At 46.4% G+C, this 71,734-nt stretch overlaps 2 protein-coding genes and 2 long non-coding RNA genes across 4 annotated transcripts; 2 read left to right on the top strand and 2 right to left on the bottom strand.

Annotated features, from left to right (window-relative positions):
* The first annotated feature begins 13,190 nt into the window (after window positions 1–13,190).
* Window positions 13,191–14,919, top strand: LOC120544356. The gene is made up of 3 exons (XR_005636483.1): window positions 13,191–13,409; window positions 14,393–14,463; window positions 14,683–14,919. It is a non-coding gene; the product is annotated as an uncharacterized LOC120544356 (long non-coding RNA).
* A 321-nt stretch (window positions 14,920–15,240) lies between these two features.
* LOC120575585 lies at window positions 15,241–17,636 on the top strand. Its single transcript, XM_039826380.1, has 7 exons — window positions 15,241–15,347; window positions 15,773–15,818; window positions 16,001–16,092; window positions 16,188–16,298; window positions 16,454–16,557; window positions 16,736–16,908; window positions 17,393–17,636. Exons 3-7 carry the CDS (start codon window positions 16,004–16,006, stop codon window positions 17,597–17,599), a joined length of 684 nt encoding a protein of 227 aa, XP_039682314.1. The 5' UTR covers window positions 15,241–15,347; window positions 15,773–15,818; window positions 16,001–16,003; the 3' UTR covers window positions 17,600–17,636.
* A 365-nt stretch (window positions 17,637–18,001) lies between these two features.
* LOC120575584 lies at window positions 18,002–53,602 on the bottom strand. Its single transcript, XM_039826379.1, has 6 exons — window positions 53,546–53,602; window positions 53,251–53,413; window positions 52,982–53,085; window positions 52,755–52,899; window positions 52,534–52,660; window positions 18,002–18,649 (listed from the first exon to the last, which is right to left on the bottom strand). The coding sequence occupies exons 1-6, from the start codon at window positions 53,572–53,574 to the stop codon at window positions 18,321–18,323; spliced, it is 897 nt and encodes a 298-aa protein (XP_039682313.1). The 5' UTR covers window positions 53,575–53,602; the 3' UTR covers window positions 18,002–18,320.
* Window positions 53,603–55,382: 1,780 nt separating this feature from the next.
* Window positions 55,383–56,458, bottom strand: LOC120544372. The gene is made up of 3 exons (XR_005636489.1): window positions 56,201–56,458; window positions 55,589–55,799; window positions 55,383–55,432 (listed from the first exon to the last, which is right to left on the bottom strand). It is a non-coding gene; the product is annotated as an uncharacterized LOC120544372 (long non-coding RNA).
* Window positions 56,459–71,734: the final 15,276 nt, after the last annotated feature.

Below are 71,734 nucleotides of genomic sequence, written 5' to 3'. Positions count from 1 at the left end.
AGGGCTATAATAAGTATAAATAAGATATAAAATCAATATAAATGTGATTTTTGGGGGTTAAAAAAGTAACTAAGTAACTTACTCAGTACATTTTAAATTAGCTAGGCCTACTTTTACTAGTAATATTACTTGTATTTGAGTAAACAACAAAGTAACAGTACTTTTACTTAAGTAGAACATTGTTTTTACTCTTTTCACTTCTGCTGATTTATTTAAATCTAAAAATTCCATAGACCTAGCCCTATAACGATAAATGTTATAATTTAAAATTATGTTTTATATTTTTAACCGTAGGAATTATAAATTTATGGTTGTGTCTTTTACTGATTTTGTAATTTCCCTTATCAAAACATTCCATTATCATGCTGGTAGAGCGAAACAGCGCCCCTCTGTCACTGCGTGTGGTGCAGTCCTGTCTGTGCTCTGTCTAGTGGCCGGTAAAATGCTACGAGGCCAGCTTTTCCTGGCTTCCCTTAGAGAACAAAATAAATATTTTCAGCCAATCAGAGGCTAGGTTTGACCGAGCTCGACATTGAAAGGTCAATTCATCATAAATAAAAAAAACAGGGAAGACAGGTTGAACCTGGCTTCTCACCAATCGCATGCCTCAGACAGATGCGTAACTATGGTAACAGTACAGCAGCGGTGCCGGTGTCAGCTGAGCTAACAGTCAGTTAACAGCAAGTTTACACAATGAATGGCACAAAAGCGCATTTTGAATTTCTATAGATTAACCACAAGCTAAAAAGCGTAAAAGACCGGAGGCAGAAAAATCAGCAACTGTAACTGAATGAAGTTAGCCGCAGAGTAGAGTTGAGCCGGATACTCGGTACGGATAAAGCACTTTTGCCGAATACGAGTATTATACGAGTAATACGAGTCAATATCTGTGCTCGGATTGAATAAAAATCGTCATTGGGTAGCTGACTGTGTCTGCGTTCTGTGATAGGCTAGTCACACAGCGCCCCTCCCCTACACACTCGCTCAGCTCACTCACACACAGAACACTGAGAAGAGAACAGCTCTCTCTCACTCTGTCTGTCCCTCCCTCAGTCACTCAGGTTCGCGGGTCTTTTCTGTTAACGTTTAGGGTTTCTTCAGGTTTGTTTTTTCCAGTGTTTGATCCACTTCTGGGTTAAATCCCGTCCACTTTCGGGTTAGGCCCCGCACAGTCCGAGTACAGATACAGATACAGATAATTCATATGGTTAACAGATACAGATACAGATAATGCTGTACTCGCTCATCCCTACCGCAGAGGGAACATCAACGTCAACTCAATGCTGCCAGCCTCAGGCTCACACTTTTCCTGGTACACGTTTTGGAGATGAGGATTTATTTTTAGTGTTATGACTGCAACACAAGGAAATAATGCTGGTTTATTATTATTCTGCCGCCGTGCAGTAAATTGGCATGATTTATCAATTGTTCAGTAACAGTTCAACTAGAAGTTTATACGAATTATTGGAGATAATTGTGTTTTTTTTACACTCGTGTAAAGCCTAGCGTACGTATTGGAAAACCAGAATGTAATATTTGTACTGTAATAAATCCAAAAATGACACCAATGCCTCATCAGATATTAAGGAAACATGTTAAACTGAAATACTATCTTTTCTGACAACAACGCTAATGTTAGTATTTTTTCTTTTTGAAATTTATGCTCCGCGACGGAATTTATGTTTATGTTTTGATCTGTGTGTTGTTATCAACTGCCCAGTTTGACAGCCAGGCTGGGTTGCCAGATTTACCTGTAAAAACGTAAACCCAGTGCGCTACAGCTGGAACGGTAGTACAGCCATGAAAGCAGCACACAAACGAACAGGATCAACGGAGATAGATTCTACCCAACCTAAAAAAAAGAAAACAGCATGTTTCTAACAGTTGCGTGACCAGAGACGTAACAACCCCCTGGTAAATATTGGAGATGTATTTGAAAGATGGAGACAGCTTAGATCCCAAAAGGACGCAGAATTGGCTTATTTCCTCCTGAACAAGTAAGCATAGCTTCAGGCTAATTTATCACAGCCACTAGGGACGGGCATTTTATGTCATTTCAACATTTGTGTACTCACATTGAATTATATAGCTAGAATTACCCGAGTTGGTTACTCCGCAAAACAATTGAGACATAGCCAGTAAAGTGATCTCGACTGGTCCTGGCTAACGCCGCCATGTTAACCCTGTTAACTGCTAACGTTACCGGGAGGACCAGGCAAGCGGGCCCATGGCTGTTTACAACGTGTAGTTCAGCGGCTGGAGCCGACAACGGTGAGTTATTTTAAGCCACGAGAGGGGGGCTGTAAATCGGGAAGAGAGGACTGTGAGTTTGCAGTGTGTTTAGCGATTGTTGCCGTAATTCTAAGCCAATGAAGTAATGAAGTGTGTTCCGTCGGCAAGGTAGTGGTATTTTTAGCGTTTCGTATTGTAATTCTAAGCCGAGGAAGTGTGCCTGACTGGCGTGTGGAGAGGACGGTGATGTTGTTGTGTTTTTAGCGGTTCATACTGTAATTTTAAGCCGAAAAAGTGTGTCTGTCAGTTGGTTACAGAGCTCCGCGTGAGCACGGGCTTTTATGACTGTCAATATAGCCAGCATCTAACGTTAGCTACTCCGCTGTGCTGTGGAATAATGTCTGGCTATGTGAGACTAGCATCTAACGTTAGCTACTCTGCTGTGCTGTGGAATAATGTCTGGCTATGTGAGACTAGCATCTAACGTTAGCTACTCTGCTGTGCTGTGAAGTAATGTCTGGCTATGTGAGACTAGCATCTAACGTTAGCTAGTCTGCTGTACTGTGAAGTAATGTCTGGCTATGTGAGAGACTAGCATCTAACGTTAGCTACTCTGCTGTGCTGTGAAGTAATGTCTGGCTATGTGAGACTAGCATCTAACGTTAGCTACTCTGCTATGCTGTGAAGTAATGTCTGGCTATGTGAGAAAAGTGTCTAGCAACATTGTTGTGAATGCTGCGGTCTCAGCCTGGCAACCTCCGTGAACTTCGAGTCTGGGCAGGAGGGGGCGGGGGAAACGACTCTCCAGTATTTTGAATTGGTAGTGCAGTAACTATTTTAACCGCTAGCTGCCAGTATTACATACAATATTACATATTGCACCTTTAAGGCTCATTTCATTTCAGTATTCAAATCAAAGCCAAAGACATATATGTCAGGACTGACTGGCTTTGATTTGATTTAATATGATTCAGTGATGTGTTACCCTTGTGTTTTGTGGCTCAGTGTTTGAGCTTGTAGTAGGCATTTTCTGTACCATTGTCGTAGCTTAGTTTGCCTAGTTGCCTAGTTTGTTCTGTCTTGGATTTTGGACTTTATTCATGTTTTAGTTTTTTCGCTTGTGGAGCGTGTACCTGTGTTCCAGTTTTAGTACCGAAGCCGTACTGTTTTGATACCACAAAGTGCCTTTGTTTTAATAAATAGAGATATTTTGTCTTCATCTTGACAGTATGGGTATGACAGAAATTTAACTTGGTTGAATAGCAATAACGATTATTTCCCGGTGTTTGGGGATCAGTAGCCCACGGCAGGCTAATTACGGTCTTGGATAGGCTATTTATATGAATTGAATCTCTATACAGTTCAATAAATTGTGATGGATGCAGTTTGGTGTGTGGTGGTTGACTGTGGCTGAAAACTTCACTCTGGAAAATTTGTCAGCACCCCCAATTCAAAATATGTTCTGGTGCAAGCTGTCGCTGAGTTTGACACAACGCTAGCAGAGCGCCTAGCATCAGCTACAACATTTACACTGTGGTCAAGCCAGCCGCGGTTTGAAAATACAGTCTAGCCAGCCGCCAAAAAAAAAGGCGTGTGCGCCTATTACTATTAGTACGGTAATTTCAGTAACAGCAGAGAGAGAACGGGCTTTCAGAGCGCTCGAGTTGCCCATATCTGTCTATCTATCTATCTATCTATCTATCTATCTATCTATCTATCTATCTATCTATCTGTCTGTCTGTCTGTCTGTCTGTCTGTCTTTATTTCTCTCTCGCTCTGTCTCTCTCTGTCATTCTTAATTATTCTTTCTTATTTCTCTCGCGCTCTCATGCTTTCATTTTCTTCTCTCTTTCTTTCTCTCACTCTCTTCCTCTCTCTCTCTTATTGTTTATTTATTTCTCTTTCTTTCCCTCACTCTCCCTTTCTTTTTCTTTCTCTCTCTTTCTTCCTCTCTCACTCTCTTTCATTCTATATTTATCTCTCTTTCTCTCACTCTCTCTTTCTTTTTCTTTCTCTTTTCTCTCTCACTCTCTTTCATTATTTATCGCTTTCTTTCAATCTCTCTTTCTTTTTCTTTCTCTTTCTCTCTCACTCTCTCTTTCATTCTTTATTTATTTCTCTCTTTCTTTTTCTCACTCTCTCATTCTTTCTTTCTCTCACTCTCTCATTCTTTCTTTTTTTCTCTCTTTCATTCTTCCTTTAGGTCTTTCTTTCTCTCTTTTTCTCTCACTCTCTCTCTTTCAATCTTTATTTATTTATCTCTCATTGTTTTATGAAAACGTTTACAGCACAAGAGTTTATTTATTTATTATCTCTTTCTCTCTCTCTCTTTCTTTCTCAAGCTTAAAGATTTAGGATTCAAATAGCTTTATTGGCATGGTGAAATAAATCTTTACATTGCCAAAGCATTCATAACCCTATACAATATATACAATAAAAATATATAAATATAAATAAAAAGTACATGAAATTAAACATAGCAATAAAATCTTCTATTATTTACACCGGTGTAGTTGGTAGCTCAGTCCTGCTGGAGGCTCTCTTCTCGTGACAGGTCCTCACATAATGGGCAGCCAGGTTTGAACAAGCTGGGCTTTCTCCTAGCAGGAGTGGGAGTTTGTCCATATCTGACATCTGATGGAAGTCTGTCTGGTGGCTTGTGAAGAGGGGATAGAATGAGTCCCTAATGTTGGTATAAATGGGGCAGGATGTCAAAAAGTGTATTTCTGTTTCCACTTGATTCTCTGTGCAGTGAGGGCACAGTCGCTCCTCCTTCGGCAGCCAGGTCTGTCTCTCTCTTTTCTCTCTTTCTCTCTCTTTATATATTATTTCGTTTTATGAAAAGCTTTACAGCACAAGCAGTTATTTGTTTATCTTTCTCTCTCATTCTTTATTTATCTCTTTCTCACTCTCTTTCATTATTTATTTATCTCTCTTTCTCTTTTCTATCTTTATCCTTTTTTAAAACTCACATTGTCTTTGACTGATTTTCTTCTTTATAGGTCACATCTCAATACATTGTTTTATGTAAATGTTCACAAGCAGACAAAATAAAGTATCTCTTTCTAAATACATTTACTGCATATGTTTTTTTGTTCTCTTGTATTCAGTGTCCCATACATTATACACACCCCATGTGATATAGGACATTTTCGACTTCAGAGGCCCTAAAGACCTCATTTAAATTATGTAGAAAAAATAATGATCAGTTACAGGACATCCTATCCCCTATGCACACATCATTTGAAACCATTTTACAGTAGCGTTTTGGAGATATGTCACGTTATTCGACTTTAGAGGTATATACATAACTCATTTCCAAGAAGTAGAGAAAAAGAATGGTCAGTTCTAATACAGGATGTCCCATACCCATGCACACCTCATTTGAAACCATTTTACAGTAGCGTTTTGGAGATATGTCACGTTATTCGACTTTGCAGGCCTATAAAGACCTCATTTCTAATAAGTAGAAAAAAAGAATGCTCAGTTCTAGTACAGGACGTCCCATAAGCTATGCACACCTCATTTGAAACCATTTCACTGTAGCGTTTTGGAGATATGTCACGTTATTCGACTTTGGAGGCCTATAAAGACCTTATTTCCAATAACTAGAAAAAAAGAATGGTCTGGTACAGGACGTCCCATACACTATGCATAACTCATTTGAAACCATTTCACTGTAGCGTTTTGGAGATATGTCACGTTATTCGATTTTGGAGGCCTATAAAGACCTCATTTCCAATAAGAAGAAAAAAAGAATGGTCAGTTCTGATACAGAACGTCCAAATACACTATGCACTACTCATTTTAAACCATTTTACTGTATAGCGTTTTGGAGATATGTCACATTATCCAACTTTGGAGGCCTTTAACGACCTCATTTCTAATGAGTAGAAAAAAAGATTGGTTATGATTTAATTCAAGACGGCACCATACATTATACACACCTCATATGACACTATTTTACACCATAATTTTGAAGATATGTCGCATTAATTGACTTCAGAGGTGTATAAAGACCTGTGTGCGTGTTTGTGTGTGTGTGTGTGTGTGTGTGTGTGTGTGTGTGTGAGAGTACTGTATGTGTCTTTCATAATATCTCTATACAAAGTTTGGTATAAAACCTCTTTTTTTTATTTTTATTTGATTTTACTGAGTCCTGGTGTCTATACAGATGACATTCTCTAGACAATGTAATGACATTTAATACATTCAAAAATATTTTTTTCTGGTTATAAGCAGGATACTTTTTAACAATTACATAATTTAGTTTACATGCTAACTGAAAATGTTTTCTTTGCATTTTTACTTTTTTTCATTTACGTTTTTTTTCTGAGAGTAGGCCTACTTGTGTTATTTATTTATTTTTCATAGTTTAAAACACAAATCTTGAAAGTATTGTAAAATAATAGGGAAAAACACTTATACAGTTCTTTTTCATTGCACAAATAGAAAAACAAGTTTGAATCAAGTGGAAAGTTTTATGACATGCAGCATCATCTGACGTTGCATTCTCTTTGGCTTTTCTGATGCATGATCAACTCATGATCGCCGTTCAGTCTATCCTCTAAATGCGCACTGTGTTCTGATTGGCCGAATCACTGCATGATCACTAACCTGACTCCGCCAGATGGATTGCTTCGCATTTGCTCGGCATATCCATCTGGGAACTTACCGTTGGAGAACTTTTGGGAAGGGGCGAAAATACTAGTTAGCTGATTGGATAAACCATCTGTCTATCACCACCTAACCCACCTCAAAACCAACGCTGGTTGGCCTGGTCGTTTGGCGAATGGCTCCAAATTTTCTCTATCTCAAGATGCCAGACTGATCTGCGAGTGGAAAACTGGAGCTTGCGAGATCAGGACGGTCTCACCAGGCTACATGATCACCGCATGAAAACAAAACGGGGGCTTTTACAAAATAATTGTACTTCGAATAATAGTAGTGACGATAACATTTATTAGTATAAACGTTTAATAGCTTGAAAAAATATTTTTTTGAAAGACGTAGGTGAATTTTGGTGAGGGTGGGTGCATTGCATTAGATTCCCATCTTTTAGTCTTTAAAAAAGCATCATGAGGCGATAGAAAGAGCGGTAAGTTGTTAACCTTTTTATATAAATAATTGATTGTTTAACTGTAGCTATTCTTCATTAACTATTGTTTTTTTTAAACAAGGTTTATTTATTCATTTTTCAGTTAAAAACAGCACAGTTTATGTAGCAATCACAGGTCGCATAGATTTGAACAAAATCCCTCCCACCATCCCACCCGTCCCACCCCCAGGTCGCAGGCAGTCAAGAGTAATATGAATTACCAAGGGTTACACACATCAACAATAAAAAGAGAAAGAATAGAAATGAAAAAAGAAAAAAAAGAAAAAAGAAAAAAGAAAATTAAATTAAAAAAAATTAAAATTAACTAAAAATCAAGTTAAGTGCAGCAAGAACGCTAATGCAAGCAAAAGAGGATGAAGGATATTCAGCTGAAATCAGATTGTATGTTCATCCCTAATGGTTAGTAACCGAGCATCCAACCCATCTATAAAGTCTAAAAAGGGCCTCCAAGTCAAGTAAAATTTTGAAGTGGATCCTCTCATGGTGTAACGGATCTTTTCTACTCTCAGTGATTGCAAAACCTCCCGAACCCAGTGCGCAAAGGCAGGAGGAGAAGCCTCCTTCCACTTGAACAATATAAGTCAGAGTAGCAGAGTAGAGTAGGCCACAAGGTTTGCCTGGGTGGCGCTCAAGTGCACACCAGCCGGAACAACCCCGAAAATGGCTATCAGAGGCGAAGGAATAAGCGAGCAGTGTAACACAGTAGTCAAAGCGTCGAAGATGGATTTCCAAAATGGAGTCAATTTCGGGCAGGACCAGAACATATGGAATAGGTCAGCAGTTTCCCGTGTACATCGGTCACATTTTGGATTAAGCTCTGGATAAATTCTCGACAATCTCTCTTTGGAATAATGCAGGCGATGGACCACTTTGAACTGGATAACACAATGTCTCATGCATACAGAAGAGGAGTGTATCCTTCGGATTGCCTGATCCCAATCTTCCTCGGAAATAGACGCACCCTTAAAGCATCGATTTTTAAGAGGTTCAAGTGGTATCTTGCCCCCCTTATTAATTGCGTCATAGAGTTTACTAATATAGCCCTTCTTGACAGGGTCGAAATCTAGAATAAGGTCTAATTGGGTTTTGGGGGGAAGAACCGGAAAGTGACCTAATTTAGAGCGTGTAAAGTCCCGTATCTGCAAATATCGAAAGAAGTGAGTTTGGGGTAGATTGAACCTTCTGGAGAGCTGGTCGAAAGACGCAAAGGTGTTGTCAATAAATAAGTCCTTTAAAGTAACTAATCCCTTGAGTCTCCAAATTTCGAAAGTTCCGTCGGTGAGGGATGGAGGGAAAGCCTGATTTTTTGCAATGGCGGTTCCAAGTGGGAAGTTCCTACACTTGAGCGCCTTCCTAAATTGATTCCAAATTTTGACAGATCCACAAATGATTGGATTGATGGTGAATTTAGGCAAAGGATGAGCCCAAGGAAGTGCTGAGCAAAGGATGGAATGAAGAGAAGTAAGGGAGACAGATGATGACTGGGACAGACTGGAATAAATATAAGAACTTAGGCAAGATGGTCATCTTAAACGCGTTTATGCGGCCTGCGAGAGATAAGGGGAGCCCGGACCAGCGCTCCAGATCTAATTTGGTTCGACCCAGAAGAGGCTGGAAATTGTATCTAAAAAGATCAGCATATTTGCGTGTTACTACTACGCCAAGATAATTGAACTTTTTAGGTGAGATCTTAAATGGAAGAGAGTCCAGCGAGCATTGCTGTGATGTAGTGTTAATCGGGAGTAGTTCACTTTTGTGAATGTTAAGCTTATATCCAGAGAACAGGCCGAAATCTTTTAGTAATTTTAAGATCTTGGGGATGCCGCTCATCGGGTCAGATACCAGGATAAGAAGGTCGTCCGCAAAGAGCAAAACTTTGTGTTCCTTGTCTCTGTGTATACCACGAATGCTATTGTCCCTGCGCAAGGCAATGGCAAGGGGCTCTATTGCTATTACAAAGAGTAGAGGGCTTAAAGGGCAACCCTGCCTAGTACCTCTGCGCAGCAGGAAGGGAGGTGAAATGGTGTCGTTTGTTCGAATTGAGGCCGTTGGAGAGGAATACAATAATTTGACCCAGGAAATGAAATTACCACCGAAACCAAATTTGTGCAGGGTATGGAAGAGGTAGTCCCATTCGACGCGATCGAAGGCCTTTTCAGCGTCAAATGAGACCACCAGCCCCGGGACATGAGAGGGCTCGGAATACAAAATATTGAAAAGACGACGGAGGTTGAAGAACGAATGTCTGTTTTTAACAAATCCAGCCTGGTCTGGGGAAATTATATCAGGGAGGACGGTCTCCAAGCGATGGGCAAGGGCCTTAGCCAGTATCTTTACGTCAGCGTTGAGGAGCGAGATTGGCCGATACGATGCACAGTCGAGGGGGTCTTTACCCTTCTTAAGTATAATTGAAATTGAAGCTTCACATAAAGACGGAGGAAGAGAGTGAGCTCTAAACGCTTCGCCGAACATTTCAGCCAGTAGCGATGAGAGAAGATTTGAGAATGCCCTATAAAACTCCACTGGAAAGCCATCAGGCCCCGGTGACTTCCCCGTCTGCACGGCTCCAACAGCTCTTGTTATCTCAATTTCGGAAATCGGCTCCTCAAAACTATCTCTAACATTTCCGTCGACGGAGGGAATCTCCAAGTTCTCAAAGAATCTTTCCATGGGTGTCTGGTCTCCAAGGGAGTCGGAGGAATAGAGTTTAGAATAAAAGTTAAGGAATGTGTCATTTATTTTGTCGTAATCAGTAGTCGTGGTACCTGAGGGAGTGCGAATTTCTGTAATATTTTGGCGGACTGCTGCTTGGCGTAACTGATGCGCCAGAGTCTTGCCTGATTTCTCTCCTTGTTCGTAGAATTTAGAACGTGACTGCAGGAGGAGGCGTTCTGCATGTCCAGTTGACAGTGTTTCGAATTGTGTTTGTAATGAAAGACGTTGTTTGTGCAGCTCAGGTGATGGGGATGAAGCATAGGTCCTATCAATTTCCAATATTTCATCCTTTAAGGCATTGAGTTTTTGCAATTTACGTTTCCGGGTGAAGGCCGAGTACGATATAATTTGACCCCTCATAAAGGCTTTTAATGTCTCCCATAAAGTTGCAATAGATACTTCCGGAGTCCAGTTTATTTCTAGGAAGGAAACAATATGGTTGGACATGAAGTCGAGAAAGGACTCGTCGGAAAGTACCAGTGAGTTGAAGCACCACTGTCGACTGGATAGAGGCTGATTTGGTAAAGCTAGTTCAATAGTTAATGGGGCATGGTCTGAATTTACAATAGCCTGGTAGCTACAGCTTCGAACTGAGGAGAGTAATTTGTTGTCAAGCAAAAAGTAATCGATCCGCGAAAAAGTCTTATGGACTTGAGAAAAAAAAGAGTAATTACGGCTTGTGGGGTTAAGAAAGCGCCAGACATCGGATGCACCATAGGAGCTTAAGAAACTGTGTGGTGGCAAATTTTATTTTAACCATTTGTTTAATGATATTAACCATTGGTTTAATGATTGTTTTATAACGTCACAAGATTTAGCTTCTTCATGTGTAGATTCAAAAGGCTCCAAGTGAAATAGTTGGCAACCGTTGAACTATAGCCCAGTAGAATTATTTAGTTTCACTAGTTTGAACCTTCTCACATTGTTGACTTTTTAGCAGACGAAGTCGAGAAGGCCACAAACCATATCTCTTTCTGTCTCCTGAGATAAGCAGGTGTTTAGTCTAATGTAGGAGACACAGGAGCAGAATGGAAGGTTGTAAAATCATCTGACTGTATGGTATTTTTTAGAAAAGTGGCAGCATGCTAAAGATATTTGAAGAGGGGCGGCTTAATGGAGTTTCTTCACTATAAGATGTTTTGATTTTTAGGTTTCTAGTTGGGAAAGACATTTTCAGTTGTGCTGCATGTACCTTTGAAACTGTGTTTTCTCCATTTGCAAATGTAAATAAATACTCAAAGACCAAACTTTGGTTTAATTCTCAAACGGTCATTATTCGTTTTCATTTGATCATTGATATTTCTAAACGCTGCTGCTTCTTAGGAAAACTTCCACCACAACTGTTAATAATAGAAGAACATTTAGAAAGTGGAGTAGGTTTTGGAGAGCTGCGATCTAGAGTAGTGGATAGAACGCATAGTCTGGTCCTCCCAGGACCAGACTATGCGTGTTGATGTCAGGTAAGCGTGACAGAAAGTCCTTGAAGAAATGTACGTCATCCAAATTCGGCGCATAGACATTGGCCAGAATTACCAGACAGTGGTACAACTGACCAGTAACTATTACGTATCGACCTTTTGAGTCGGCATCCACCTTAGAGACCGAAAAAGGAGTGTTTTTATTAATGAGGATAGCGGCCCCTCTGGATTTAAATTTAAATTTTGAATGGAATAGCTGACCCACCCAACCACAGCGAAGTCTGGCCTGGTCTATGTCGCGAAGGTGTGTTTCCTGGAGGAATGCAATCTGAGTGTTGAGATGTTTGAGGTGGGTGAGAACACTTTTCCTTTTAACGGGGAAGTTAAGGCCCTTTACGTTCCAGCTGATGAAGTGGATTGACCTACTCACCCCGCCCGCCATTCCAGAAGGAGGTGGCATTACGAGTTGCAGCAGGGAGTAAAATAGTAGAAACATCTATTGGCAAGGTTGGAGAGAGAGATTCCGTCAGTGAGAGACAAGTCGGCCATCGGTAGTTCAGCAGGGGGAGAGAGAAAATGGGAACAATATAACACAAGAGTAAAAAAACAAATAAAAAAAAAGAGTAAAAAGATGAGTAAGGAAAATGAATAAGTTACACCATACAGTAACAACCTTAACGTGCCAGACATCACCCTTGATTCCCCACCACCCCCACGCATCCAACCCCAAAGGGGGAATGCATACGCTACTACGTACATCTTAACACTCAAAAACCCACAATGGAGTCCAGCCAAAAGGTGCAACTGAGATACAGATAGCATGTTGGCACTCTGGTATTAACACTCGAGGGCACTTATGATGAACTAAGGCAGCAATGGTTTATCTGACCATAGGCAGCTGGTATGAAGTGCAATTTATAACAAAGGCAGCAGCGAACAGAGATGAACAAGAACAAAGGTCAGGTTGATCATTATTAAACTGTAAACATAACTAGTTCCCAGTCCCATATATAGAAGCTACTCTACTGAAATATGCCCTTGACTGTGAAGTTGGCTCTAGCCAAGAAATAATAACTTAGGGTCATGAATCTGTTAAATTGAATCCCAATACTACATGGTACAAAACAGGCTGCTGCTGGGCGAATTATAAATAGTATTGTTAAGGAAGCCTGAAGTAGGGGCCCCTTCATGTATAGCAGTCCGTTAAAGAAGATAATAGTAACCTAAAGGAATATTCAAAGGTAATGTGGAGTGACTTCAAAATAGTCTTTATCCGTCTGTTTAAAATATGTGGAGACCGGAGTCCGACAGAGGGCTGCGTGTGCACTCAGCTGAGTGTAATAAAAATTAAAAATTAAAAAATAAACACCTTGCTCCGTGTCCGGTCAAAAATACGACAGCCCAAGCACTGTGTAGGCATTTTGAGCACAAGTTGAGGTTTACAAAGTGAACACCCATTTCCATCGTGATGTTATGGTATGGCGTTATATTAGTGCCAAATGTCGAGCGTTATATTAGTGCCAAATGTCGAGAGCTCAGTGAAACATCTTCACGAGCAAATAATATTAATTCACACGCGCAGACACAGCAGCGAGCGAGGAAAAAACAGCAGCGAGAGAGGAACAAACTGCTGCGAGTGAGGAAAAAACAGCTGCGAGTGCACATAACAACCACTGGGGGATTACGCTACCGAAAAAGTGAGCTCTGCTCCTGTGCTTTTATTCTGCTCGCTCGGAATGGTGTTTTGCTCGCTCGCGTTAGTCGACCTCCAATTTTGACAGGTTGTGGGAGGGAACAAACGCTGGCCCTCTTGTGATTGGTCATTTCCCACACGGAAGCCCAGGAAGGGATGGACCATGGTCTTGACCATAGAAAGCCAGCGAAGAAGAGACCTTGACGAAGACAAGAGGAGGACGGTTTATGAGGTAAGTTGCGGAAAAAAGTTGCGGAAAAAAACACCAGTATCAAAGTGTATATTTAGGAGATATGTTAGTGCAGGTGACAACAACGTTATGTTTTTAGCATGTTAACGTGTATTGTTATGTTAACGTTAGTTGGCAGTCAATAACGTTAGTTAAGATTAACGTTAGCTAGCTGGTGTTTGAATACCTAGCTAGCTCCCATTAAGGTTACTGTTAACTCCCTGTCTTGCAGGTAACGTTGTTATAAAGCTATAGAGTAAACTGCATCTTAATTTGTATCAAAGTATATATTTCTAAAATATGTTAGTGTGGGTGACGGCAACGTTAACGTTATTTATTTTTTAGCTAAACGTAATATTAACTTTAGTTAACGCTTAGCAGGCAGTCAAACGTTAACATCAATGTTTAAGTAACGTTAACGTTCATTGCCGGTAACGCGTTAGCCCCTATGTCTGCTGGTTAGTAAGTTAATCTAACGTTAACGTTAACGTTATATTAGCTAAGTTTTAAACTGCAGCATTGTTGGGCAGCGTGAATAGTCTAGCTATGCTACAGAAAATAAAGCAACATGATAAAGTAAGATAGTGTAACGTATTGCACTTAACGCATACAATTGTACGCTAAGTATTAACGTTACATTACTTTTTGTTAATGTTAGCCACAAGTTGAAGTTAACGTCAGACCTCCCTATGTCTTGCAGGTTACGTTATAAAGTTTTTAGCTGCATCATTATTAGGCTTACGTATACATCTAGCGTTATGCCTATTGTACTCTATGAAACAGTTTTACCTTAGTTAAATAAATAACGTCACTTGTAATAAGTAATGTTAGTCAGCTGGCGGTCGGCCTTACAACTAATGTTGTTAGTTATGCTAACGTTAAGTTAGCTCTCTATGTCTGGCTGCTAACGTTAATGTCAATAGAATAACGTAAACACTGCAAACGTTAGGCTTACAGCTTGTATATATTTTTTTATCCTATTCCAGACAGAATTACAGCAACAATGGATGACGGTAACGTTAATGACTTTGGGCAGCAGCCTCAGGACAATTGTGGGGTAAGTTTTTTTTATTTATTTTTTTATATAGAAGTTACTTTCAGCGTATTATGGGCATTATACATTGAGTCCTCTGACTCGAACCTTTGTACATACTTATACTATACATACTTTATTTGAAAACCTATGAAAATACTTCACTGAAAATGTTAGCATATGCCGCATATTAACTTGATTAAACGTGAGTTTTTCTAATTTAGTTTTTTTCTGTCTCAACAGGACACTCTCAGAAGGCAGGTCTTGTTGAGGCTGCTTTCCAAATTTGAAATGGGACTCGCCAGACAGCCCATAGACCTTGATTATTTTGAGTTTACATGTAGGCAAGAGCTATATCTCTGCAATGCATTGTCGCGCCATTTCAATGTACCTGCAGAGATACTGCAGGCCCTGGATGAGTTTTTTAAAGCAGTAAAAGAGTGCCTGGAGTTGACTAATGTACACATTACAGCAAACACAGTACCTGGTGCGATGGAAGGTCCCATGCTTGATGTCGACAGGGACAGCATTGAGGAGCTCTGGAATTGGACCTGCCTGTGCCCTGCATCTCAAAGATGCTGGGGGTGTCGAGGAGAACCCTATTTAGGAGGTTGAAGGAATTTGACCTTTCAGCTAGAAGATACAGTGTCATAGATGACGACGAGCTGGACAATGTTGTGCGACAGATCAAAGATGAAATGCCAACTGCGGCTACCGCATGGTCAAGGGGAGGCTACGATCTAACGGGATCATTGTCCAGTGGAGGAGAGTGGCTGCATCATTAAACCGGTGGACTCTGTGGGTATCCTCTCAAGACTTGCTGGGTTAGGCTGCATCATACGCAGGACCTATTCTGTCAGAGGACCCCTTTCTCTGTGGCATGTGGACACAAACCACAAATTAATCAGGTTAGTGATTATAAATAGACCTCTAAAGTTCACCTACCAAAAGGAACCAAAGCTGCCATATTTGCCCATATAAGGAGATCTGAGGGTTAATTTAAGCTAACTACCTATGGCAAGTTGCATTGCAAGTTAGTTCTGGGGTAGCAAAACCTAAGTTTGTCGTCTTAACGTACCGAAGATCACAGTACCCACTCAAAGGCAGAGGACAAAAGTGTGTTGAGCAAAACTTCTGCATTTTAGACTTCTTCTTCCCCGCGAGAGTTTAACAGGTGTGATAATTCAAATTCTCCATTTTATTTTCCCATAGGAAAAGATACCAGATCTCAAAAAACTTCAGAGGTCCATAGTGATAAACATTAATAGGCTGTACATTTCAGTTTAACTGTAATTACATTGTGTTAATTGAACTCATGTTCAATGCTCCAAAGGTACAACATTGTACTGTTTGGTGCAGTGGACGGGTACTCCAGGAAGGTTAGTTATTATTTGGTTTGATTGCATTTACATTGGTTCAATTTCAAATCTGGTAATGCATCGGACTAGACTTAAAACTTGAGGAGCCCCTTTCCATAACTTGTCATGCACAGCACACCATAATGTGAACTAGTGACACTTGTTTATTTAAAAGGACTGTTTGTTGTAATTTCATAATACAGGTGATGTGCCTGAGTGCCGCCACCAACAACCTGGCATCCACTGCATTTTCTGCCTTCAAGAAGGCTACTGAGCGGCATGGCATTCCCTCAAGGTAAACATTTTGCAATTTGAACAGTTTTTACACATTGCTACAAAATGTATTAGGATAATCACTTTACATTACATTGTGTTTTGTTTGTGTATTAGAGTCAGAGGTGATCAAGGCGTTGAGAATGTTGACATTGCCAGATTTATGTTCAGCGTTCGGGGAACTAACAGGGGAAGCTTCATGTCAGGGAAAAGTGTTCACAATCAAAGGTTTGTCATGTTTTCACAGGCATTTAAAGGCTATTTTGTCATTACTCACACTGTCATTGCAGTTGTGTTAAAGAAAAAGAAACTAATGCATACCCTGTGTTGGGTGACATTACTTTGAAAATTGATTCAGATTAAAACTCATACTATGTTATAAGAATTGAACGTCTGTGGCGGGATGTCAGGACCTGTGTCACCTCAAAGTATTACAACATGCTTCGGAGTCTGGAGTGGGATCAGCTACTTGACGTTTCCTCCACAGGTTAGAACTCAAATCACTGTAACTGAAGGCTATTGAGAATTGGGGGAAATTAACCTTTATATATAAATTTAGCATGATTTTTAATGACTAAAAGTCATTTTTGAAGCAATAAATCAGTATGCATTAGGTTAGTCTATTGTTTGCTGAACTTTTACCCATACCTTTTTACACTTGACAGAAGACCTTTTCTGCGTCCACATGGTATTCCTCCCAAAACTGGAGAGAGACCTTGAACATTTTGTGGAAGGTTGGAACCACCATCCAATCCGGACAGAAAATAACCGGACTCCCGAGCAGTTATGGCAGTTGGGTTTGATGAACACAGATATTGAACAGCCAGAAAATATTGAGGTATGTTCTCCTAATACCACCCTACTGAACTCTTGCTCAGCATCCCGGTGACAATTTAACCTACCCCCTTACACCCCCCCCAGACAATTTGCACTACCCTACCCATACGGTTACTACATCTTACTACTGTTACCTCACTGCACATAGCTGTACATATCTGTCTATATGGTTCATTCAGAATATCCATATTTATTCTGTTTGTTATATATTCTGCTAATACACTGCATATATCTATATTATTCTTACTACTAGTATAACGTCACTGCTACTACATTGCACATATCTGTACATGTTGTTCATACATTGTTCATATTACATAACCTAATTTATTCTGCTCTTATAACACTGCAACAGATTTCTTTTCCTACCTATACTTTGTATATCACACTGCACTTTTTTGCTCTTCTGTTTGGATGCAAACTGCATAAAGTTGAATCTAAAGGATTGTGTGATTCATTAATCTTTGGATATTGTTCTGTGCTAGGACATTGAGGAGCCAGACATTGACTGGGACATTGCCACAGACCACGATGGTGAGATGGAAGGGGCGATTGTGGTTCCTGAAATTGAGTGTCCTTTGAGTGAGGAACAAAGTGAAGGTGTTCAGTCACTCATTCAAGACAATGACCCAGTTACGCCTGCAAGGGAACTGTACTTGCTATGCCGTGAATATTTGTTTGGCACGGGTTAATACTTACAAGGTTTGTAAATAAAGAGAATCATGGATACATCAAAGTTTGTTATTTGTGGATTGGGACATTGTTATACTAAGCTGTATATTATTACAATCATTATTATAGTTAACCCTCAGAACTCCAGCAGCACGCCTTTTAAAAAAAACCTGAGTTTTGCTTTAAGACAAAGATTAGAGGGTGGAAAAAACAAGATTTTTTTGCTAATATTTGTGTATATAGTTTGTTAAAATGAAATGACAATACTTTATTGCATAAGTTGTCATGAAAAAAGGATTGTCAGTCAGTATTGCACTTTCCTGAGACCTATTAAGTAATTAAAACAATGCAAAAACCTGCAAAAAATGGCTGGAGTTCGAAGGGTTAAACATAACTTAAATATAACATTAGAATGACCAAGATAACCATTTACACTCACCGTGATTACTTTTATTTTCAGTCAGTGTCAGCATTCTTCTGATAACTAGCATCACATCATTTAAACATTGAAAATAACAGAAAACTGCATTCTGTTGGAAATAAATATTTCCATGCCAAACACATTGTGACAGAACTGATGGCAAAAAAAATTCAACGGGATAGTTACTTGGCACTCAGTCAAAAGCTCTGACTGGAAAGACAATGCCAATACAAAATGTTCAATTTGACAATCAGACAAATTTCAATTATTACTACTAAAACATGTCTTCAATCTGGACTTCAGTATCATTCAACAGTTATTCAGCTGCGGCCAAAGTCATAGCCATATGTTATAGCTTGAGCAATAACCCTTCTGAACTCCTCCTGTGTGGTGAGATGGGCTACAGGAAATGTTACGGAGCACGAGCAGGCATTCACAATTGGGTAACAGATGCTATGTGTCCCAAAACGCACCTGACAATCATGATCAAATTCTATTGTAATACTGAAACCCTCCCGGTCTGCGTGACTGAGGGGTATGTGTGCTTGCCCTGTCAGCCACTGACAGAACTTGCCCACGTTAATTAGCACTTCCTTGTCACCTTCATCCTCGGCAACGCTTTCAGGTAAGACCGTGTTGATTCCGTCTTCTGAGAAAACGGACGAAAAGGAAGTATAAATTAACCCTTGTATTGTCCTTCGTGTCACGGGAACTTGTTTAGTTTATTCACGTTTTGTATTAGCCTCGCGGCCTCGTCCTTCGGGTCCCGGGGACCCTGGCTTATTGTGATTCTATGCATTTGCTACTGGGCCTCGCGGCCTCTGTCCTTCGGGTCCCCGGACCCTCGCTTATTCTATGTTATTCCATGTCACACGCCGCTTCGTCCTTCGGGTCCCCGGACCCTGGCCTACTATTTGAAAGTCACCGACGGGCTCAAACCGCCGACGACTCAAGAGGCTATTGCCTCACGCAGTCCGCGCAGTAGGACCCTGTGCAGCTCCTGCAGATGTATCTGTGCCACCGCACACCTGTGTGTCTTGGCGGTCCTTTTCTTTGCACAGAGCTGACACCTCTTTCGCTTGCTGGGCACCCTCGTTTCCGCTTCCTTCGTCGTCGTTCGTTCCTCATCGTCTTCTTCCTCGTCGTTGCCTCGCTGGCCTTGTCGGGCTCGCGGACACCAGTGCCTGACCTTGGCGCGCCTGACCTCGCCACGGCCTTGACAAGCGCGGCAGACGCTATGCGGCGAGATGCGAGCGTCTCTCGATGAGCGGAGTGACGCCCTGCCCAGCTGCTCGGAAAAGCCCTGCGCCTGTTGAGCTTGCCGCGCGCCACTGGTCTGAGCTCTCGCCAGAGCAACAAAGGCGCTTGTAGGCGAACACGTCGAGAATGTTGTGGAACACGGCGAGGGGCCAGCGCTTGCTGCGGCAGCTGTATCGCGTCGACGAGCTTGTCCAGGTTGTCCACGCCGCCCTGGTGCTGTTGTAGTGCAGGATGATGTCGGGCTTGGCGGCCCTGGAGGCGCCTTGACCGCGCGCCCCTCGTGGTGCAGCGGTGCTCTGCAGCACCACGTTTCCTGTTTTTCTTGGGCACGTAGGACACCAGCGTGACGGTTGGCGGAAGGCAAACTTGGACGAAGACCGGCTACGCCTTTGGTGTCGAAAGCAGCGCCGCGGCAGCTCGGGCTTGTTTTTGTGCGCATCGTGCCTACCACGGTGAGGCTCTCGCTGGAGGAGCGCCGGGCCAGCTCGTAGGAGGTGAAAAAGTTGTCACATGTGACGTTGCGCGGGTCCCGCAGGCCCGCGGTCAGGTCCATCACCACGCTGGCGCCTCTGATTCCTCTCGGCTCGCCGCCACAGACTTGCCCGCTGTAGACCTGCATGTTCCACGCGACGGAGCCGGGCGTCGCAGGCCACCCACGACTTGAGTCCGTACCTGGCGGGCTTTGTGGGCATGTACTGGGCGGAAGGAGCATCGAACTTTGGTGTCGATGTCGGTGCCGCTAAAAACGGAGAATGAGAAGGAGGAAGGGAAAGGACTCGGCGGGAGAGGAACCAGAGTGCAAAGACGAAATGAGAAGCAGAAAGAGATAAAAATAAACAAGGATACCAAAAAGAACAATAAAAATTTAAAACATCCGTAGCGCATACGCACACACAAAATAACACACACATAAGCTTTGTAAACTACGGGGTAGCACGCCACGCGGGTCGGAGTCGGGCAACTCCCGTCGCCGTTTGAGGGGCTTTTGAGCAGCAGCGCCGGCTGGATAAACAGCAAGCAGCAGCAGCAGCAGCAGCGCCGGAGAAACCAAACTCTGGTCAGGTGGCCACACGCACATATTATGTAGCAGTACAGCGCGTCCGTGTGGAGGGCTGCGCTGCAAGCTATCCCATCCACTCTATACGACAACTCGCGGTATTACGTGCTGCTGCTGCTGCTGCTGCTGTTTATCCAGCCGGCGCGCTCGGATTGAGCCCCGCCGCCGATGGCCAGCGAGTTCCCAGACCCGACGACGACACTCACCTCGAAAGGGAACCAGCTGCTCGTCCACAGTCACGTCGGGGCCCGGGTTGTAGAGGCGAGGCAGACGCCGCACCCAGGCGTCCCACACGTCTCGTATGGCCGCCAGTTTGTCCGAGGCTCGTCTGGCTCTCTCGTCTCCGCGTCGTCGAATCGCAGCAGTCGCGAGAGCTGTGGAATCGCTAGCTACATTGTGGCGCTGAAAATGGCCCTGCCGCTCTCCTCGTGCCACAGGCTCTCCAGGGCCTCGTTTGGGACCTGTACACCCCGGCGAGGAGCAGCAGCCCGAGGTAGCCGCCGCAGTCTGCCCGTCCGTCATTTTCCAGTCGTTGCCGCATTTCCTGGGGCCCTCGAGGTTCGTGGCCGTCACCGCGATCTCTAGTATCGCCGTGACCAACAGGTCGAAGCGTGGAGAGTATGTCTCGGACGCTGCGGTGGTCGCTGACATCGGTGGGTCCGGGGCTCTCTGGAGCCTGTTGTTGCTCCTCGTCTCGCCGTCTTGGTCATGTTGTTGTCGTTCATCGTCCAGTTGTTGATCCTCTTCCTCCTCTTCTATTCGGCGGCGTATGGCGCAGGTCGTAGGGCGCCGGGATGATACGTCGTCGGGGACCATTCTATTTCACCGTTTTGGACACGAACCCTTCGTCTTCCTCCTCGTCCTGCTCATCCTGCTCCTCGTCCTGCTCCTCCTCGTCTTGGCCCTCTTTGTCTTTGTCTTGTGTGTGTTCTTCTTTTCTTCTTCTTCTTCTTCTTCTTCTTGTTCTTCTTCTTCTTCCCTTTGCCGTACAACCTCTTGGGCTGCTGCTGCCATGTCTTCTCCTCGTTCTTGTCCTCGTTCGCCTCGTTGTCAGTGGCTAGTCTCCTTCTCCGCCGCGCGCGGCATCGGCTCCTTTTCTCCTGGAGTCTTTTCTCCGCTGCCGCGCCTTTTGTCTCTGTCGTCTTCTGACGACACCCGCCGGATGACCATTCGCTCTCGCAGAGTCCTGTGGCATCACATCATTTCTTCTTCTTTTCTTTTCTTCTTTCTTCTTCCTCTTCTTCCTCTTTTGTGTTTTTCTTCCATCTCTTCCACTTGGGACATTGTGCTGCGCGCCTCACGGCGCTATTACATGCATACGCTGCCGCTGCTGCACGGCCTCGCATCACGCAAAACCAAGACGTGCTGAGCGTGCTTTACGCCACTTCTTGTTCCGCTGTTTGAGAAAATTATGCGTCAAATTTAGAGTCAAATAAGGCCATGCCGGCGTCACAACCCCGCTGAACCGAGAACAAAGAGTAACAAAGGTCCAAAAGAAGAAGAAGAAGCAAAGATGACAAAAACAAGAAGACGAATGTGAACAGTGTGTATAATAAAAGTGTTTAGTAGGACGAGGATGAGTTTGTTCTTTCCCCTTTCTCCCCTTACCATTTCTGTGTTACTACTACGCGCGGAGTCCCTGAAAAAGGTATGAGTGGGTCAGGAAGACCCGAAGGCAGAGGGCCGTAGCAGAGAAATACCACGGAATAACGTGTGGGTCAGGAAAGACCGAAGGCCAGAGCCGCGGTAGCAGAGAAATACCACGGAATAAGCGCGGGGTCAGAAAGACCAGGCGTCAGAGCCGCGGTAGCAGAGAAATACCACGGAATAACGTAGGGTCAGAAAGACCCGAGAGCCAGAGCCGCGTAGCAGAGAAATACCACGGAATAACGTGTGGGTCAGAAAGACCAGAAGCGTCAGAGCCGCTGTAGCAGAGAAATACCAATGGAATAACGTGTGGGCAGAAAGACCGAGGCCAGAGCCAGCGTAGCAGAGAAATACCACGAAATAACGGTGGGTCAGAAAGACCCGAAGGCCAGAGCGGTAGCAGAGAAATACCACGGAATAACGGGTGGGCAGAAAGACCGAAGGCAGAGGTGTAGCAAGAAATACCACGGAATAACGTGGTGGGTCAGAAAGACCCGAAGGCCAGAGCCGTAGCAGAGAAATACCACGGAATAACGTGGGTCAAGACCGGCGCTAGAGCCAGGGTTAGTAGAGAAATACCACGGAATAACGGTGGGTCAGAAAGACCCGAAGGCCAGAGCCAGCGTAGCAGAGAAATACCACGGAATAACGGTGGGTCAGAAAGACCGAGACAGAGCCGCTGTAGCAGAGAAATACCACGAATAAGGTATGGGTCAGAAAGACCCGAAGGCCAGAGCGCGGTAGCAGAGAAATACCACGAAATAAGCGTATGGGTCATGAAAGACCAGGCGCAACGCCAGGCCAATGCAAAAAGTCAAATAAACTGAACGGGTCCTTCTGACCCAAAGGACAACACACAAGGGTTAACGGATCGAAAATGGCGGTTTCCCCGCATCTGCTGGCAGAACGCGGCATTGTCCGCCCTAAAGCCCAATTCCACCGCAACCGGGAAACAGAGATGGATGCTTTACCAGCAGTTGGATGTGTTTTTTGATGAAATGTAGTCTGTGAGCTTTATGGCAGCCACTCAGTGAAAACATCAGTGAAGTGAGAGACACAAAGTTATTTCTTTTATATTTCTTTTATTTTTTATTTCAATGGGAACAATTCACATTTCATTGTCGCATAGTGCTGCCATGCTTTGTCAGAGTGTTCCTCTGGGCTTTTTCATCACCGCACGGGCACCGCTTCAGGATCGCCAGGGCCGCCTCCACTGTCGCCACTTGAGCTCTTTCGGCAAAGACGGTTGTGGTCTTCACTTTGGCTGGGCCTCACCTCGCTTGATGCTGGTAACGATGCGTTGTGGTCCACTTGCCGGGCAGCTGCACATAGCAGGTGTCTCTGGGGATAGTCGGTAGGCTTTTTACTGTGGGGTCCACGTAGCAACACAACAAGGCCAGTAGGTCCCTCGGATATTGTGCCGGGTGCGTAAACTCAACAAACAGGGGTCTGTCAAAGCGACTTTCTTGAGGTCCTATCCAATCGTGATCCGCCGGGTGACACATTTCACGTGGACACAGCCCAAGTTTTTCTTCTCGCTGATCTGTCAGAGTCCTGTTGTTTAGGCGCAGACAGTCGTACTAAAACGGACATTGTGTTGTTTGCTGAGCTTTCTGTCTCGGTTGAGCATGTACTTGGTCCTGATAGTGACATGGGCGACCTAACGCGTTGGTGAATGTAAATACGGGCTGTCACGGATTAGATGAAGCTCGACATTGAATTGTACGGGTCAGTAGCTTCTGTGGTCTTGAACGGAGGCTGCGGTGTTCGGATCGCTCTCTGACCATCAAACTGGACAGTGTCCGCTTCTCCTTGAGAACGGTCGAGGTCATGACCATGGTCACCACGCATGGCGGAGATTACGCATGTTGAACACGGCGATGGCACACTCCATGTTATGCAGCCTCTGAGCATTGCTGATCAGCGGTTGATACAGTAACTCCATGCATCCCGCTATCACGCCATGAACAGCTCAATGTTCATCATGATGAGGCACCGATCACGGTCCTTGTGCTCTTGGACCCGCACCCTGTAACGGATCTGGCACGTCGTCCATTTTCAGTTTGCTCGCGGCGAAATAGCTGAGCACTATGCTTACGCACCATGGCCAGGCACCCCAGTGTGATTAAAGCTATCCCCGCGTGGATGTAAGCATACTCATATTCGGGCTTAGCCTGGGCCGAAGTTAGAGTCCGCGGCTGGACATCCCATGGCCCTGGTGCCGTGTTTGCTGTCGATGAAGTACAGGATGTTGTTGGGTATGGTGAGGAAGCCCACAATGAGAGAGGTGATGACGGCGCATCGCTGCTCCCAGCTTACCCTTAAAGCGACAGCGCTCCGTCTGCAATAGGGCGGGACTTTCTTGGTATGGGCTACCAGAGTCTCGATGTTCATCGGGTTCCTATTCGATGCATAGCTCAGAGAGGATCCTTGCAGCTCTTGTAGGTTTGTTGGTACTTACCGCAATGCAGTTTCTACCCGCAGCAGCTATACCAGTGAGCCGACGATCCTAGCACTTTAGTACAATGAAGCTCCAAGACCCGGCGATCGTGTCTGCGGTCGCGCCGCACCCCTGCGCAAAGTCTACCGCAGACCGTAATCGTTGGTACAAGGTTCAGGGCATCACCAAGACTCTCGAAGCCTATCAAGCTGTACAGGAAGCGAGCGCGCAAACACAACATGATAAGCATGGACATGTTCACGCAGGGTCGTTAGGGACCTGAACGCCAACCCACACAGTTCGGCTCGTAGTGGGTGCGTGCCGGAAGAAACCTGAATGCCCTAACGAGTCCCACGGGTTGACACTCAAGGAAGCGCTTGTTGCAACTGTTGAGGTCAAGAGCGCTCACCCGAAGCCTGCAGGCTCCTGTGGGACAAGACCCACATGTCCTCCATTATAGGCACTGTGGTAGACGCCAGTGCAAGGACGGTTCAACGAAAAGAAGACAATACGCGGACGGGCCCGTGTCTCGACTCATTCTCACGCAGCTCAAAGCTCCGTGCCTGACCGGACATGCGCAGGCCTCAAAGTCGCCGTGTGCCCAGGCCCGACAGGTTTAGCGGCAGTGGCAGTGGCAGTGGCAGCAGTAGCCGCTGCACTGGAGCCTACACATACCACAACGGCTGTACACGGTGCACGCCCATAGACTGCACACGGGGATTCTACACCGGCGGGACCTAGTGGCCCAGGACAACCGTAAGGGACAACGTAGTGCTGCTTGAGCTCAAGACCAGGAACAACGACCTAACTGGATCCGTCACCTTGTGGCCATACAACACGCAACTGTGGCTCACATGGTTGATGTTCTCGCCACGCATCTCGAAGCATGGCATGGAGCGGTCCGCGCATACCTGGTGATCGCCAGACCCCGGACCAACAAGGTTGACATGAGGGGTTGCTCGCGACCCACGCATTTCTAGGTCCCTGCGCAGCAAGTTCCCGCGGGCTGAACAGTTTCTGCCCGCAAGTGCTCAATTGTCTCACTCCTACGGTGTGAACATGAGAGTCGAGACTCGGCTGGCCCTCTGCAGAGCCGAGCAGACCTCCCGCTTAGATGAGACAGAGTTGAGTTACAGGAACAAGCTTTTCAATGACGATAAGAAGAGGTTCGCCGCGCTTGGCCCGGCCAGAGTGAAGATGATTCCAACGATGATTAAAACTGCTGTGGTCTACATGAACTCTCTTTCTTTCTTGTTTTTTTCTTCAAAGTAGAATAATTGTTTCCCCGGAGGCCATGGAAAGTTTCATGGATGCGCACTACATCTACCTGTCACTGTTGCGGTCGCGAGGTCGCTGCGTGTTGTACACACACAGACACGCACACGCACACACACGGACACACACACACATACATATATATATAGTTCTCCTCTGTGGTGACTCAGATTGTGAGTCCTCCATGGTCTTTGGTTGAATAAGCTGTCCCCGAGTCAAACCAATCTCAAGACAGTGTACTGTCTATGACCCAGTGCTCCAATAGGCTCCCTACTCCACCATTTTGACCAACATGGGTTTGAGACACAATGCTATCCACGCAATGCTCGCAAAACCTCACCTAGCCCCGCTCAAATTGATCGAATCACCGGTTTCTGCTACAGGATTGGACTCTGATAGACCATCTCATGGTTATCCACAAAGTCAAGGAGAGTGACTACATCGAGGATGATCCACAGGGGTCAATACTGAGCATGGCCAGAACGCTGGCGCTTGTGCTACATCTCGGAGAATGAGGGCAGTCAGTGTGTGGTGCTTGTCAAAGATGGAACTAGGGCTCAGAAGCCAGCCGTGAGGGAGCTTGAGACTCAACCGCATCGCCTCACATGGAGTTTTGTGTGCGCAACTATGCGCCATAGAATACACAATGATGAAACTGTTGGCCGATATGGGTAATAAAAACAAGTTGTTTCTAGTGACCGGGCCAAGGGAGAATGTGAGGGGCCAAGGGAGAATGTGAGGGAACCTCTGTCGGAAAACCTTGTGTCGCTCCACGAGAAGTACACAGAGGATGACAGTGTGTGTCAATATGCTCAATGACCTGACACCTCCCCGAAAGTGTGAGCTCTGCAACGTATATCCCAGTTAACGGAGAGATAGAACGTCCCGATGGTCTCGAGGGCTGCTGGCGAAGCTTCCCGACCCCGCGAAGTTCACAAGTGTCTTTGTTGCGGATCGCGGTTCGCGTGTAGGAGCACAGAGGCTGACACGCTGCTCGTGGAGTTGGCTAATGTCCTCACGGGCAGCGTGGACCGCAGCAGCGGAGATTCCGATGTAGTGGCCGTGCTTACGGCTTGTGGACGGGAAGGGATTACCATGAGGATGGACAACAAGAGCTACCGGAGGGTCGAGACATGCACACGCCGAAGCTTCGGCGAAGCTGTTGTGTGCTAGTCCCCAAGAGAGACACGCGTTGAAACCGACATTTGGTGAGCTTTCTTCGAAGCAGGATAGGTTCAGAGTTCTGTGTGACATCGCTGCCGGGACGAAGCACCTGCTACCAGAGACGGAGAGCAGCACAAAAACTTTGAAGCAAGTCTGGATGAGCACGAGGAGGCCCGAGGGGAGAGTCGACTCAAGTTAAACGTAGCCAGGTACCATACCTGGCCGGATCAGGGATCTGTGTACGCCACCTTCTGTCTAGGTTCTCGAGCAAAGGGGACCGAAGTTAAGGTGTTGTGTCGCGGCTGTGGACGACACTGTGTCAATGCAAAAACGGTCAGTTTCCTATTCGAAACACTATGGCCCGTCATTCGACCAGGGCCTGACGGCAATCTCCGATTCGAAAAAGCCCACGGTGTTGGAGAGAAGAGGAAGATCTCCTGTCTGCAGGAGCACGAAAAAGTCCCTGAGCTCGAGCTCGACGATGGTGTAGACGTGGCGGAACTGTGCAAGGAACAGGAGAATGTCTTGCGTGGTCTCAAGCGCTTGAGCAAGGCGTACATGACAGGCCTGGTACAGAGGGGCAGCCACGGTCGCTTTTTGAGATTGAACCGAGCAGGCAGGTGTTTTTTCCTGTGCATCAAAGGAGATGTAATTAGAGATGCTAAGGAGCGTGCGGAGAAGCTGGTGTTCATGGCGCTGTGTGGGACCGACTACAACAAGGTGCCAAGGGAACTGGGGATCAAGAGATTGATGACCGTGGCAGTGACCAAGCACACAGAGTTTTCTTCCTGGTGTCACTCGCTGAGGAGTCTATGGGACGTAATCGGCACATGTTCCCCTCGGACTGTTACAACCTGGGTGTACAACTCGAATCGCCATAGGTCCCAAAGTCGGTCCAGTCTAAGTATTGGACCGAAGTTTAATTGTAACTTGATGGTCCGGAGCATGAAATATGTGTACGAACTGTGGAACCTGATGAAACCGAGACCTGGTTCCGAGTACGGATTCTCTGAGCGTGACGGTGTAGTCTGCTTTAACTGTGAAGACTCAACGCTGGACTCCACGCTGGACTCGGGGCCTGTCCAGGAAGTGTAATGTGAACTCGGTCTCGATAACCACAGCAGCATGATGTGTACGGTGTGATATGTATATGTTGTGTGGTGTACAATAAACTCCCTTTAACCCATCCTTTACTGACATCTCACAGAGTGTTCTCTATGTTTGTGCAAATGACCAAGTGTATACTGGATAACGTGTCACGGGTTCTGGGGTTGACATGACGGGCAGTGCAACCTGCTCTCGGTGTCGACATGGCATACGGTCTAGGAACCTGCACGCACAGCCGTTGTGGTAAAGACTTGTGTTTCCACTCCATGTGTGAAGCCTGCGCCACACTGCCCAATGTCCAAACCTCACTGTACAAAGTTGAACCTGTGTACACTCAGAGAGCACAAATGCTGTTGCTGTATGTGTTGTATCAGTAAAGACATGTCAGCATCGAATTGAATGAACCCCATGGTGTGTTTCTTTTGTCTTTTGGTTGTATATGAAATCATATCTCACAGGGTGACACAGGCATTGATTACCCATCACTTTCTGACCCTTGATATGGTTACGGTGTGAATGGATGGAAAGCAGGAAAGGAAATCAAACAACACAGTCACACTGTGATCCAGGCATAGGTACACTTTATTGACTCAAAAGTACATGTATGTATAGTAACACACAGTTGGCTATGATCCATGTAGAATGCCCTCATGGTGTGCCAACATGTAAACACAGAATGGTACAGACTTACAACATAACACATTACGGGTTACACAGCTCAGTGGTCATGACCCCGGGGTCGGTAGCATGACAGCAAATCCCGCTGGTCACCTTTGTTGACAGTGTGAGTGCAACACGCATCCATGTTCACACGGGACCATAGGGGAGATTCACCAACGATAGCATCTATGGACCACCGGAAGATTGACAGGGCTTTATAGTCATCCTCAGTGACGTGGGTCTTGAGAGCCTCGAGGATCTCTCTTGCACTGTTCTTGTTGGCGCAGCATCTCTGAACCTCTCAACCTTGTACATATCCAGCCACGCAGTGGACGCCTTTGTGGCCCTTGCTTCCCTCGAATATGCAAGCCAATCCGCCCACGCATAGCTTCCACTAGGTTCATGTCACACATAGCACCACCCTGTGTGAAGTGCTCGGGTGATGGGGGTTTTCCTTGTAATGGTGCTTGAGTCCAAAGTTGGCCGGGTGTTATAGTGCATGGGGGTCACGGTAGATATTGTCCCACCAGTGGGCTCTGGTGTCCTCTCTTTGGCTGAGCTTGATCCACACCGTTGATTGGGAGCCTGTCTCTTTTGCCTTGTCAGCCAGGGCGTTCATCTCCATGTGCACGGCCATGATACCGCATACGCAGTTGCTTCCATCTTACTGGTCTTACTAGAATCGTGACACATGATGCTTCACATAGTGCCTGCCGGCCAGAAGGTCCAGAGTGTTTCCACTATTCCTGGTGTCTTGCTCCAGAGCTCTGGCAACCAAGGTCCCGATCATGGTCACAAACATGGTGTGTGACAAGAGGGCCTTATGGTGCTCCCCTTAAGGGGAGACATGCCCTCAAGGCTTCCTCACACCTGGTCGGGCCAGACATTTTATACCGCGAGCGGAGCACAGGACATGAACCAGTTTGCTGGTCGGTGGGGTCCACAGGGAGCACGATCTTCAACTTCCCTTTATTGCATGAACTTCCAACGATATCACGCTGCGGACTCCATAATCGACTTTGGCAGGTAGAGATATTGATTGTGTTCGGGGATCGCGGCTGTATTATCACTTGTGTACCCGGATCCTTGTTCGCCAGTATCCTTAGCGGAAGCGTTTTTCTGGTCGTATGAGGTTTAGCGTACTTGCCTGTCCTGGGTCTATTGGTGACAGGAGTTGGAGGATTGAAGGGCAACTTTAGTAGACAGAGACAACTAAGTAGTACTGGTCCAATATAAAGTACCAGTGTCAAAGTGTCACAAGTAGATAGCTCATAGGTATAGGAGCCATGGCTGTGTCTTAGGACTGGAGAGTAACGGTGAATAGAGCATCCTTAAGTACTTGTCCTTACGGCACAGTGATTCACGCGCTTGGACATGTATGCCACGCTGCACACACTTACAGCAAAGGCTCTGTAAGACCCCTGTCTATCCTCACGGGGCACACGCCGGTTCCCGCTACACTTCAGTGTCGTGATTATAACAATCAATAACGGCAGGTTAGAGCGGACAGGGTAACTGAAGCAGCCCCATGAACCGGATTCGCCATCGCTAGCCACAGTCTACACAACCCTGAGATCGGCGCATTGTCTTCGCGGTATTTTGTCCGGTATTTTCGAACGCGCGCGATCCATGGCAATCATGGTCTGTAAAACAGTCCCCCTCGCCCAGCAATTGGGACGAGCGGTCTGCTCGGTCCCGAACGCTAGCAATAGATGTATGCATCTCGGCCTCAGACAGAAAGTAGACCCTGGAGACTATCCTGGGCTCTTGTTCTGCTCTCGACCTGACGTGGGTTGCGAAGACACCGCTGAGCTCCCTCGGCGCGGTCCTCAGTGTGTACGTGTCCCATTGTGGCTGGTAGCAGACAGGACCCAGCACGAAGTGCCCGCACACCACCGGGCACTCAGAACCTATCTCGCTCTCTGGTTCACTAGGCACGCCGGGACCGTGGTATTGTCAACCACCAGAGGCTCGCATATCCCGACCAAGTCGCATGAGGGCACCCTGTAGTTTTGCGTCTGCATCGCACACCATGGGCCTGTCCAGCCAACAAGTCCTGTTACCATGGGAAGAATCGATGAAGGCCATGTACCAACGCGGAGCACCACAGGCTTCCATGCGCCTCTCGACCACCACGATGAGCCTGGATGACAGCGAACGGCTCGCTACGGGTACGCCTGTGTAATACTCGGTAATGAATTTGGGCTCGCACCGTCATGTCCGACCTCTTGACGCTTCCGCGCACAAGAGAGTAGACGGCGGTGAGCTCCCTGTAGGGCCAGGTGACAGCATTGAGCTGCACGGCCAACTGTAACGCCGCCTTCCAGGTGTCCAGCAACTCGTTGAATGCACTCGTATCGTTGGACCCCAAGACCGGCGGGCTGTGTACGGACTTGACTGGCGGCGCCGGCAAGTGTTCCGCTACAGAGGTCAGCGCATCGTCTATCAACCTCCTGTAGGGTCGCATGACGCCCACCGAACTTGCAACCCGGCCTCTGTTTGCCAAGAGTTTGAAAACGCCTGGGTCCAAAGTGTTCGAGAGGCCCAAGACATCCCACGAGTGGCTACATCGCCGGCGGCTGCTGCTAGTGAGCACGCGCCCTGGTATACTCACGCTTGGCTGTGCCAATTCAAGGGAGCTCAGCCTCATTCCAACTGCCACTGGAGCACAGTCGATCGCAACGTTGATTTGACTTATTGTCCTCGGTTAAGCCTGTACAGGCCACTTGGGGAGCAACGGATACTCACTTGGAGATGGGTCAGGTTCAATCCCAGAAAGAAATGGTACACTAGGAAAGGGTTTCTTCCAGGCATGCGGATCTTCCATTTACCGGGGATTATTACTCTGTGATCCTGGGAGTCGGAGAAGCTCGGCCTGGGGTTTCACCGAGCTCGCTCAACGGTAAGCTATGTTGACCAAAACCCACTGGGTTTCTAGCCCAAAGCAGAGTTAGCAGTAGACAGAGTTGCGAGGCCGTAGTCATCTCAAATCATCTCCAGTCATCATCATCATTTGAGTTTCCTGAACCGTTGTTGCCGGTATGTACTGCACACCGCGACAGAGCATCACAATCAACGCAATGTTGATTAATAAAGCGAAGTACAGTAGCACTCAGGCATAGCGCAGAGGTGCGAGCCAAAATGTACGCCAGCGTTGCGTACTCTCAATCTCGCGGCCCCTCTCGCCCTGCACGGCCACTGTAGCCAGTCGAGAACGCGGTCCCCTAGAGCCGAAGAGAATTGTTCATTGTGGTCACACACGCCTGGGCCTTCTCGTCGAGATCCCGGTTGAAGTCAGGGCAGTAGAGGACCGCGACGGCTTCCACGATCCTGGAGGTGAGCGGTCCCAGGGCCGCGATGTAGCTTTTCACATTGGGGCCCAGGGACTCATCTCTTTGCATGTAGTAGCCTGGTGCGGGCTGAGGGGACGAGGGCGGCTGGGATCCAAAAGAGAACAGCTCCAGGTCACACGGGATCTCAACGCGCCTCAAACCGTGGTTGACAGCGACTATCATCTTAAGCAACATGTCGCCGTGTGTGTCAACGCCACTTGAAATGGCAATCGGGTACCCTGTGCCTCCTTGAGGCCAACCGTTATGAGCATAGTCTCCCAACTCCATGCACGAAGTAGTGCCCCTGATGCACTCGACCGTCTTGGATATCAAGTGCATACTGTCCAGGGTCGAGGTCAGCCTCGAGAGTGAACATTGGACCGATGGGAATGTGGTGGTGATCTTGTGCTTACTGTAAAGCCACTCGTCTTCTTCTCCCGTGAGCATGGGTTTCCCGAGCCAGCGACTCGCTTCTGATACACTTTGTAAAACAGTGGAGTGTCTAGATCCGTTGACCGGTACTGTCACAGAGATCCTAGCGCGATGCTGAGCCCCGCTAATGTAGCGGTGGCAACCGTGGCGCTGGTTCTCACCGTGGTCTATGTCTTGTTCGCTTTCTCGGTGTACACCAAAGGAGGTAAACCTGAGATCTTTGCTCCTTACAACCGTGTCTGGCGAATGGACGCAGATTGTCCCCCTCGCGTGATTCACAAAGGCCACCATGTCCTTGTAATTCAGATTGACAAGCTGCGCACCATGCGGGATGACCTTTATCCTCTCAATAGGGTTGTGGGCATTGAACTCGCCGGCGATGGGCAACGGAGCGCCTACGTTCATGTCCGAGGACAAGCCCAATCGCAGGTTCGACATCTCAGGAACCGGCGCGAAGCTTTTCACCGGAGACATGCCCTCGGTCACGCGCTGGAAGAACATGCCCCCTTCTAGCTTATAAACGCCGTCCACGTGAGCATACGAGTGTCCGCCGTCTCCGAAAGCCGGGTCCCTCGTATACCGGTAATATAAGGTCTGGAGCTTTGCGGCAGCCGAGTCGATAGCACGTGAGAGCTCCGTGAAGGTCAGCTGGCGTTGCGCAGAGGTGCCAAAGGTGTAGTCGAGGTATCCCAGCGAATATCTACGCACTCCCCACTTGGCCATGTCCTTGATGATGCCGGTGAGGTCAAACATTGAGTAGTGGACCCTGGCAGAGTCCCCGGTCCCGTTCTTTCCACTGTGTCTGTTGAGCAATGTCATGTGAGCGCAGCTCTGGGGCACGTAGTCGGCCGAGGGCAGTGAGACCACTATGCCCGCGCGGTTGTTCGATCTCGTGCACAGCTCCTCGAACACCACAAGTCCTATTCTCTCACGGTGTCGTTCGTCACGCGGTAGCTTGATCGCATAGTCCTCTATCGTCTCTCCCACGGTCCAGCGAGCAGGTCTCACTTGTTCACAGCCCGCGAGAGACTCCCGCAGTGGGGGAACACAGATATGGTGTCCAGGTTCAGGAAAGCCCCATGTAACGACACGAGCAGGCCTAACTCCCGTAACACAGTCTCAGCTCGCACCTGGTCGGGCAACAGGGTGTCACTGAGCACACCTCTTAGACTTTTGTCCGTCACGGGATAAAAACTCAGCCGTCTTCCTGCACTGTTCATCCCGGCTGCTGGGCGATAGGTGTTTGGACAGATGATGATGATGTTCACGGCTTGGTGTCGGCACACGCTGCAGTCCTTGGGGAACGACGGAGCCTCACGACAATCAGGAATGGGATCTTTGACATCTTTCCGGTACAGGAGGGTTTCCTCCGAGTCGTATATGGCCGTCAGTGTGAGACACCTCTCCTTACCACCGCTACATTTAAAGAGATTGTACTCACGAGATTGTACATCGTACCCGCTGATCCTAATGACTTCTGAGATCATGTCTGCCGACAGCCCAGGTATCAAGTCTAACTTGGACCCATATAGACTGTTGATCATGGCAAAGTCCACAGACTTTACGCGCAGGTCCACGTCTATGACTACCACTCTCGGAGCTCGCTTGCCACTCTTTATGGTCAATATCCAGTCGAGTACGGCGGCGATCTCTTCCTGACGCGGCGTGACTCGGCTAGAGTGTTTACAAAAGCGCAGCTTCACACCGATCCGCTTTCCCCAGCCTTGGTGGATGACAGTTTTCAAGGTGTCCACGGCCGCAAGTGGCATCGTGCAGCTCGCGCATCTTTGCGTTGTCCTCGTCCTTTGACAAGGATCGTGACGGGCGAGCAATATTGCTGTTCACCGAGAGCCGGTGCACGGTCTTGTATCACAATGTCAAACTCGACCAATACCACGTCACATCGCAGCACATGCAGAGGCGCAGATGGCGCGTCTCGTTTCGGTCCAGGCGAGCGGGTGAAAATGTCCATTTTGACTAGACAGAAGCTTTCAGTCGTGGCGGGGACCGAACCGTACAGAACCCTACCCTGGCTCCTTATTGAGGTTTCGGGTTGGGTGCGTGTGATTTCCAGAGTCCAGTCATTATTGCTGCCCTCGACTCCTTTTGACAGGTGAGCGAACGGGTCGAGACAGCGGGTGAGCACAGGCCTTCGGGGTGGATGTAGTCCAGTAGTGCTCGGCTGCAATTGCAGGCTGTGCTCAGCTTGGGTTTCCACACACAGTTGACACTGAGCATGTCAGATAGCCCCATCACGCTTTTGCGCCGTTTGTCACTAAGGGCAACGTGGGCTTGCAATGTGTCGAACAGGCCGCAGTGGAAGCTTTCCACGACCAGCGAGATGTCCAGCGTGTCCACCAAGAAGCCACTCGATGAGTCCCTTTTGGTCCAATTGAGGCCTCTGGTAATGTCATATCGCGAGTTGTATTTCTCAATATGCTTCTTGTTTGCTGCGAGCAATAACCTGTTCCCCAAACTACCCGTGTACCAAGTGAGCTCGTTGAATGTGTACCTGTCAGACATGCCCATGGGGACGGTGATTTTAGTGGGTATGATGACCGTGTCGTGTTCCGCCAGCCACAATGGATTGGATTGCACAAACTCAATGGCCGCTTTAGGTCCCAGATCTTGCTGGCCGCGTAGCGGTTTTGCCACGGTCTCGTACATGAGGTTTGCCAATTCATAGGATGACATTTTGTTCAACGTGTAGTAAATTTTCTCGAACAACATACCCGTACACATGGGCTGGTAGTTCAAGTTGCACCTACACGTGTTTGGTTCCAGCCTGGATAGTTCAACGCACAGATTACCAAGAACCTCCTCTGGCATGTCCCGGAGCCACACCACGGTTAGCCTATCGAGCGTGTCGAGAAACACCTTGGATTCTATCCTCTGAGCAAAACCTCCTGGTACCAAGTAATCCCTCCGGTGTCCACATATTGTGTCGTGCCAGGACGTTCCGGCGAGTATCACACTCTGACCTACGGGACATGGCAGACTGTGTGGCTTACAACGTTCCTTAGACTCCCCATTCACAAATTGCCCGCCCGGACACACCGCTGCGCATCGTAGTCCTTCACCGCCTCTGGGATGTCTAACGGGTCGCCCCAGAGGACACTGGCGTGCACAGCGTGCTTGATGGCTGGCCGTACACCGATCAGATACGCGTACTTCTTCGCGGTGGCAGTAGTTGACGTTGGGACTACACTTGTCTAGATTGACATTATTCCACGGCACAGATTTCTGACTCGTAAGACTCGTGATCAGTGCTGTTAGCATATACTCTATGTGCAGCGGGTTCATGATTATTCTCATCATGCACAGACATCAAGACACACATTAACACTGTTGTTGACACTGACACTGACAATAAAGACACTCACGCTGGGCTTGTTTGTGTGTGTTTCTTTCATTTTATTATTCAACACAGGTCATGGTACAAAACATTTCAGCTGTGTGTGTGTGTGTGTGTGTGTGTGTGTGTGTGTGTGTGTGTGTGTGTGTGTGTGTGTGTGTGTGTGGCAAAGAACACAGCTCCCAGAGCCCGTATTAACCCCACCAAGGACTCAATCTATGTAACCGTGTTGCTGAATGTCTGTACAATCAAATCAACCCAAAGAACCTTTGTTGACACTGACATTGACAATAAAGACACTCACTCCGGGCTTGTTTGCATGTGTGTTTTATCTTGTTTTTTATTATCATTATTCAACACAACACAGATCTCAGGGTACAAAACATTTCGGCTTAGTGTGTGTAGCAAAGACCACGGCGCCCAGCGTGGCCCTGGCGTGTACCCTATTGTGTATAGGACAAGGGTAAGTTGCAGACTTTCCATTCGCCTGGACACAAAAGAGTCCCGTTCCAGTCTTCCTAATAGTCACGGGGACACCCCAGAGCAAAGCCAGTCTCCGGGCTTCACTTTCCACGTGGGCCTGATCCGGCACTTCGGCGAGCCCGGAGACTACCAAGGGCTGAGTGTGTCCCAGGGCTCTCAGTAATCCCTGGAAACGGTTTCCCAGCGACGTGACATCGTTCAGTATGGGGTTTGAGGATAGGCCTGCCTTGAGAGCATCACTGTTGTTGTCAATAGCCTCAGCTGAAGTCTGCAGTGTCTCCCCTGCCTCCTTGTGCGTTACAACATATTGTTCTTTGTCGTCAAGCATGCTGAACCGAAGCTGTCCTGTCCTTGTTACCTCGACCCCCTGTGATTCATTTCGGCATTCAGTGTGCTATTGAGTTCCGTTGATGTTTTCAGGGTTGCTATCACTTTCATGTGAGATGGTGCGTCACACTGCCCAGATGACTCTTCGAGGAGTTCTCTTTCTACACAGAGATGAAGCACTGCGCATGTGCAAGGCAGTCCCAAAAACACTTCCCAGTGGCTTACTGACAATACCGGGTTACCACAAGACACTAAACAATATAACAAAACACACATGCGCCAGTTTGTTTCGAACTTCAGGTTCATAAACATCAAAGGGTTTGGTATCATTAGCATTGATCATGAAACATTGTGAACCTGGCATAATGTCTACAGTTAGTTGGCAACACCTTTGAGCAAGTAGTGCAGTTTTAGATTTCTTCCTGAGCAATTTAGGTAGTTTGATGCATATATCGTACTTGTGGTCACTTCGCAGAGGTTGACCGAAAGTTGATCCACAGGGATCCATGTGTTGGGGTTGGTTGATTTGAGATGAGTGTAGCGACCCTCCAGTGCTTGTGGAGCTGAATCGACCGTCATCCTTCAATGACTCCCTTTATGGTCTCTCCTGGGGTCCACCACCACTAATAAACGCGTAGGGACTGTGGTCTGTCCGTCGAACATTGAGTATATGAACACCTTCAGTTCCTTCACCTACGCATAACCCGTACACTGAAGACTTCGCTTGGGAGCCCCTTATGTCCTCAGAGGGTACTTTGGTTGGGGAGTAGATGTATGTTTCAGAAATACGCCTGTCCTTGTCCCCCATAAGGATACAAGGAAGCTGCCAGGTACCCACACTTGATCAGGATCTCTCAAACCAGCATATTACGCACAGCCCCCCTGTACACTGTGGGATAAAAGGACACTTGTCCAGAGCAGTCTCGGATGGTGTCCACGCCGCCCGGTAACAGCACTGTACCCGTACGGTGTAGTCACCCCCGGTATTGCCGTACTCCAAATGAGTGATGCGCCTGGTTAGGAGGGCGGACAAGAAACACAGCTGCATGGACATCAGCCTGCCGTGGTGGTGAAGACCGCAGCATGAGCAGAGAGGCAGTTGGAGATTTTTCCGATTCCGTCTAGGTAGTTTGAGGTGTACATGATAACCCTCATCACTTTGCAGAGCTCTGGCCGAAGTTGATCCAAAGGGATCAAGGTCTTGATTGATTCGAGCTGAGTGTAGCGACCCTCGAAAGTACATGTGAGCTGAACCGAGCGCCATCCTTTAATGACTCCCCTTTATGGTCTTCCTGGGGTCCACCACCACCAATAACCTTGTGGGGCTCCACTTTGACCGCCTAACAATGAGTATGTGAGCACCTTTAGATCCCGCCATACGCCACATCAGTACAACGAAGACGCCGCTTGGGAGCCCTTAGGTGTCCTACAGGGTACCGTGGTTGGGGAGTGTACGCACGTCTCACAATTATGCTATCCATGTCATACATGAGGTTACAAGGGAAGTTGTCAGGCACCCACGCTTCATCGGTATATCTTAATATTTGCATAGTGCGCTCAGTCCTGTACACTGTGGTGAAAAAGGGGCACTTGTCCAAAGCAGTCTTGATGGTGTCCAGGTCCGCGTAGCAGCACTGTACCAGGTACGGTGTTGTCACCCCGGTATTTCGCACCTGAAATGAGTGATGCGCCTGGTTAGAGAGGAGACAAGAGACGAGCTGCATTTACCTCACCGTGCATGTTGGAGACTGCGAAGGCGGGCTTTGAGTAGGAACCGCCGCGAAAAAGGCAGACATTGTCACGATGAGTCCTTTCAGCTACAGTACAAGCTGTAAAGGTTTGTACCCTTTTTATACCCGTTCACTTAACTCCGCCCGTGCATAATACACATTGAGCATGCATCCCAGCAAAGGCCAAAGTTGACAATAGAGACAAAACACACTTTGCTACAAATTTGAACAAGTCTTTATTCAGGTTCAAAACATGAAATGGTTTTGTATCGTTAGCATTGATCATGAAACACTGAACACAGCAATGTCTACAGTTAGTTGAGAACACATTTGAGAAAGGAGCGCAGTGTAGATGTCCCTCCAAACACATCCAGGTAGCTTGAGGCGTATAGCATACTTGGCATCACGCTCCAGAGCCCCGACCGAAGTTGATCCACAGGAATCAACGGGTTGCCTTTTCTGAGCAGAGTGCTGCACCCCTAGTACTTGTGAGCTGAACCGACCGTCATCCTTCAATGACTCCCCTTATGGTCTTCGTGGGGTCCATCACCACTAATAAACATCCAGGCGCACACATGTCAGTCGTATCCGCACAACAAAACTTGGTTGGGAGCCCTTATGTGTCTCACGGGTACTCTTGGTTGGGGGTAGCCGCGCACGCTTCAGAATGATGATATCACTGTCGGTATAAGGTTACAAGGGAAGTTGTCAGGCACCCACACTCGATCAGCATGTCTCCACATTAGCATAGCACGCACATTCCACCGGTACAACGGGTAAAGAAAGGGGCACTTGTTCAGAGCAGTCTCAATGGTGTCCAGGTCCATGTAGCTGCAACCGCACGACGTACGTTTCAGTCATGCCCTTCGTACTGCACCAATGAGTGATGCGTCTGGCTAGGAGAGGAGACAAAAGGCACAGTTGTATGTACATAAGCTGTGTGGTGGAGACTGTGAGCGGAGCTTGAGCTGGACCCAATGAGTCGAAAGGCAGACATTGTCACGATGAGTCCCTTTAGCTACAGTACAAGCTGCCAACGTGTGTATGTGTACCGCTTTATACCAGGTCACTTGGTTAAGTGACCACGCCTAATGGCCACTACCACATTGAACACAGACAAATGCCAAGGCTCCGCACCGAGGCTGGCTGGTATCGGTAGCATTGATCATGAAACACTGAACTTGACAATGGCTACAGTTAGTTGGGGAACACCTTTGAACAAGGAGCGCAGTTTAGATTTCCTCAAAAACATCCAGGTGGTTTGATGTGTATTTTGTACCACAGAGCATCACGCTGCAGAGCTCTGACCGAAGTTGATCCACAGGGATCAAGGTGGTGTTATTCTTGTAGGATGCTTTGAGATGAGGGTATTGACCCTCAAGTACTGGTGAGCTGAACGCTCACCATCCTTCAACGATTCCCTATGGTCTTCCGGACCACTCACCAGTAATAAGAAACCAGGGGTCCGGGCTGTCCGCTTAACATTGAGTAGATGACGACCTTTATATCCTGGACCTACGTGATATCTTTACGATGAAGACATCGTTGGGAGCTCTAACTTGTCTCACAGGGTACTCTGGCTGGGGGAGTAGATGTACATACCAGAGTTATGTCACCCCAGGCATCACACATAAGGTTACAAGGGAAGTTGTCAGGCAGCCACTGGTATTGCAACCCATCGTAACCGCATGGGACACACACTCCACCCGTACACTTTGGAAAAGAAAGGACACTTGTCCAGAGCAGTCTTGATGGTGTCCGAGTCCGTAGCAGCACCGTACACTGTACGGTGTAGTCACATCTTGTATGTTGTACGGAATGAGCCAGGTAGGCTTGACGGGACTGTGAAAAGACAGACATTGTCACGATGAGTACCTTTAGCTACAGTACAAGCTGCAAGGCGCAGTATGTGTACCGGTTGTATACCTGTTCACTTAACTCCAACCTGTCCACGATACACATTGAGCAAGCATCCACACAAAGGCCAAGGCATCCGACCGAGGCGCGTGCCATCCGCAGCACAATAACTAGACTAGATATAGTGATAGCTCACCCTTGGTTAGATGGATGCTACCCATACAGCGTTATCCAGCTCTCACTCATCAGATGACAAAGGAAGGGAAAAGGGGTCACTACACTTTGTAAAAACAAACCCACGGTCTCTTTCCATTCCAAATCATGAACAAAGCAGTGCCTTCGCGGAATTCTTCCCCTAATATCTACCCCGACCGCAGAGCTGTCAACCTTGAGCTTGAGCCTAATCTGGTTGGCGGATGATCAAACCGTAATGTTTCACAGGCAGGAAGAGGCACTCTTGTGTAGAGGACTGGTGTTACAAGCACCACGAAAAGTCAAAATCTATACCACGGTACACTTCAAAGTCACCGGTATAGCTCCTGTTGTGGGATATGACCTAGACCTGATGTACGATCAGGATGGCGAGGAAGAGAACTGGGACACGGTGCATAAATCTTGGGCTAAACACTTTGTTGCTGAGCCAGTGCACATCCACGCTCACCATGATGACATTAAGCGGAAAGTAAATGCTCAGGTCTTCCCGCCACCTCTGTAAGGTTGGCAAAAGGTATATGGAAACCGTGAAGGGAGCGCTGACCTTCGGAGACTTCTGCCCAGACAGGGGCTACTACCTCGCCGGACGGTAACACACCGCACTGTGTCTGACGTTATGTTTGGCAGGGTGTATTTCATACCCACAAACAAGTTGAACCAGGAGCTCTCAGTGTCAGATCTCATCTACGCATCATGACACCTCCGAGGCTGAGGCTAAGCTCTTTGATTATAGTACACACCGCCTTTATTTCTACAAGCGGGTGTCTGGATATCGAGACTGTGTTTGATCCGTTGCGAGATGTGTCCCCTGCGATGTGCAAGACTTTCAGTCCACAGGGCCCCCTACTGTACAGAGCAAATGATCAACGCACATGACAGAGTACAGGAATAAGCTGGTTTGTGCGCCAACACGCCAGGAAACAGTTGCCCACACAGAATAAACACGCCCCCCCCCCCCCCCCATCCCCACTCTCTCGTACATATCCCAAGACTCAGCGGAGCAACTCACAGGAAGGTGCTGATAGTGCTCTACAACAAATGCAAGGTGACACGCGACCCAGAGGCAGACCACTAACTGGACACTGGCGGCATAAGCTATGTCAAAAGGATTTCAGTCTGCCCGTGCTCTGGGGAACTCGCGGCCCTTGAGAGATTGATCGATGTGCTGGACAAGTGTGGCATTGAACTACTCTACCGGTACAACGCTGAGTTTGATGTCAGGGTGATTGAGCAGCGTGTGCATTCTACGCAGAATCAAACTACGCGAAAGTCCCGCGACATAGCCACCCAGAAACGAGCCAAAACGCTACTGGAAAACTGGTACGGGCTCTTTGTGACCAGGGCACTGACCGTGGACACGGTAGCACCTTTCTTCCAGTTTGAAAATGTAACGCAATCGGACATGTACAAGGAGATGCTCAAGAGCTTAGGTTCAGAGTTGCTAAATGGCACGCGTGACAGAGTACAAGCTCCACAATGCATACGCACATCGGAAGGTTCAACAAAGAGAAGGCGAAGCTGGGCCACTTCAAGATGAACAGCTGCGGTATGAACATTGTAGATTGTATACCGGATGGCGGGTACCAGAGACATCAAGTTTGCATGCACCAGCATGAAGTTAAACGACGTGGCTCCCTTTGTCATTGCAGGCGGAGGAGGCTACATGGAAAGCCCCCCGGGACACGAGAAAGCTTTACAAGCTGGCAGATGTCACTTACTCGAAATGGACGAGATGATCAACAGCTGGGGAAGAGCTCTTTGCCGTGCTCATCTACAACTTAGTGGACTCGCAAGTTGTGCGCCAGGCTGGCCAAGGTCCTCAAGCCCGTGTCGGCACTGTTCCTCCGATGTAAGACCACTCTCAACATAGATGTTGTGGTGCACGGAAGAGGGGATCTATTTGGTGGCTTCGTGCAGAGCATTCACTCTGTCCAGATCCCTCAGCTCAAGATTACACTCGACACTCTCAGAGTCAAAGCGGGACCCGTAGGTGCGCAACTAGAAAGCCGCACGCCGATGGAATCCCGAAGTTCCAGGACGACGACGGCCGCCAAGTGGAAGGGGGAGCTGTGTGCGCACCCTCTACGGGCCTACACTACCGGACCTGGATGGGCCTGGAGCTCGCCTGACTTTGCCAGCATGTACCCGTCCATAATGTGCGCTCTCAACATCTCACCGAGACCACAACTCCCTGGTCGACCGTAGACTTCCCCCACGCATCTATCGGGTTGGGTGTGTTACAACTGGGAGGCACGGCTTCCAGTATGCCTCGCCATTCTCAAGTACCCACCAGGCCCGGTTGCTTGGTCCGCGCGCGCGGCCATATTCCTCTCCTCGGTCGAGTACTATCTCAACCAGCGAGCCGAAGTTCAAGAGGAAGCTCAAGGACCCCGAGATCAGAGGGCGGCAAGCGAAGCTACTGCAAGACGCTTGAGGGAGAGTGCAAAGTCCTGGCCAACTCCTTTACGGAACGGCTCGCATCCCTGTGGGTCCGCTCATATCCGCCACGGTAGGCAACAGATTCTTCCGGTAAACAGCTGCGGTCTACCTTTTACAAGCACCGTTGCTCTGTTGTCTACGGAGACACTGACAGTGTTATGGTCTCAGTTGGACACGGACCAGGGGACCAGGCTGAGAGCCAAGCGGTCGACGTTGACATCGCAGGCGATGGAGACGCACTCGCCGGAAGCCCGAGAATGAACCCTCGAGACCTCTACGGCAAGGCCCGTGTAGGCTCTGGGTGACAAGTTTAGGCGGGCTGGCGAGCAGGTGCCTGCCTTTCTGGACTACGTGCACACCGCATTGGTGGAGGACACTCTCACAAGGATGTACATGATAGGCAGTGGTAACAAGCACCAAAAGCTAGAGAGAGACCCCAAGGGCACGTTCACTAAGGAAGGCTACCCTGTGTACGTGACTGAAGTCCCTGGCTCTGGAGAACGTTTGGACGTCACGGGACCCTTCGTCAAAGACAGGAGAGTCAAGCTGGAATACGAAAACAGTTGCTCCATATACTGTCACGTCGCCAAGAAGACCTACGTGGCTCTCACTCACAACCTCGACAGCGGCGATCTCGTCCTCTCCGTTAAGGTCAGGGGATTATCAGCCTTCAAAAGTGTGCGCTCACCTTGCGACTCCGCGGTCACGGAGACCTTCATAGCGTGTGTCATCAGGGGAGACTGTATCAAGCTTCACACGGACCAAGTGTCATGTTTTTCCACCTGCCCCTGGCACCAGCTCAATCCGGGAGATGTTATCTTGTACCTCGAGCAGGAACCCCTCGTGGATGATCTTGGCCGGTGGTTAGAGCTACATCGAGCTAGCTCATTTCTCACCGAGTGGAGAGTCAAAGACGTTGTAACGCTGCAGCTGGACTCGGGTTTCTCTGCCGTCTCTACGACACTCATCCCTGTGCGGGCAAACGAGTCTGGATCGCTCGGGGGGCTAACAGTGAGAATGCTGTACAAAGACGGGTATTGCATGAACCACATGTTCTCGAGCAAACAAGGCATACTCCGAGACCTGCTGATGTGCAAAGCGGCTGAACTTATTGCATCGAAAATGGGAGCCGGGTTCTTTCCTTGGAGCAGTCTCATCAAATCGTCAAAGAACAAGCACTTTAGTCAAGTAACCCTGGAGCCTACAAAGTGGCCAATTCCAGTGTTAAAACCTCGTAACGTGGAAATTGTAAAGACCTGGCTAAAGCGCATCACGGGACTCTCTGTGAAGCCCGTCCGAGGTCATCGAGTATCACAAGTGCAACCCATGTGAGAGCCGCTTTCACAGAATACCGGTTGAACCTGCAGGCTAACACAGGGTGTATCACGGCCATGTTCGGAGGCTCGCTCATGTGCGAGGCCAAGTGTTCCAAATCCAGCAAGGTCTCTGACACAGAGCAGGGTTGCAGCAGTGAATCAGAGCACGGAGTCCTGGACGAGTGTCACGAACAAAGTCAGAACGATCCCTCGTCTCACACGGAACTCGTATCCCACCCGTACCAGCCGTTCAACAAATGTTACAGCAACTCCAGGGTGTTGATAGCTCACTGCGCAGACCGCACGTTGGTCAATCGTTCGGGCAAGCTTGTGGCTCACTGCATCATAGACTATTGCCTGCCCCGCTACATGTACAGTTCCGCTGGGGCCGCTTAGCCTGGATGACTGTAAAGAACACTTGCTCGTGTCGATCGACTCTGTCAGACAGAGGTTGAACAGGGCAACCCGTTGGCTCTCACGCTGATGAACAACTGCCCCGAACACATGATACCCGTACGGAACTCGTGAGTTGGAGCACCTCAGGATAAACAGGGAGACCGGTATTCGTCTACTGGGTGACAAACTCGAGGCCTGTCTCAAGGTGATCACAGAGGACATGTCACTAAAGGCCCGATTTTTCCCCCCCCCCCCCCCTTTTTTCCTCTCCCCCCCCCCCCCCCCCCCCCCCCCCCCCCCCCCCCCCTCCTCTTCCGCGATAGAGTCTTTTAGTTGATCTGGCCGGCATCCTGTACCAGACAGTAATCATGTTGCAGATACACACTCCCGATGCCTTCAGCTCACCGACACCGCGATCTACCCCGAGTCTGTTCTCTGTATCATGCCCTATTCGTATGGGGCCGTACACCTCATGCGAACGTGGATCGAGGCCTTCAGTGGGAAAAAGTGGCTCAAACCCACGCAGTCGAGGTAAGCAGGCAAAAGGAGCGCCTGTCGACTACGACTACAGGGAGGTCACGTATCATTGCATAGGCTGCAAAACTTCTACATGGACCTGTTTGCCAACAACGTTCCAGGTCACAAGCTTCTAGAATTGGTTTACCGGGCAGGACAAGAGGCAAAAGATAGGACAGTGTGTCAGCGAAACACCGTGGCGCTCTTGATCTTCTCCACGCGACATGACCCTTTCTTTAACGGTATTGAGCTACAGATCCAAAAACGCTGTGTTAATCCAAAACCCTAACCCCTAACTTGTGGCGATTATACGGCTCCCAACGTGAACCATACTCAGTCAAGATGTCTTTCAGTCAAAGTGAGTACGTTGTGTCCCACCACCATGACCAATGCCAGTAAGCCCCATCAGCCTGTCATTTTAAAAGTGGACCTGTGTGGCCTCATATCCATCGGTGAGTGCAGCACTCTGTTTGTGGTTGACAAGATGAACCTTACGGCATACAAACAAGGCACCGTAGAAAAAATACCAGTGAAGTTCGCTATTGTGAACAACACCGACAATAGGATCCTGACCAATGAGCCGGGCAGGCTTTCCTCAAAGTGGAATGTCAACATTGACTGTGGATCCCGTCGTGATAAGATAGCAGGCACCGACACTGAACCTTTCCATCGTGCCCTACCTGTGTACGAAAGAAAACAGGCAGGCCCTCATCAACGTATTGGCCTTCATGATGTCAGAAAGCCTCTGGGCCTCGGACAAGGCGCAGCGGCTTCTCCCTCGTCGAGTCCACACGAGGAGAATATGAATTCACCTGCCAACGGTGTTTGCAGATCGGCATTGCTTGCGTCGCAAGAAAGAGCCCCCCAGTGAACTGCCGGCATTCTCTTTCCGTCGTGTGTTGACGGCTATGTGTGCATACCTTCCCACACAAGCCTTGGCCGACAAAGATTACGACGGCTCTCGAAATCTCCTAACACTCTTGAGAGTCGCTTCCGTGAACAACCTTGACATTGTAACACCGAATCAGTGAGGAGATATCCACCGACGCAGCCTTTGAAGAGCTTGAGTGTACATATGGCCATCAAACACACGGGTACAAGAGGACTGTAGAAATCCCATACACGGTGGTGAAATACATCAGCACCCTGTACCAGACCATGAGCGAATACGCAGACAACTTTGCCATAGTGGACCGTAATAGGCACTACATCAAAGTCTTGATCGAGAGCCCTTCGGAGAACATAGGTGAAGTCACCGGCTCTGTGTTACTAACCAAAATCTACGGATCAACACTCCTCGCCATTTACAACAAACTCATCCATGGCCTGCACAATTCCGAGGTGTGTGAGGAACAACAACTCGACAGCGTGGTCAACATTACACAGTTGAGCCCCGACGTGTTGATCAGGAGAACACAGTTGACTTTTGTGTTGAATAATCATATGTCATTGAAGGATTGGTTTTGCTTCTACTATGGGTGTGCAAGCTGAATACATGTAAATAAAAAAACAATCGAAAGAAACAAATGGTCATTCACTGTCTTTACCGGCTGCAATGTGCATGCTGAGTACATGTAAATAAACACAATACAAACGAATGGTCGTTCACTGTCTTTAATGGGTAAATGTGCAAGCCCAGTACATACATTGCAATGTGAATAAAGACAACATAAATAAATGACTCTGTGTACAATGAACGAATTTAAAATTATTGGCTCGACAAACGACATAGCCTCTGTGTAGCGCATATGACTGTGTTCGCCACGTGTAATGTGTGAGTATTATACAGTACGTAAACTGGCTCAACTAACTACTCGTGCCACACTTGTAAAAATGTCAGAGGAAAGCGGTATAGAAACAGACCACGGTGGTCATAGCCAGGTGAGATCAGTATTCTCAGTTAATACACTTTGTCAGGTTAAACTCATCAATTTACGCTAACCACAACTTTACTCCACTCAACAGGCGTCTACCATCACACTGGACCGCACTGTAGGTATTTGATATAGATACATAGAGACTAAGGTCAAACATGGTTCTTATTCCTGTACGTGATATACCGTGCATATATTGCAGGAGAGCGATTACATGCTGTCCTCGGACGAAGAGGCACCTGAAAACCCCGTGGTGCAAGTGCATCCACTGTTACCCCCAGAACTCCTCAACCGTGCACATGCCAATGCTGCATTGCCTCCTGTTCCCCCTGTGAATGATGAGAACGCCGACATGGTAATAATGTTCAAATTACGTGTTGACAGCTTATCCGTGTATGGCTTCATGGTAATTACATTTGTCTTTCTCTCAAGTACATGGCCGATGACGAGGACGAGGAGCTGGAAGATGGATAACAACCACAAACCATTAATTCTCAACAGTGTGTATTGTTTATGTTTGATAACTGCCTCCATGGCCAGTGACCGGTTCAGGGAATGATATACTCAGTTAATAAATTGCCATTTGCTTCCAGAAACATGTTTGCCTTTATTCACATATTGACATTGATCATTATAACACGAGTACTTTGAAAAGACATAGTATAACAGGGATATGACAGTGAATACACATGTCTACAGAATACTTGTCACATATTCGGCAAAACTCTGCCAAGATTCTGCCATTATACATCAATGAGTATAACAACACAAGTGCCTTTGAAATAACATTGTGGCAAAAAAAAACAGGGATATATCAGCGATTACACATGTCTGCAGATTGCTTGTCTCCCCTGGGTGAGCCCTTGTGGGACCATTGTGTGTTTGGATGTGGATTTAAAAACACCCCCCTTTGAAGGCAGGTTTCAACAGCACACATTCAGTTCATTAACCCTTGTATTGTCCTTCGTGTCACGGGAACTTGTTTAGTTTATTCACGTTTTGTATTAGCCTCGCGGCCTCGTCCTTCGGGTCCCGGGGACCCTGGCTTATTGTGATTCTATGCATTTGCTACTGGCCTCGCGGCCTCTGTCCTTCGGGTCCCCGGGACCCTCGCTTATTCTATGTTATTCCATGTCACACGCTCGCCTCGTCCCCGGTCCCGGGACCCTGGCCTACTATTTGAAAGTCACCGACGAAGCTCAAACCGCCCGACGACTCAAGAGGCTATTGCCTCACGCAGTCCGCGCAGTAGGTAGTGTGCAGCTCCTGCAGATGTATCTCTGGCAGCCACCGGCGCGGTGTGTGTCTTGCGGTCCTTTTCTTTGCACAGAGCTGACACCTCTTTCGTTGCTGCTGGGCACTCTCGGTTCCGCTTCCTTTCCGTCGTTCGTCCTCCTCATCGTCTTCTTCCTCCTACGTTGCTGCGTCTCGCCGCTGGTCTTGTCGGGCTCGCGTGACACCAGTGCCTGACCTGGGCCCGCCTGACCTGCGCCACGTGCGGCGGACAAAGCGCGACGGCCTCGCGTCGAGGAGATGGGGCGTCTCTCGATGAGCGGGTGACGAAGCGCCCTGCCCAGCTGCTCGAGAAAAGCCCTGCGCCTGTTGAGCTTGGCGCGCAGGCCACTTCGGCCTGAGCGTTCGCCAGAGCACAAAGGCGTTGTAGGCGGACACGTCGAGAATGTTGTGGAAACGCGGGGCCAGGCGCCCGTCTCCCTGCGGCAGCTATGCGTTGCGACGAGCTTGTCCAGTTTGTCCCGCAGCCCTGGTGCTGTTGTAGTGCAGGATGATGTCGGGCTTGGCGGCCCTGGAGGCGCTGACCCGCGTCCCGTCGTGCGCGCGTGCTCAGCAGCACCACGTTCCTGTTTTTCTTGGGCACGTAGGACACCAGCGTGACGGTGGGCGTGAAGGCAAACTTGGGCCAGAAGACCCGCGCCCTTGGTGTCGAGCAAAGGCGTGCGCCTCGGGCTTGTTTTTGCGCATCGTGCCCACCACGGTGAGCGCCTCGTGGAGGGCCGCCGGGCCAGCTCGTGAGGAGGTGAAAAAGTTGTCACATGCGTGACGTTGAGCGGGTCCCGCAGGCCCGCGGTCAGGTCCACCATCACGCCGCGGCCCGTTTCCTCGGGCTCGCCGCTCACAGACTTGCCCGTTTAGACCTGCATGTTCCACGCGTAGCTGGAGCCGGCGTCGCAGGCCACCCACGACTTGAGTCCGTACCTGGCGGGCTTGCTGGGCATGTACTGGCGGAAGGAGCACCGACCTTGAATTGGTGTCGATGTCGGTTGTCGTCAAAAACGGAGAATGAGAAGGAGGAAGGGAAAGGACTCGGCGGGAGAGGAACCAGAGTGCAAAGACGAAATGAGAAGCAGAAAGAGATAAAAATAAACAAGGATACCAAAAAGAACAATAAAAAATTTAAAAACATCCGTGTGCGCATCACGCACACACACACACACACACACATAAGCTTTGTAAACTACGGGGGTAGCACGCCACAGGGTCGAGAGTCGGGCAACTCCCGTCCGTTTGGAGGGCTTTTGAGCAGCAGCGCCGGCTGGATAAACAGCAGCAGCAGCAGCAGCAGCAGCAGCAGCAGCAGCAGCAGCAGCAGCGCCGGAGAAACCAAACTCTGGTCAGGTGGCCACACGCGCACATTATGTAGCAATTACAGCGTCCGTGGGAGGCGCTGCGCTGCAAGCTATCCGACCACTCTATCCGACCACTCTGTGAAAGACAACCGCCGCTGCTGCTGCTGCTGCTGCTGCTGCTGCTGCTGCTGCTGCTGCTGTTTATCCAGCCGGCGCGCTCGGATTGAGCCCCGCCGCCGATGGCCAGCGAGTTCCCAGACCCGACGACGACACTCACCTCGAAAGGGAACCAGCTGCTCGTCCACAGTCACGTCGGGGCCCGGGTTGTAGAGGCGAGGCAGACGCCGCCCAGGCGTCCCACACGTCTTCGTATGGCCGCCAGTTTGTCCGAGGCTCGTTCGGCGCCTCTCCGTCCTTGATGCGTCGGAATCGCAGCAGTCGCGGTAGCGGTGGAATCGCTTCAGCGACATTGTGGCGCGGAAAATGGCCCTGCCGCTCTCCTCGTTACCACAGGCTCTCCAGGGCCTCGTTTGGGACCTGTACACGCCGGGGGCGAGGCAGCAGCCCGGGTAGCCGCGCAGCTCCGTCGCGTCCGTCATTTTCCAGTCGTTGCCGCATTTCCTGGGGCCCTCGAGGTTCGTGGCGGTCACCGCGATCTCTAGTATGCGCCGCGTGACCAACAGGTCGAACGTGGAGAGTATGTCTCGGACGCGTGTGGTCGCGTACTCGGTGGGTCCGGGGCTCTCTGGAGCCTGTTGTTGCTCCTCGTCGTCGCCGTCTTGGTCATGTTGTTGTCGTTCATCGTCCAGTTGTTGGTCCTCTTCCTCCTCTTCGTATTCGGTGGCGTAGAGTTGAGGGCGTCGGGGATGATACGTCGTCGAGGACCATTCTATTTCACCGTTTTTGGACACGAACCTTTCGCTCTCCTCCTCGTCCTGCTCATCCTGCTCCTCGTCCTGCTCCTCCTCGTCTTGGCCCTCTTTGTCTTTGTCTTGTTGTTGTTGTTGTTGTTGTTGTTGTTGTTGTTGTTCTTCTTCTTCTTCTTCTTCTTCTTCTTCTTCTTCTTCTTGTTCTTCTTCTTGTTCTTCTTCTTCTTCCCTTTGCCGTACACCCTCTTGGGCTGCTGCTGCCATGTCTTCTCCTCGTTCTTGTCCTCGTTCGTCTCGGTTGTCAGTGGCGTCGTAGTCCTCTTCTCCCGCGTCGTGGCCGGCGGCATCGCGGCAGTCCTTTTCTCCGTGGCAGTCTTTTTCTCCGTCCGCGGCGTCGTGTTTGTCTCTGTCGTCTTCTGACGCACACCCGCCGGATGACCATTCGTCTTCCTCGGCAGAGTCGCTGTGGTCATCATCATCATCTTCTTCTTCTTCTTCTTCTTCTTCTTCTTCTTCTTCTTCTTCCTCTTCTTCCTCTTCTTCCTCTTTTGTGTTTTCTTCTTCCATCTCTTCCACTTGGGGGACATTGCGTGCTGCGCGTGCCTCACGTGCTATGCGTGTTACACGTGCTACGCGTGCCGCGCTTGCCTCTTGTTCCGCGTGTTTGAGAAAATTATGCAGCTCCAAATTTAGAGTCACACAACGGGCCATGCCGGCGTCACAACCGGCCGCTGAACCGAGTACAAAGAGTACAAAGGTCCAAAAGAAGAAGAAGAAGCAAAGATGACAAAAACAAGAAGACGAATGTGAACAGTGTGTATAATAAAAGTGTTTAGTAGGACGAGGATGAGGTTTGTCTCTTTCCCCCTTTTCTCCCTTACCATTTCTGTGTTACTACTACGAGCCAGGCCGGAGTCCCCTGAATACCACGGAATAAGGTACGTATGGGTCAGGAAGACCCGAAGGCCAGGGCCGCGGTAGCAGAGAAATACCACGGAATAACGTATGGGTCAGAAAGACCCGAAGGCCAGAGCCGCGGTAGCAGAGAAATACCACGGAATAACGTGTGGGTCAGAAAGACCCGAAGGCCAGAGCCGCGGTAGCAGAGAAATACCACGGAATAACGTGTGGGTCAGAAAGACCCGAAGGCCAGGGCCGCGGTAGCAGAGAAATACCACGGAATAACGTGTGGGTCAGAAAGACCCGAAGGCCAGAGCCGCGGTAGCAGAGAAATACCACGGAATAACGTGTGGGTCAGAAAGACCCGAAGGCCAGAGCCGCGGTAGCAGAGAAATACCACGGAATAACGTGTGGGTCAGAAAGACCCGAAGGCCAGGGCCGCGGTAGCAGAGAAATACCACGGAATAACGTGTGGGTCAGAAAGACCCGAAGGCCAGGGCCGCGGTAGCAGAGAAATACCACGGAATAACGTGTGGGTCAGAAAGACCCGAAGGCCAGAGCCGCGGTAGCAGAGAAATACCACGGAATAACGTGTGGGTCAGAAAGACCCGAAGGCCAGGGCCGCGGTAGCAGAGAAATACCACGGAATAACGTGTGGGTCAGAAAGACCCGAAGGCCAGAGCCGCGGTAGCAGAGAAATACCACGCGAGGAATAGCCCGTAGCAAAATACGGAATAACGTGTGGGTCAGAAAGACCCGAAGGCCAGGGCCGCGGTAGCAGAGAAATACCACGGAATAACGTGTGGGTCAGAAAGACCCGAAGGCCAGAGCCGCGGTAGCAGAGAAATACCACGAAATAACGTAGGGTGCGGAAAGACCCGAAGGCGCGAGCCGCGGTAGCAGAGAAATACCACGGAATAACGTGTGGGTCAGAAAGACCCGAAGGCCAGAGCCGCGGTAGCAGAGAAATACCACGGAATAACGTGTGGGTCAGAAAGACCCGAAGGCCAGGGCCGCGGTAGCAGAGAAATACCACGGAATAACGTGTGGGTCAGAAAGACCCGAAGGCCAGAGCCGCGGTAGCAGAGAAATACCACGGAATAACGTGTGGGTCAGAAAGACCCGAAGCGCAACGCCAGGCCAATGCAAAAAGTCAAATAAACTGAACGGGTCCTTCTGACCCAAAGGACAACACAAGGGTTAAGTGGTATAATTGAAATAATTGAGAAAACAAAATTGCCCACATAAATGTTAGTATTACCTACTCTGGTAGACATTAACAATTTAGTACAAATTTACCTTCGTCCTCCATGTCCTGTATGAAGTCCTGCAGAAAATTGACTACTCTGCACTCTCTCTGACGCCTCATTGTACCCTTCTCACTGAAGACAGGTGATAGTGACTTCACCAAGAAATCAGCATCCACCTTCATTTCACCAAAAAGAACGAACACAATTGCTTAATGTAGAATTCTTGGACATTATTCAGTGTAGAATTCTTGAACAATATGTATTGCTTACCTTGCTAAACGATCCAAGTACAAAGAGCTGTCTGCAGATGTCCTTTTCTTTCTGGACCAAGCTGAGGAGGCCATACAGCTTCATACCTGAGCAGATTTGCTGGAGCATAGGAAGTAACCTCACTGTTGAGTATAGGACAATAGATCTGTAAAATAAAAGAGGTTCAAAAACAAGTCCAGTTCCATTCTGAAGTTTGACCTTACATTCAACTTTAGGAAATATCCTACCGCAAAATATCTTCCCTTTTTTCAATGGATACTGGCCCTGTATATCCACATGACAAAATCCTGTCTGTGCACTCCATCAGGGATGTGTTGTCAGCTGCCCGAATCTTAGAGGAAAAAAAAAAAAAAAAACACACACTGTGTTGTTTGAAATTCACAAATTCGCTCATATGGTTTTGAAATTAAGCATCCTAATGGTCAGAAAAGTGTGCAATTAATACTAATGACAACACTTCAACAATTTACACCACCCACACAAAAGACATGCTTACCTCTTGTATTAAATCAATGAGTTCTGGGTCTGTAACAGCCATCTCAGTGATCGCTTCCTGGTCCAGTTCTCCAGTGGACATGTAGTTGTAACACCAGTCCATGAAGAAATTTGGGGGTGGTCCACCTTGAGCAATGCTCACTGCCAATATCTCTCCGACAGTCCTACATTCCATCCAGAAAACAAATAATAAAATAATTATTCATGCACAATCAAAGTGAGCACCTTTGTGCATGTGAACATTGATATATATATATATATATATATATATATATATATATATATATATATATTACTTGAAGTGGTGTTTGTCCATGTCGGTCATTGAATACTTGGGGGTTTTGCCATTGTCCCCTCCCCACGAAGAATCTGCTCTGTATACCTGTCACATCATTTTTCAAATAGAAAATTACAGACATGTAATCTACCATCTGAAGACATGACCAATTTGAACAGCATTTATGTAATGCAACACACATTAAGTTAATAGAACACAGAATATATTTTCTTAATTCTTAAGGAATGAAATATTTAATTGAAAGAAAAAATTACCAGTTAAAACTCCTTCCTCAGAGCCCCGTTGTCAATCCCGGGTTCTCCGAGGAATGTTACCCTAAGAGGGTTTTGGGGATGCTTTTTTCTGGCGCCACTGCTTCATCCCCCTTTCAAGCATGTCCTCCCTCGTCACACAGATGCTGAATATAGCTGTGTTGTCCACCCTTTCATGGAGTACTCTGATGACATCAGAAATGCTGAAAATGTTGGAAAAAGATTGAAACGAAACACTGATCAGTCCAGATAATTCTAATTCATGTGAACTTTATCATATCTTCAGAGGGAATATTTATTTTTATGTACCTTTCAGTCGGATGTGCCTGGCTCTCCTCAGTTTCATTACAAACTCTGTGTAAACATATGCAACACATTGTGGTTATACTAAAGGCTAAGACTTAGTCAACTGCATAGCAAGATAAAAGAACTGTGCAATACAGAAATTGTACTTCAGAAAATGTCCAGGCAAATTGAGAAATACCTTTCACCACATATGCTTGCGTGGATTTCCACAATGTCAGAGGAAATCCACTCCTGACATATTGGACATGTTGTCTGAAAAATAAATATATGGTTATCATTGCTTCTCATAACTTCTAACGAAACACAATGCAACAATTTAAAATGAAGAAAAATAGACTGACATGACAAACAGCAATTTTGAAAAACAGAACAGAATTACTACAGGAAGGGAAATTGCATTCAAGGTTTGTAGAGTTTTATTCTTACTTTAACATCAGGAACTTGGGAGCAGGATGGACGCTCCATGGAATCCTGCAAAGAAAGGATACATGTTAGAAACTTAGTGTAGCCCTAAATGTGAATACGTAAGGGGGGGGAAGAGGAGATTGCAGTCTGCTCACCGTACTCCCCAAATTAGATTGCTGCAGTATAGCCTGTAAAACATCATTGTGTCGTTCACATCATATTTCAGAAATGTAATCATCAATCTGTGGCTCAATAACAGCCATATATGACTTATGAATTATTTTGATAGCTTACCCCTTCATCAACATCATCATTGTGGTCAGAGTGGATCTATTAAATACATAAACATGAACACAGAGGAATTAAAAAAATGTCTTTCAATAATTAACAGTTTTAAAGCTAATACCAACTTGTACACTGAATAGAGAAGGCTGAATATGGTTTATATAAGGACACACCTTTTGAATCAGGATGTCATACCCTCATCATCGTTCGGCTTTGTACAGGTCTCCACATGCAGACTTAATAGCTGCAACGGCACATGTTTACTGCATGACACACACCTGGCTTTTGGCATTGCCTCAAACTCCCGTGCCGCTGTAAGGCAGGGGAGACATGTCCAGTCGGTGTTGTATAGGCATTACATATAGACAGCCCTTGCCTCCCCAGGACTTGAACAGCCCAGCCACGCCGTAACCCATCTCATCTGGGGAGACTAAGGTCAACGCCGCCTCTGACCAGACCCTCCTGTTTGGGAGAATATATTACCCATGTTGCTCTGGTCATCATTCTCAAGTAGACATTTAAATGAATGTAAGCTTTGAAAAATGCTATTAAATGCTTTTTACCCATGGCTTTATGGAGCATCCATGCCCCTCCAGCTCATTCATTTTGAAGTAGACTTCACAAAGAAGATAAGTTATCTGTGAATTCAAAAGCAAGCATTAAAGTAAAACTAGCCAAAAAGGTCTTCAAATTAGACTGCAGGATTCATAAAAGATTGATTGTACAACATGTTTTCTTTTACAAAGTATTAGCCTGCTTCCTACAGCAGTGTAAAATCAGGTCACATAGAGTACCTCCTTGTGGCAAGCACCCTCAGGGACCTGAATGGTCCTTCTCCCCATCCCGGCCTGTAAGAGGGCGAGCTCTTCGGACTGTTTGGGGGTTTTATCACGTGGACGGTCCAACAAGAAAAAATGCACATGGTTTATTTTGCTGGCAGGTCTTTTTTTTGTTGTCCGTACGGCACGGGAATTCTGCCTTTCTCTAAAAAGTCCTGGGAAAGACCTGCCAGAAAGTGTGTTGATGAAAGTTAAATATATTTAAGATTTCCACTATAAAACTGTGTGAGGAAGTGTGCAAGGCTCTTGCTGAATGTCTGTTTTAGTTTTTGTCCCCATTTTTTCTTTTTTTGGGATAAGCACAAAACAGTTGGAAAAGTGTATTTCGACAGACACATTCATTTCATTTAAACATTTAGAGGGTTTAGGCCAAATATATATATCTGGGCTGAGCTGGTCTAGCATGCAGTAGCCACTATAAGTTGGGGGTTCGATTGCCAGGTACCCTTGGAGCCGTTGTGTATTTGAGCAAGGCACCTTTACCCTCACTGGAGACTGGCCTAATTGACATATGCAAGTTGCTTTGTAAAAAAATGTCAGCCAAAATGAATTAATAAATATCCAAACCTGGACATGTTCTGCTGCACAGAAGAACCGGAACCTGCATGTACACTGGCTGTCCCTGGTGGTCCCTGTGGTCTCTGCTCCTCACTACCTGACCTTGGCTGTCCCTGAACTTCAGTTATAATACATTTTACGTAATTAATTCACTGACTTCAATACACTGTTATTCATATCGGTATATGTGCAGTTCAGTGTCAGAATTTTTTTAAAATTTGTAATTCATTTAACATATTATTAGCTAGCCACAACACTTTCTAGAGAATGTGGTCATCCTGCCATTTCTTTTTGTGGGGGGACTTGGGACATTAAACTGCACGTACACTGTGTGTGTGTGTGTGTGTATATACATATACACATATACACACATACATATATATATATATATATATATATATATATATATATATACATATACACATATACACATATATATATATATATATATATATATATATATATATATATATATATATATTAACTTACTGCCCATGTGAAGTGCCTCAACATAGCCACTATATTGTTGGCCATCTTGTGTAAATTGTCCTGGAGGATTAGGGAGAAATTAGAACATCTCATTAGAAACAAACAACGCCACAATCTAACGATTAAAAAAAGTAAAAACTACATTTTGAACATTGAGAATAAGGTTCTCACCTCATTTTGGTCTGCCATTACCTTCAACTTGTGGCTAACATTAACAAAAAGTAATGTAACATTAATACTTAACGCATAAACGTCTAGCAATGTTGCTTTATTCTGTAGCATAGCTAGACTATTCACGCTAGCCCAACAATGCTGCAATTTAAAACTTAGCTAATATAACGTTAACGTTAACGTTAGATTAACTTACTAGCCAGCAGACAAGGGAGCTTTAACGTTTACGGCAATTCACGTTTAACGTTAATTTAAACACTGATGTTAACGTTTGACTGCCTGCTAACGTTAACTAAAGTTAATATTACGTTTAGCTAAAAAATAAGAAGTTAACGTTAAGCGCGTCACCTACACTAACATATTTTAGAAATATATACTTTGATACAAATTAAGATGCAGTTTACTCTATGAGCTTTATAACATAACGTTACCTGCAAGACAGGGAGTTAACAGTAACCTTAATGGGAGCTAGCTAGGTATTCAAACACCAGCTAGTTAACGTTAATCTTAACTAACGTTATTGACTGCCAACTAACGTTAACATAACAATACACGTTAACATGCTAAAAACATAACGTTGTTGTCACCTGCACTAACATATCTCCTAAATATACACTTTGATACGAATTGTGTTTTTCCGCAACTTTTTCCGCAACTTACCTCATAAACCGTCCTCCTCTTGTCTCCGTCAAGGTCTCTTCTTCTTCTGCTGGCTTTCTATGGTCAAGACCATGGTCCATCCCTTCCTGGGCTTCCGTGTGGGAAATGACCAATCACAAGAGGGCCAGCGTTTGTTCCTCCAACAACCTGTCAAAATTGGAGGTCGACTAACGCCCGGAAGCGAAAACACCATTCCGAACGCAAGCAGAATAAAAGCACAGGAGCAGAGCTCACTTCGGGAGCGGTAATCCCCCAGTGGTTGTTATGTGCACTTTCGCAGCTGTTTTTTCCTCACTCGCAGCAGTTTGTTCTCTCTCTCGCGCTGTTTTTTCCTCGCTCGCTGCTGTGTCTGCGCGTGTGAATTAATATTATTTGCTCGTGAAGATGTTTCACTGAGCTCTCGACATTTGGCACTAATATAACGCCATATTATGGTAGCATTCCGACCGATTGTAAAAGAAAGATAACATAACGTAGAGGAGGACCGGCATCTTGCAGCAGTTAGCATTGCGTTATCATAAGCTAGTGACAAATTAACCAAAACCAACATGCCAGTTAACATTAATGGCTTGGAACGCTAGCCGTATCGGTTGTTGTAAGGATACTTCATTCAAACCAAAGTGCAAAGCAAAGCGGTTGTTAGACCAGGATGTTACAGCGGACAAAAGCTCTGGCTTCTTCGGGGTATTAAACACAGACTGGGTGCCGTTATGGGTGATCCTGAATCGCGCTGGGAACAGCAGGCCGTATTTCACCTCCGGTCGGACCCGAAGCAGTTTCTTGACCTCGTCAAATGCTGATCTCTTCTTGGCCACCGTGTAGTCCGGGAAAAGCATACATTTTTGCCCATTGTAGAGGAGTTAGTGTTAATTTTGTCACCTATTTTTAATTTAGTCTTAGTCTTAGTCTTGTGCCAAACATTTTTGTTAGTCAAGTTTTAGTCGACTAAAAGTCTCGTCATTTTAGTCTAGTTTTAGTCAAAAGAGAACTCAAGGTATCTTAGTCGAGTTTTAGTCGACTAAAAGTCTCGCCATTTTAGTCAAGTTTTAGTCAAAACATTTTAGTCTTTTTTTAAATAAATTATTTCTGATAACCATTTCAGTCAAATAGTTATAAAAATAAATAAATTATATAAAGTTATATAAATATTGAGCCTCTTCCTTATTTCACCAGTAAACCGAAAAACAACCACTGTATTGAAAAGGATATTTTACAATAAAATAAATGCGCACGCGAAACTGGCGAGGTTATTTCAAGTGAACGCAACATATGTTGTTTTTCAGACAACGGCAGCTGCAGACTGTCGTATCGTCTGTTGGAAACCTACACAGTGAAATAGAGACAAACCTTTACACCGTTTAGCTGTCAGCATTGTAACCCTTTTATATATGTCAATGATTGTAACCGTGTTTACTCCAACTGCTAGCTAACGGTATGCTAACGTTACCTGCTGCCAAGTGTAGTGTTAACTAGCGCCCCATGCAGCGATGTTTCGGTTGACTCTAACGTCCGTTTAGGAGCATCAGAGAGAAGCGCAGGCATTTAAGTGGCACCAAAATCTGCGTTGCTATTCGGTCCGGTAGATAACGGTCTTTAGGGCACCTGTCGGTGCCGTAGCACCGGTCTCGGTAACAGCTGAATATTCTATCTCATGATGAAAAGTAGAGACGATTGTAGACGAAAATGAAGAGAGATTTTATCTTAGTTTTTATTTTATGCAAAACATTTTAGTCTCGTCTTTTTTCGTCAACAATAATGCATGTTAATTTAGTCTTAGTCAGCGTTTTTGGACATTGGTCTTGTCTGACGAAATTAACACTAAGAGGAGTGGACCTGCTTGCCTTGCGCGTTGCATGATGTCCTCCTTGGCCCTGAAATAGTGCACCCGTATAATGAAGGGACGCAGCCTTTCACCAGGTTTGGGGCGCGGCTGGAGGGAGCGATGTGCCCTGTCTAGCAACGGTCGCTGTTGCAGCTGTAAGGCATCCTTGAGCAGGTCGGCTATGAAGTCGGTTGGGCGAGTTCCCTCTATGCCCTCGCTCAGGCCAATGATCCTCAGGTTATTTCTCCGCGACCTCCCCTCCAAATCCTCACACTTCTCCGTTAGGGAGGTCACCTGCTTGGTGAGGATCTGTAGCTTGTTCTCCAGGGATGTTGTCACATCTGCCCATTGGTTTGTACCGGTTTCCAGCTCTGTGACGCGGTTAGCCAAGGCTCCGGCCTCGGCCCTCGCCGCTGCTATGTCGCCGTGAATCTCCGTCCGTGCCAATGCAATTTCGGCCCTCAGAGATGTTGTTAGGGTATCAATTTTAGCGTCCACAGAGGTGCAAATGTCATTTTTGAGAGCCGCCAGATCAGATGTTATATCTGTCCAAAGTGTGGCAATAGCAGTGAGCACAGCTTGGTCCGAGGTAGTGATGTTAGCTGGATCCGCACTAGTTCCCTTAGCACGAGGATTAGTAGGCATGACGACTCTACAAAAGGGACACTTCAGAATGTCAAAAAGTACCACCAGAACAGTTATTTGTAACCCGTCAGCAAAAGTGGACCATAGAAAAATGCAAAGCACCGTTATTTTCCGAATTATTGAACAGTTGGCAGGGAGCTCCAAAATCTTCCGCGTTACCCACGCATCGCCGCACCGGAAGTCCATTAACTATTGTTTTAATGTTGCCATGTTGTTTACAAAAAATATTTCATTATTGTACATTTCAGAAGATACTGTTTTAAACAATTTGGGAAGGTACGTAACATTTTTATCATAGGCTATTCGGTAGTTATATTACTATTTGACATTTGAATTGGCAATAAATATTTTTTTATTTATATGTTTATTATTTATTTGTAAAATTACGTTTACTTTGCAAGACATACAGAACGTTATACACGGCTGTGCTACGGAAGAAAGTGCGTATCATTCTGATGGCACCTGGGCAACAATTTGCACGTCTTTACAGGTTCCAAATTCACTATCAAACAGGATACGACTAAGAAACATTTTTTTTGCACACTTGAAGGTAATATTGTGACCAGGGCCGGCGATTGTTATAGGCGACCAAGGCGATTGCCTAGGGCGTCTCAAGTGCTGGGGGCGCCGTGTCGCCCTTAGGTCTACTTTCCATTAATAACAGAATTAGAACGACAAGCGAAATAAAACCTGTTCATTAAACATGATCATCCTAGGGCGCCCCCTCAGTCACACGTTTACTTGTCAACCTTTCATTACGCGACATTTCCAGTCTACGGGTCAGACTCAAACACACGGAGCTCTGAAGCAGACCTGTGCGTCGCTTAGTGTTCACTCTCTCTGTAAAAACAGAGACGAGCAGCGGCACAGACACGGAGCTGCTGCAGGTTTATAATGGACGCGCTCTGCTGTGGGCATGCTGCGGCAGATGTGTCCCTATTTCTGCGTAGTTCTGTGTTTCCACCTCCGATGTAGAGCAGCGTAGCCTACAGCCACTTCCCTAAACTGTCTCATTCAGAGACCAGCGTCCCAAACGGGGCTCAGTGGTTACTTCCTCAACAAAAGAAGCAAAAGTGGGAAGAGTAAATGATGCCTAGGCTACATGTGTGCTGACTCCGATATAATTAGAAACATTGATCCAAAGGAGAATAAATAGATGAAAGCAATACAGAATGCCTGAGAGCCTTAATGCAAAATATTCCATGATGTTTTTATATTTGCATTGTAATCTATGTTTCCCTTTAGATAAAAAATATTTCCAGTATAATTGATTCAGAAAAAGGTAAAAAAAAAAAAAAAAAAAAGTGCATAAAAATTCACTAGAATGCAGGAAATTAAGTATTTAATGCTCAAAATGTTCAGGGGGTAAACCCCCAGACCCCCCCATCATAAGTCACCATGCACACCTTAAACGGTTTAAATGTTATGAAAGGGGGCGTGGCCTGAGTAAGTGGGCGTGGCCATATTATAGGGGGCGGCTCAGTATCACACATAGACCACACATTCTGAGTTTCATGCAAATCGGATGATGTTTGTCATATAAGGCAGATTTCCTGTTGCCAGCAGGGGGCGCTATGACCAAAAGTCAATTTTGGCCTGTTGGTGTCCTCAGGCCTGGACCCTTGTCAATTGTGAGAAATTTCGGGCAGATACGACAACGTACACTCAAGTTACAACAACTTCTTTGTTCATCGCTAAACACTCAAAATGTCCGCCACGCCCACACCGTCTGACAAAAAGTTTTTCTTTTAATAACTTTTCATCTATAAGGTGTTGAGATGGTACAGACCAAGTTTGAAGTCCATCGGATGAAATCTCTAGGAGGAGTTCGTTAAAGTATAGCACCTTGACTTTTAGGCCTACTTCCTGTTGCCACTAGGGGGCGCTATGACTTTAAGTAAATATCGGCCTTTATTTGTCCTCAGGGTTGGACTCTTATGAATCCTGAAAACTTTCGAGGTAATCGGACAAGGTACACTCGAGTTACACCCACTTCCTGTTTCGGCGGCGAAACGCACAAAATGGCCGCCCTGCCACGGCCACGCCCTATGACGAAAAGTTTTTCTTTCAACAAATTTTCATCTTTAACATCTTAAGATGGCACAGACCGAGTTTGAAGTTGATCGGATGAAATCTCTAGGAGGAGTTCTTAAAGTATGACATGTGGACATGGCCAAAATCGTACTAATTTCGAACATTTAATTCAAAATGGCGGACTTCCTGTTGGGTTTAGGGTATGGCTCTAATGAAGTTTTTTGTACATCTTGACATGTTACATATGTGTACCAAGTTTCGTGAGTCTACGTTAAACGCACTGCAGGGGCTCAATTTTCTTAACTTTCTAGGGGCCAGTTGCTTTCATTGTGCTCTATTCCGAAACCCTTAAAATACGTACATTTTCACCAGACTTGATGCGACTGCCAAATTTGGTGAGTTTTTGAATATATTAAGCCCCTCAAAAAGCCAATTCATTTGACGGGAAAAAGAATAGAAAGAAAGAAACAATAATAATTCCTTCAGTTTCAATAGGGCCTTCGCCGCTGTCGGTGCTCGGGCCCTAATTAAAGCTGCGAGCAGCGATGGACGGGCCCTCGCGCCTCTGCGCACGTTGGGGTTACCTGGCGGACACCGATCCTTGCGACCGTGCCTTTGTGCGGCACTCAGACGCCGCAAATCGTCAACGATGAAAAGGGAAGCCCCCGCCGAGTACAACGATACCTCACACAAGACTCTACGTCATACGGTTCATTAGCTGTGAAAAGAGGCATGGCTAAAGCATAGGGGGCGGGTCAAACCATCACCAATTAAAAAGGAAGTCTTTGCTGAGTTCGTTGATACCTCACATAAGACTCTACCTTAAACGGGTCACCAGTTATGAAAGGGGGCGTGACTTAAGCATAGGGGGCGGGCCAAACCATCACCAATTAAAAAGGAAGTCTCTGCTGAGTTCAATGATACCTCACACAAGGGTCTACATCCAACGGGTCATTAGTTATAAAAGGGGGCGTGGCTAAAGCTTAGGGGGCGGGTCAAACCATCACCAATGAAGAATGAAGTCTGCTGAGTTCGATGATACCTCAGACAAGACTCTACGTCATACCGTTCATTACCTTTTAAAAGGGGCGTGGCCAAAGTATAGGGGGCGGGTCAAACCATCACCAATTAAAAAGGAACTCTCTGCTGAGTTCAATGACACCTCACACAAGACTCTACCTTAAACGGTTCAAATGTGATGAAAGGCTCAGTATCACACGTAGACAACACATTCTGAGTTTCATGCAAATCGGATGATGTTTGTCATATAAGGTGCATTTCATGTTGCCAGCAGGGGGCGCTATGATCAAAATTCAATTTTGGCCTGTAGGTGTCCTCAGGCCTGGACCCTTGTCAATCGTGAGAAATTTCGGGCAGATACGACAACGTACACTCAAGTTACAACAACTTCTTTGTTCATTGCTAAACACTCAAAATGGCCGCCACGCCATGCCCACACCGACTGACGAAAAGTTTTTCTTTTAATAACTTTTCATCGTTAAAGTGTTGGGATGGTACAGACCAAGTTTGAAGTCCATCGGATGAAATCTCTAGGAGGAGTTCATTAAAGTATAGCACCTTGACTTTTAGGCCTACTTCCTGTTGCCACTAGAGGGCGCTATGACTTTAAGTAAATATCGGCCTTTATTTGTCCTCAGGGTTGGACTCCTATGAATCCTGAAAAGTTTCGAGGTAATCGGACAAGGTACACTCGAGTTACACCCACTTCCTGTTTCGGCGGCGAAACGCACAAAATGGCCGCCCTGCCACGGCCACGCCCTATGACGAAAAGTTTTTCTTTCAACAAATTTTCATCTTTAACATCTTAAGATGGCACAGACCGAGTTTGAAGTTGATCGGATGAAATCTCTAGGAGGAGTTCGTTAAAGTACGACATGTGGAAATGGCCAAAATCGTACACTCTTAAAAATACTGGGTTATTTTATTAACCCAACCACTGGGTTGAGGCTGTTTAACCCTGTATTATGTATATTCAACCCATATTGGGTTACTTTCAGTAACCCAGTAGTTGGGTTAATGGTTTTGGACTGTGCCTTGATCTAAATAACCCAACCAATGATCATTTTAACCCAGTGGTTGGGTTACATTCAAGTTTGGGATCCTCCTCCAACGGTCTTTTTCTTTTCTCCGAGGCGGGAGAACACTTTTGGAAACACTGAAGGTTTGTCATTTCTCATTTTTTAGAAAACTACCTCTGTCTTCAACAGAAACACGAGCTTGCTAGTTGTTAGTTATAATATATATAATAATAATCATTATTTCCATAACGGGACAGCCTGTAGAACTTTACTTTACTTTGCCGAAAGCAACCGTACTGCCCCTCTAACGGCTACCACTGATGCTAATTAAGCAAGCAGCTAGCAAGCTAGCAAGGAGTTGCTTACTACAACATTGCTTCATTGCAGTCAAACAGCAGACTTTAGCTCCGGTTACTGGTTACTTACTTGATCTTGATTCATTGCCGGATAGGAGGAGCGTTTTAGCTCTGATAATCCAGTTAGCAACAGTGATTTCTAGCTAACTACGATTCATGCATGCTATAAGGCTAGCGCAAGTTCAAGTATGATAGCTATATGCTAGCTAGTAGGTTAATATTGTAGCATGATACCTAAGATTTAAATGGAGACTATTTCTAATTCTCTGAGGGAGTGACACATAAACAGTGCTTTATAAACATTTGTGTGTGTGTCTGGGGCAAATCACGAGACAAATTCACTATGATATGAAGTATTATAACGTTTTAAAAGATCGCTAATGCTAACCGCTAGCTACGCTAGCAAGCGCTAATTGCTGACTCATCCTGTAAGCTAGCTAGTAGCTAGTACAGAGCGAAGCATTGAAGGTGCATTGCACGCATTCTGTTGACAAAGTAATTTGTGTTTAGTGCAGTTAACACACTTTGTAGAAATACCACATTGTGTTTTTAAGTGATTATGAAAAGACCACTAGCTAGCTAGCTACATGGCACTAGATTACAGCAACTTCGTTATATTTTCACTAGACAGACAGACAGACAGACAGACAGACTGCAAAATACACTTCCATACATTGATTGAACATTAACAGATCTTGTTCTTCTCCCCTATAGCGATTGAATATGGAGGACTTTGTTAAACTAAAGTTAACAGAACGGCAACTTCTTGAGCTGATTGACACTTTTGCAGGTAAATATGTTATATTGTTGTACTATATGCCTATTATTAATATTATTGAATATGTCAACATTAAAAAAATGAGTTACCCTATCCTCATGCATCCCCAATGAAGTTGTAGGCTACACAATACTCCATTTTGTTTAGACAGGGCTCCACACTAACTTTTTGCCTTGGTTGCACTGGTGCGCCTAACTTTTTTTATTTAGGTGCACAAAATGTAGGTGCACCCACATTTTTCCTCGCATCGCCGTAACGCTGAATGGCGATACACGATATATAGCTCTGTATTTTTTTACAAAGTGGGCTAAATGTTCAGTTTTAAGTCAAAGCCAATTTTCACAAGCTCTTTTATTAAAACAGATTGTGACTCAAATAAAATGCAAAGAGAGGGTTTCCTTTACCAGTTTGAAAATATACAGCTGCAACACATGTAAATGAAAGTTATCTAAAATAAATAGCCTAGGATATATTATATAAAAAATATATATATCTGAGAAAGCTCCTTCATAAGCTTTCAAAAACAATAACAGACTGATTAAAAGAGAAAGAGGACGCCCGGATAGCTCAGTTGGTAAATATAGAGGTTTGACTCCGACCTGCAGCCCTTTCCTTCATGTCATCCCCCCCTCTCTCTCCCCTTTCATGTATATAATATATATATATAATAAATAAATAATAATAATAGAAGAATAATAATTCCTTCAGTTTCAATAGGGCCTTCGCCGCTGTCGGCGCTCGGGCCCTAATTAAAGCTGCGAGCAGCGATGGGCCCCGGCCCTCGGCGCCCGCACGTCCGGGGTTACCGGGCGGACTCCGCTCCTGGGCCGTGCATTTCATACGCGCGCAAAAAACAAAATTGTCACCAATGAAAAGGGAACTCCCCGCTGAGTTCAAAGATACCTCACACAAGACTCTAAGTCATACGGTTCATTAGCTGTGAAAAGGGGCGTGGCTAATGCATAGGGGGCAGGTCAAACAATCACCAATGAAGAAGGAAGTCTCTGCTGAGTATAATGATACCTCACACAAGACTCTACCTTAGATGGGTCAGCATTTATTAAAGGGGGCGTGGCTTCAACATAGAGGGCGGGCCAAACCATCACCAATGAAGAAGGAAGTCTCTGCTGAGTTCAATGATACCTCACACAAGTGTTTACATCAATCGGGCCATTAGTAATAAAAGGGGGCGTGGCTTGAACATAGGGGGCGGGCCAAACCATCACCCCTGTTATGAAAGGGGGCGTGGCCTGAGTAAGTGGGCGTCGTCATATTATAGGGGCTGGCTCAGGATCACATGTAGACCACACATTATAAGTTTCATGTAAATCGGATGATGTTTGTCATATAAGGCAGATTTCCTGTGGCCAGGGGGGGGTGCTATGACCAAAAGTCAATTTTGGCCTGTAGGTGTCCTCAGGCCTGGACCCTTGTCCATCGTGACAAATTTCGGGCAGATACGACAATGTACACTCAAGTTACAACAACTTCTTTGTTCATCGCTAGACACTCAAAATGGCCGCCACGCCACGCCCACACCGTCTGACGAAAAGTTTTTCTTTTAATAACTTTTCATTGTGACGGTGTTGGGATGGTACACACCAAGTTTGAAGTCCATCGGATGAAATCTCTAGGAGGAGTTCGTTAAAGTATAGCACCTTGACTTTTAGGCCTACTTCCTGTTGCCACTAGGGGGCGCTATGACTTTAATTAAATATCGGCCTTTATTTGTCCTCAGGGTTGGACTCTTATGAATCCTGAAAAGTTTCGAGGTAATCGGACAACGTACACTCGAGTTACACCCACTTCCTGTTTCGGCGGCGAAACGCACAAAATGGCGCCGCCCACGCGCACGCCCTATGACAAAAGTTTTTCTTTTAACAACTTTTCATCTTTAACATCTTAAGATGGCACAGACCGAGTTTGAAGTTGATCGGATGAAATCTCTAGGAGGAGTTCGTTAAAGTACGACATGTGGAAATGGCCAAAATCGCACTAATTTCGAACTTTAAAATCAAAATGGCGGACTTCCTGTTGGGTTTAGGGTATGGCTCTAATGAAGTTTTTTGTACATCTTGACATGTTACATATGTCTACCAAGTTTCGTGAGTCTACGTTAAACGCACTGCAGGGGCTCAATTTTCTTACCTTTCTAGGGGGCGCTAGCGAGCCATTTTTGTGCGCCTATTCCCGAAACCCTTAAAAGTCGTAAATTTTCACCAGACTTGATGCGACCGCCAAATTTGGTGAGTTTCTGAATATGTTAAGCCCCTCAAAAAGGCAATTCATTTGACGGGAAAATAATAATAGAAAGAAAGAAAGAAAGAAGAAACAATAATTCCTTCAGTTTCAATAGGGCCTTCGCCGCTGTCGGTGCTCGGGCCCTAATTAAAGCTGCGAGCAGCGATGTACGGGCCCTCGCGCCTCTGCGCGCGTCGGGGTTACCGGCGGTCGCCGCTCCTTGCGACCGTGCATTCGCGCGGCACTTAGGGCGCCGCAAACCGTCACCAATGAAAAGGGAACTCCCCGCCGAGTTCAGCGATAGCTCACACAAGACTCTACGTCATACGGTTCATTAGCTGTGAAAGGGGGCGTGGCTAAAGCATAGGGGGCGGGTCCAACCATCACCAATTAAAAATGAAGCCTCTGCTGAGATGAACGACATCTCACACAAGACTCTACCTTAAATGGGTCAGCATGTATGAAAGGGGGCGTGGCTTAAACATAGGGGGCGGTCCAAACCATCACCAATGAATAAGGAAGTCTCTGCTGAGTTCAATGATACGTCACACAAGGGTATACCTTAAACGGTTCAAATGTTATGAAAGGGGGCGTGGCTTCAACATAGGGGGCGGGCCAAACCATCACCAATAAAGAAGGAACTCTCTGCTGAGTTCAATGACACCTCACACAAGACTCTACCTTAAACGGTTCAAATGTTATGAAAGGGGGCGTGGCCTGAGTAAGTGGGCGTGGTCATATTATAGGGGCTGGCTCAGTATCACATGTAGACCACACATTCTGAGTTTCATGTAAATCGGATGATGTTTGTCATATAAGGCAGATTTCCTGTTGCCAGCGGGGGGCGCTATGACGAAAAGTCAATTTTGGCCTGTAGGTGTCCTCAGGCCTGGACCCTTGTCAATTGTGAGAAATTTCGGGCAGATACGACAACGTACACTCAAGTTACAACAACTTCTTTGTTCATCGCTATACACTCAAAATAGCTGCCACGCCACGCCCACACCGTCTGACGAAAAGTTTTTCTTTTAATAACTTTTCATCGCGGACGTTGGGATGGTACAGACCAAGTTTGAAGTCCATCGGATGAAATCTCTAGGAGGAGTTCGTTAAAGTATAGCACCTTGACTTTTAGGCCTACTTCCTGTTGCCACTAGGGGGCGCTATGACTTTAAGTAAATATCGGCCTTTATTTGTCCTCAGGGTTGGACTCTTATGAATCCTGAAAACTTTCGAGGTAATCGGACAACGTACACTCGAGTTACACCCACTTCCTGTTTCGGCGGCGAAACGCACAAAATGGCCGCCCCGCCACGGCCACGCCCTATGACGAAAAGTTTTTCTTTTAACAACTTTTCATCTTTAACATCTTAAGATGACACAGACCGAGTTTGAAGTTGATCGGATGAAATCTCTAGGAGGAGTTCGTTAAAGTACGACATGTGGAAATGGCCAAAATTGCACTAATTTCGAACTTTGAAATCAAAATGGCGGACTTCCTGTTGGGTTTAGGGTATTGCTCTAATGAAGTTTTTTGTACAACTTGACATGTTACATATGTGTACCAATTTCCGTGAGTCTACGTTAAACGCACTGCAGGGGCTCAATTTTCTTAACTTTCTAGGGGGTGCTAGCGAGCCATTTTTGTGAACGTATTCCAGAAACCCTTAAAATACGTAAATTTTCACCAGACTTGATGCGACCGCCAAATTTGGTGAGTTTTTGAATATATTAAGCCCCTCAAAAAGCCAATTCATTTGACGGGAAAATAATAATAATAGAAGAATAATAATTCCTTCAGTTTCAATAGGGCTTTCGCTGCTGTCGGTGCTCGGGCCCTAATAATTCCTTCAGTTTCAATAGGGCCTTCGCCGCTGTCGGCGCTCGGGCCCTAATAATTCCTTCAGTTTCAATAGGGCCTTCGCCGCTGTCGGCGCTCGGGCCCTAACTATGGACCATGCTGGCAAGGAGCAGACCCCTCAGAAAAAAAATCTGCAGCAAGACTCCAAAGGCCGCCCTCCACAGGTCCCAAAACATAGCAAAATGACTGCTCTTCTTCATCTGTACCACTGGCTTAGATTTTGCATCATACTTGCTTGCAAGCGAGTACCCTCACATTCATGGCTTTCAGTCAAGTGTTTTATTTAGTGTTTTACATAATACAAGGTACTCCAAGCAGCCCGTTTGTGCAAATTTTACACACTGGGGACAACCACTGGGTAACTGATAGCAACCTATTTTGTCGGAACAATCAGGTTTGCATTTATGACAGTCTTTCGACAGTGCTAAACAACAAAGACAAACAAGTTTTGTCATGGTTAATTAGGCCAAAGGAAGACAAATTTACAGTTATTTACCCTGCTGTCCAACATCAGTCGAATTGTAGTAACTGTGGTTTGTTTGCAATTGCTTTTGCATTTGCATTGTGCTGCAACCTGAGGCCAGAAAACTGCAAGTTCCGTGAGGGCCGGTTGAGGACTGAACTTTTAACTTCCTTCAGGAAAGGCCAAATCCATTTTAAAACAGAGCCAAGAGTTGGTGCTCCAAAGTCAGGACAAACACATGTGAATGTGTACTGCATATGCAGGACTGCACACTGCAGTGAAGTAATGGTAGAATGTTCTTTGTGCAAGGGGTGGTATCATCCTAACTGTGTGAACATACCACAAAATGCCGTTACTGGGGATGATGACTGGAATTGCCACAATTGTAGTGGCTAAATCTTAAAAAGAAATGACATTTTCTTGTATTCAATTTAGGAAGTCCAATTTAGGAATTTCTTGAATTCAGTTAAATTTTTCATTGCTTTGATTATAAAATGTTTAATTGTTTCTCTACCATTTAAAATTGTCTATTTAAAGTAGCCATGTAAAGTGAACATTTTATTGTATTTTATTTATTTTTATTAGCAGGGTCTAAGGAATACATGGCTTTTTTATTTATGTTTATGCATGTGTGTGGTCTTTTTTTATAAGTTTATAAAAGTTTATGTTGTTTATAAAACAAATGGCTCGAATAAGCAAATTATGTTTTTAAAAAAATCCTATAGTATTTCAGTTCATAAGTGGAAAATATAAAGAAAATATAATCAAGTATCAATGTGAGATAAATCACGTAGTCTTAATCATTTCTTGTCAGTAAAGTATGTACTGTACAATTTCATGTGTGAGAAGAAAGTCTTTATACACCTCTGAAGTCACTTAACATGACCTATCTCCAAAACGCTACAGTGAAACGGTTTAAAATGAGGAGTGCATAGTGTATTTGGACGTCCTGTATCAGAACTGACCATTCTTTTTTTCTACTTATTGGAAATGAGGTAGTTATAGGCCTCCAAAGTCGAATAACGTGACATATCTCCAAAACACTACTGTGAAATGGTTTCAAATGAGGTGTGCATAGTGTATGGGACGTCCTGTATCAGAGCTGACCATTCTTTTTTTTCTACTTATTAGAAATGAGGTCGTTATAGGCCTCCAAAGTCAAATAACGTGACATATCGCCAAAACGCTACTGTGAAATGGTTTCAAATGAGGTGTGCATGGGTATGGGACATCTTATATTAGAACTGACCATTATTTTTTTCTACTTATTAGAAATGAGGTCTTTATAGGCCTCCAAAGTCGAATAATGTGACATATCTCCAAAACGCTACTGTGAAAGGGTTTAAAATGAGTTGTGCATAGTGTATGGGACGTCCTGTACTAGAACTGACCATTCTTTTTTTCTACTTATTAGAAATTAGGTCATTATAGGCCTCCAAAGTTGAATAACGTGACATATCTCCAAAACGCTACAGTGAAATGGTTTCAAATGAGGTGTGCATAGTGTATGGGATGTCCTGTATCAGAAATGAGCATTATTTTTTTCTACTTATTAGAAATGAGGTCTTCATAGGCCTCCAAAGTCGAATAACGTGACATATCTCCAAAACGCTACAGTGAAATGGTTTAAAATGAGTTGTGCATAGTGTAAGGGATGTCCAGTACTAGACCTGACCATTATTCTTTTCCACTTATTGGAAATTATTTATTTATACAACTCCAAAGTCGAATAATGTGACCTATCTCCAAAACGCTACAGTGAAATGGTTTCAAATGAGTTGTGCGTAGTTTATGGGATGTCCTGTATTAGAACTGACCATTACTTTTTTCTACTTATTTCAAATGAGGTCTTTAAGGGCCTCTGGAGTTAAAAATGTCAGATATATCACATGGGTTGTGTATAATGTATGGGACACTGAATACAAGAGAACAAAAAAAAATATGCAGTAAATGTATTTAGAAAGAGATACTTTATTTTGTCTGC

The sequence above is a fragment of the Perca fluviatilis genome, chromosome 16 (genome assembly GCF_010015445.1).
Source record: "Perca fluviatilis chromosome 16, GENO_Pfluv_1.0, whole genome shotgun sequence".
Taxonomy (NCBI): domain Eukaryota; kingdom Metazoa; phylum Chordata; class Actinopteri; order Perciformes; family Percidae; genus Perca; species Perca fluviatilis.
Note: the sequence above shows the minus strand (reverse complement) of the source record. Positions and strands in the feature narration are given on the sequence as shown.

What these genes read in the sequence shown, in the direction of transcription:
- LOC120575584 (XM_039826379.1), bottom strand. Translation starts at nt 53,574, where the DNA reads ATGACCGACATGGACAAACACCACTTCAA. An exon ending in TCATTGATTTAATACAAGAG is followed by an intron (nt 53,086 to 53,250) that starts GTAAGCATGTCT and finishes TTTTCCTCTAAG; the next exon opens with ATTCGGGCAGCTGACAACAC. An exon ending in TACTTGGATCGTTTAGCAAG is followed by an intron (nt 52,661 to 52,754) that starts GTAAGCAATACA and finishes GGTGAAATGAAG; the next exon opens with GTGGATGCTGATTTCTTGGT.
- LOC120575585 (XM_039826380.1), top strand. Translation starts at nt 16,004, where the DNA reads ATGTGCCTGAGTGCCGCCACCAACAACCTGGCATCCACTGCATTTTCT. An exon ending in CGGCATGGCATTCCCTCAAG is followed by an intron (nt 16,093 to 16,187) that starts GTAAACATTTTG and finishes TTTGTGTATTAG; the next exon opens with AGTCAGAGGTGATCAAGGCG. An exon ending in AAAAGTGTTCACAATCAAAG is followed by an intron (nt 16,299 to 16,453) that starts GTTTGTCATGTT and finishes CTATGTTATAAG; the next exon opens with AATTGAACGTCTGTGGCGGG.